This window comes from Callithrix jacchus, chromosome 9 (assembly GCF_049354715.1).
Source record: "Callithrix jacchus isolate 240 chromosome 9, calJac240_pri, whole genome shotgun sequence".
Classification (NCBI taxonomy): Eukaryota; Metazoa; Chordata; class Mammalia; order Primates; family Cebidae; genus Callithrix; species Callithrix jacchus.
The window spans coordinates 117,211,762-117,283,850 of record NC_133510.1 but is presented as its reverse complement, the minus strand read 5'-3'; the positions used below and the strand labels follow the sequence as shown (position 1 = coordinate 117,283,850).

The 72,089-nt window shown below is 43.0% G+C and overlaps 1 long non-coding RNA gene across 1 annotated transcript; it reads right to left on the bottom strand.

The window, feature by feature from the left end:
• Nucleotides 1-39,660: 39,660 nt before the first annotated feature.
• LOC128928618 (uncharacterized) lies at nt 39,661-46,250 on the bottom strand. Its single transcript, XR_008473991.2, has 3 exons — nt 45,961-46,250; nt 44,889-45,187; nt 39,661-44,721 (listed from the first exon to the last, which is right to left on the bottom strand). It is a non-coding gene; the product is annotated as an uncharacterized LOC128928618 (long non-coding RNA).
• Between the last annotated feature and the right edge of the window lie 25,839 nt (nt 46,251-72,089).

The following is a 72,089-nucleotide window of genomic DNA, read 5'->3' as shown; positions in this document are numbered from 1 at the left end:
TTGCTATGCCCAATAAACCTCTTGCACTCCTAACTCAGTCTCACCATCTGCTTCTCAGGGCACCCAAACTAATACACAGAGGCAAAGCCAGAGTTAACGTGCGCACATATTTACCACCCAGATGAAGAAGTAAAAGCTTACCAGCTCCCCAGATGTCCTCCAGGGTCCCCTTTTCCTATCAACACACACTGTCCTATCCAAAGGAAACTAATATCCTAGCTTCTAACACTAGAATTTCATTTGGCCTGGTTTTGTATTTTATATGACTGGAATCATGGAACACATACTATTTCATGTCTGGCCCTTTTTGCTTCATATTAATTGTGTTTGAGATTCATCCATGTTATTGGATGTGAAAGTATTTGTTCATTTCCATAGTTTTGCATTCTGTGAATAGATTATAATTTATACATTATTATTATTATTATTAGAGACAGGGTCTCACTGTTGCCCAGGCTGCAGGGCAGTAGCACAGTCTTGGCTCACTGCAACCTCTGCCTTCCCAGCTCAAGTCATCCTCCAACCTCAGCTTCCTGGGTAGCTAGGACTACAGGTACACACCACCATGCCTGGCTAATTTTTTGTAGAGACAGGGTTTCGTCATGTTGCCCAAGGTGGTCTCCAACTCCTGGCCTCAACTGGTTTGCCAGCCTGAGGCTTCCAAAGTGGTGGGATCACAGGCATAACCACAGCACCCCACCTATTCTATTATTGATAGATATTTACACTTTGTTGATCATGTACCCTATTATAACAAAATCTTTGAGCATGTACCATGTATGTATTTATGCATATATAGTCTATGCACCACTGTAGTAATATATTTTCTACACTGTAAAGCACATACAGAAATACATCGATATCTTAAAAGATGAAGTAATCTAGAAGCTTTCATATTTTATTTCTGTATCCCAGTAGATCATTCCCTGCTGTCCCCCACTTTATTCACTCCTGGCTTGGGAAAAAAGATTCTGATAACATATCTACTTCAATAGAGACCATGTGGCATATTGTGAAGACCATGGGCTTTGAAATAAGACAAACCTGGGTTCACCTCTGTGTACTAGCTGTGTGTCTAAATAAGTAATGCTATATGCAGAGTGCCTAGTTTCTCATTTATAAGCTTTGCATTCATCTGGAAAACATTTAATCAGCACCTGCTATGTGCCAGGCATAGTTCCAGGCACTGGGAAGACAGCAGAGATCCCCCAAATCACATGGTACAGCGCATAGCTGTAGGATTCTAATCCTGGTTGGAAGCGGAAAATTGGACCCAATGATCTATTGTACCATGCGGGCCAAAGGGGCCAAAAGTGTTTTTGATAATTTTGGAAAAGGTCCTGTGTTGAAAGCAGATAACATAGAGCAATCTCTCAGGTTGCTCTTCCCTGACTTTTCCTGCCTTGGCCCCTCTACTCCAGGGCCTTCCCTCCCTCAGCCTCTCCTTCACTGTGTGCTGCTGGTGGGGTATCTCTGATGGCAGTGGGAGGAAGTCAGAAGAGATGGAGGAGGCAGGGATGGAAAGGCAAAGGGCAGAGCAGTAGAGATTTCAGAGACCAAGTGGTTCTATCAGCCACCCCCTCCACATGCCCACCTACTAGTACCCTCCTCTCTCCTTCTCCCCAAGTTATCTGCATGGCGTGTCTAATTGAAATTGAAGACCTGCTTAGCTGTGCGCCTACACAGTCTGATCTCAAATGTGGGCTACCACAAAATATGCGCTGGTGCTTCCAGTTCCCAGGAATCTGACAAAGTGATTGATGCCCAGCAAAGCTATTTCTTCAGAGGTCTGAAGCTGGTCTCTTGTTTAAGCCTTGAAATGGAAGATCTTTCCAACACACCAATCTTGCACTAACAAACCTAAGAAGACTGAAGTGAAATGTGTGCCAGTCAACCCTAAGAAACACCTACAGGCTTGTGTTAAAGCTTGCATGTGTGCTATAAGGCTGCCTTGCAAATAAACCCTGAGATTTTACCAGCCCACAAAAACTGTAAGATAGATGAGGCTTGCTTGCCACCGACAGCATGCAAACAATTCTTCATCCACGTGATCAGGGTAGGTTTAAATCAGGGGAACATTGTCTTGAAAAAGAAGGGATTTTCTTTCCATCACAAATCCCTTGGAAAATCTGGTAAAAGCTGTAAGTCCTTTGATCAGGAAAAAAATGCACATGCACAGATACATAAAATTGCATATAAAATTCTAATAATAACAATGAGTAGAATTTAAAACAGCACAAGTATTCTTTTAAGTTCTGAAGTTCACTAATTTAATCTTTATTAAAATTTCATGATATAAACACCACTATTATCCCTATTCACCCAAGGTTGCTTAGGTACTAAGTGGGGCATCTGGAAGATGAATCCAGAACTTTTAGGCCAGTGTCTGTCTGTCTGTCTTTCCTTTATAAGCCTTGCGTTTATCTAGGAAACATTTGATGGGCACCTATGTGCCAGGCATAGTTTCAGGCACTGGGAAGACAGCAGTGTCTTTGTTTGTTTCTTTCTTTCCTTCTCTCTCTCTCTTTCTTTCTCTCTCTCTCTCTTTCTTCCCTCCCTTCCTTCTTTCCTTGCTTCCTTCCTCTTTCTTTCTCTTTCTTCCCTCCCTCCCTCTCTTCTTTCCTTCCTTCCTTCCTTCCTCTTTCTCTCTCTCTTTCTATTTCTCTCTTCTTCTTTTTTTTTTTGAGACAGAGTCTCACTCCGTCACCCAGACTGGAGTGCAGTGGTGCGATCTCGGCTCATGGCAACCTCTGCCTCCCAGGTTCAAGCAATTCTCCTGCCTCAGCCTCCTGAGTAGCTGGGATTACAGGCCGGTGCCACCACACCTGGATAATTTTTGTATTTTTAATAGAGATGAGGTTTCACCATGTTGGTCAGGCTGGTCTCAAACTCCTGACATTGTGATCCACTCGCCTCGGCCTCTTGAAGTGCTGGGAATCCAGGCGTAAGCCACTGCACCTGACCAGTGTCTATGTTTCTAACCATGATTCCCAAAGGGCCTTGCAGAGAAGGACTCTGAAGGGAGTGATCCAATTATAAGTCATTGTGGAATTAGTGATTCAGGTTTCAAAGTGTCACACTTCTTTTAAAACTTTACATTTTACATACTCAGGTGGATATCGGTTGTTTTTGCCTGTCTGACGTCCTTTCCTCTGTGGCCTTATCCAACCCCCTGCCTTCAGTCTTGGTGTTTCCAATGAACTTGACTCCAATCTCCCTGGGATTGGCAGGTGTGTGTCCCAGACTTGGCTAACGAGACCCAGCATTCCCCTGGCTATGAGGTTGGCTTTGGGGTGACCACATAGTTCAAGCTGGACCAATTCTCACCATAAAGTGTCAGACCAGGGACTTTCGATGGAATTATTGGGAAAGCCTCTTCTCTGCTGAGATTGCTGAAAAAAATAATCAATGTTGACATTTTTGGAGTAATCCAAGCAATAAACACCCTTGAGAATGAAACTAAAACAGAGGCAAATACAGGCTAGAGAAAAAGAGAATTAAGTCAAAATTTTGGCTGGTTTTGATCACCTTAATTCATCAATGCTTGATCTCCTGTTGGATAAGTACATGAGACAATACTTTGGGAGTGGGGGTTCTGTTTTAGGCAGAAAGAATCCTGGTAAATGAGCATTTTTATCATTGCTCTTCTTTTCGTCTCCAAATGCAGTCTCTCTCCCTGACATGGATGGCGACATAAAGCAGCATTGATTGTATTTGAGACCACACAGCTTCACACAGTGCCCACTGGCTACAAAGACCACAGACACCTTTCCCTTTCATTGTTTCAGACCCCTTCAGTACGGTTGTGGGGTCTCCCAGGTCTCTTCTCATGTGCTCAGCATACACAAATTCTTAACGGCCGGTGCTCCATCATTGCTTGTCAGTGTCATGGAATTGTAAATAAGGCTTTTGCTATCCTGGAATTTGAGTCAAACTTCAAAGATGAGGCTAATCATGGCTGTTGAGGGCTCACACATTCTAAAGAAAGGGTCTGGACCCCCTTGTCAGGACGATTCGCAAGAGGGGACCTAAAACTGGTTCTTATTACACAAAATGTCAAATATGAAGGAAAAACTAAATTGTGAGGATTTCCTCAAAGAGAGTTGTCAGAGCATGCGTCTTTCTCTTCATGCTGTTCCCTCTTCCAGGATGACCCTTTCCCCTTCATAAAAGTGGTGAATTTCAGTTATCCTTTAAAACTCAGGTTAAACATTGCTTCCTCTGGGACCTGTCCATGGTTTCTGTAGCTAGACCTGTTGCTTCTGTCTTCTGGCCTTTCTCTCAGGATCCTTAGTATTTATCTAGGTTATAGTACTTGAACATACACACAAATAGTGTAATTGTGTGACATGTGTTGTTTCTCCTGTCAGGCTAACAGAGCCAAGCTGGCATTGACCTGCACTATTCACCTGTATACATGTGCAGCTCTAACAGCCTTCCTGCTAGAAACAAGGTCCTTTACCTTGCTCAGCATCGCCACAGGCTTGCATTAGCAAAAATGGACCTTGAAGCTGGATTTAAGAGCAGAGCTAGAGAATGGCATTGTTCTGTAAAATGGAGTGTGGAGAATTTGGAGTTCTACAAGGTGACCAGTAGAGGTGGACTGGGGTAGAAGGAGTGACACGGTGGGCGAAAGAGAGAGATGAGGAGGTGGGAAAGACCATGAGGCTGTCACATGCTGTGAGGGGCCTATGAATAGATCTGCCTGCTGGGGTGTTCAGGTTTCTGACAACAGAGTTGTCTATTATTCATTTGAAATTTTAATGCATTTCTGCAATAAAACCCCTGTTGATATCCTTTAGTCTTAAGTAAAAATCTTTGACATAACCAGGAATCTTATGAGACCACTTTTGTTTTAGTTTTCCTTTTTTTTTCAATTTGAAATAAGAAGGCCCAATGCATAGATGGGTAGACAGTACGGAAAGCATCTCAGGGATCTGCAAACAGAATGATTTTAACAAACACTGACATTCAAGGTGACAAATGCCAGTCTTGATGTTGCAGACACTTTGGGCAGGGCTTACCAGACAAGGAGGGCCTGGACATGGTGGCTCATGCCTGTAATCCCAGCATTTCTGGGGTTTGGAGTTTGAGACCAGTCTGGCCACCATGGTGAAAACCTGTCTCTACTAAAAACACAAAATTTAGCCAGGATAGTGGCACATCCCTGTAGTCCCATCTATGTGGGGGGCCGACGCAGGAGAACCTCTTGAACCCAGGAGGTGGAGGTTGCCGCAAGCTGACATCACATCATCGCACTTCAGTTTTGGCGACATAGTGAGACTCCATCTCAAAAAAAAAAAAAAAAAAAGAACGTAAAGAATGTATAGGGCAAGGAGGTCCCATGTGATGCTGTTTGCCGTGTTTGGGGCACCAGAATTGGCACAGTGGCTCTCACACCACCAGCAGCAGCAGCAGCATCCTTGGGGCACTTGTCAGAAATGTACATTCTTGGTCCCTACCCCAAACCTACCTTGTCAGATTGCTTGGAGGGCCCGACATTTCACAAGTCCTTCTGGTGATTCTGATGCGTGCTCAAGCTTGAGAAACGCGTTAAATCCTCAGTAGCTTTGTGTTGAACTAATGAGTGAAAAGCTTAGGGAAACATAGCATGCTCACGGCAGTCTCTATTTTTATATCTCTAAGAAATGTTGACTCTGTGCCGAATCATAATTCATCAATAGCCAGGCTTCCAGCCCCAAAGAGCTGTGTCTGAGTGCTTTACTCTCTGACAGCTTAAAACCAGACCACTCAAATCCCAGGATATAGGTTGGTGTGACTGTCTTGGTGTCATCCAATGAAAACGGATATTCTGAGGCCTCCCTGGGCCCACAATTCGATGGCAGATTGCCTGCTGGATCCAAATACTGCGTCTGTTCCTTGATGGATAAGGAAAGGATAGCAGTTGCTTTCCTTAAACATGTCCAGGGACTTTTTAAAAAGTATCCACCCTGGCAGATTCTCCCAGAGAGGTACAGTTCTTTGCCTGTCAAGCCAGGATATTAAATGAAGCAATTTTCATCAGATAACACATCTTCTGGTTCATGTAAACGTCCCACAAATCGCTGAGCTCGTAACTCAGCCTGATTGAAAGTGAGCTGCTAATCCATTTCACTTTGTAGATGGGCCATGGGCTAGCTGGGAGCATGTCCTTGCCTAGGAGCCCCAGGATCGCCATGCTAAGACATCCCCTCTCCTCGCTCCTTCTCTGGTCAGCCTGGAAGTATTATTTAGCATTGAGTATCCCTGGCCTCAGACCAAGTGACTGCAGGGGACCTAATGTCTGGCTTCTTAGAGAGATAGCGCCCACTTCTGAGTGCAGGACACAGCAAGGCAACATTGTGATGTGGATGACATTTGCCATGTGTCCTCCATCTCTCATCTAACCTTCCTCCTAAGCCCAAGTCTGAGAACCTGATCCTTGCTTTTACACCTGCCCTAACAAATCATAGCTCCAGCCCCTAATAGCTATGGGTTTTGGTCTTCTTATCTGTAAAATGGGAAAACTAACACTACTTACTTGCGGTGGTAAGCAATTACATGGAACGACGTCTGTAAAATGCTAATCACAGTGCCTTATACCTCATCCTAATAAATTTAACCATTGTTATTACTATTATTCTTATTTGCTCTATTTGTGCTATATCTTCATCTCTAGGTGTCTGCCTCTTTAAAAAGTTATTACCCAATTTGCTGAGTGGTTACTATATGCTAAGCATTATTTGAGGCTTTCCATATACTATCTCAACTAATCCTCATAACCCAGTGATTCCATTTACATTCCTGTGGTTCAATTCTCTCACCTGCAGAATGGGATTCAATGGCAGGGTTCTTTTGAAGATTTGACATAATTCTATAAGCATCTAGTAGAATGCCTGGCAGAGATGATGCTCAACAAATGGCATATGATATTACTAGTAATATTTAATGTGCTTGGATATATGTGACTTGGGAGTTCAGAGCAATATCACCTCGATGAGCAAGGATTCTCCTAGGTTGAAGAGATGGCAGGACATTCAGGGTGGAAGGCACAGCAAAGGTTTAGGCATAATGGTGGAAATGGAAGCAGGCTGTGTGTGTGTCTGTGTGTGTGTGTGCACCTGCACATGCTTGTGTGGTCAGAAGGGCATTCCCTGGTACTCTCTCTCCTTCTCTCTTTTCTGACTGCATTAGAAGAATAGAGCAGTGGGATCCCCCTGACACAATGTGGCGCCCAAACATGTACTGAAAGGTCGACTAGACTCTGAAGTGGTCGAGGTCACCCAAACACACTGCCTGTCCTATTTGACACATTCATGCTCCCACCTCAGCCCCCATCACTGTGCGCTACTTCCCCAGGTAAAGCTACATATATGACTAAGTAAACCCAGCATATATTCACATTTGTTACATAAAAACCAGGAAGGAATAAAAACCAGTCTTAAGGAGACTCTGAGGGCCCACCTGGGATCCCATTTACCCAGAATGGTTGGCATGTGCCCACACCCTTAGAGTCACCAGGTAACAAGATACAGAATAAACAATCAAATTTAAATTTTTTGTGGTTGTTAATAACAGGGTCTCACTATATTGCCCAGGCTGGCTTTAAACTTTTGGGCTCAAGAGATCCTCCTGCCTCAGTCTCTCAAGCAGCTGGGACTACAGATGTGTGCCACTGCACCTGGACAAACTTGAATTTTAAATAAACCACAAACTTCTTTTTAGTATAAGCATACCCCAACCACTGCCTGAGACATATTTATGCCAAAAACTTATTCAATGTTTAGCATGTTTATGTTAAAAATTTATTCGCTGTTTCTCTGAAATTCAAATTCAAATTGAACTGGAAAATATATGTGTGTGTGTGTATCTATATACACAGAGAGAGAGAGAGAGAGAGAAAAGCAGGGGAGTCTCACTCTATCACCCTGGCTGGAGTGTGGTGGCAAGGTCACAGCTCACTGAAACCTCTACTTCCTGGGCTCAGGTGATCCACTTAAGCTTCCTGAGCAGCTAGGACTACAGGCCCTCACCACCATGCCCAGTTAATTCTTCTGTTTTTTTATAGAGACGGGGTTTCACCATGTTGCCCAGGCTGGTCTCAAACTCCAGGGCTTAAGCAATCTGCCCACCTAGGCCTCTCAAAGTGCAGAGATTACAGGCATGAGCCACCATGCCTGGCCAAAGGTTCTATATTTTTATTTGCTAAATATGTCAGTGCTACCCTCTGTTAATCCAGAAAGACTATGAGCCGAGCTTCAAAGAATCCCTGGCCTGCCTCCTCTTCTTGTGCTAATCACCATTTGATGTTTGGTGCCACAATAATACTATAACGTAATTAATTTTATCTGGCACATAAATAACTAGTCTCCTCTCTGTTAAATAAGAGTGTAACTTATAAATTGCAAAGTTAAAGACTTCCCCCCCAAGTTTATACTCACTGTGAAAATCTAAAAACACAAAGAAAAACAACATATTATAAACGGACTATCTAAAGATAACTTCAATGAATAATATTCAGTATTGCCTTTTTTTTCTACACAGACACTTTTTTCCCACTTAATTCTGTATAATTCTGTACCTTCATTTACTTAGCATTATACCATAGATGTTTTCCATGTCATTAAAAAGTGTCTGACATTGTCTTTTTGAATGAATGCATGGTATTCCATTGCAATGATACATAGAAGGTTTACATTTTCTGATACTATAAATGGCTCGGCAATAAATATTTTTGTGCATAAAATTGTCTTTATACTCCAGATTATTTCCTTAGAATGAGTCCAGAAGTAAATGACTATAAGCATAGCTATTTCTGTCTAACCAAACATTTATCATTCCCCCCATCCCCCAGATTGTAAAAGCAGATCATTTTCTATGGATTAAATTGGTAAATATAAAAAAGTAAAGTTGAAACCAAAATTCCATTAGTAATTCTCCTACCAGTAGACAGTCACTGTGAACGCTTGGCAGTGTTCGCTGCTGCTGTTCTTTCCTATGGAATTCTAAAATGAATGGCTGTGAAACTACTGAACCTCATTGCCAAGCCACTTTCCAGAAAGGTTGTATCATTATAAACTCTGACTAACAGAAGACAAAATTGTGACATAATCTCCACAATGTCGCAATTTCTTTGATACTATCTTTAAAAAGAATTATTGGAAATTGTATAGTTGTTTCAATTTGGGGATTTTTATTTATTTATTTATATTTTTGAGACAGCATCTCTCTCTGTTGCCTAGACTGGAGTGCAGTGGCACAATCTTGGCTCACTGCAGCCTCAACCTCCGTGGGTTCAAGCGATCCTCCCACCTCAGTCTCTCGAGTAGCTGGGACCACAGGCTTGCACCACCATGCCCAGCTAATTTTTGCATTTTTTGTAGAGATGAGGTTTTGCCATGGTGGCCAGGCTGGTCTCTAACTCCTGAGCTCAAGTGATTCAACTGCCTCAGACTCCCAAAGTGCTGGGGTTACAGGCAAGAGCTACCGCGTCCAGCCCGTAGTGTGTATTTCCAAATGAATGATGTATGCTTGCTGCGTGTCTTTTTCTGTCTGTCTGCTTACCCATCATGTCTCATTAATATCCAGCCAACTTATGTCCTCTGGTCAAGTGTGAGCTCCTTGTGGGTTGGGACACATTTGCCACTGCTTACCTTTCTCTTAAAACTCCCTCAGTGCTAGGCACACAGTAGTAATTAGTTACTAGTTGACTCCTTCCAAAGATGTCTCCAGAAAGAGATCTCAATTCGAGGTCATTGCTTCTGAAGGTGCTATCATGATATCAGCCACTGTGACTCACACTCACGGTCCATTTTAAGAGGATCCATTTCTATGGTCTCCTGGAGGTGTACAGTAACATATGAAAGGAGCAATTAAAATGCCTTTAATTGCTAGATTATGGAAATCAAGGGATCTCAGACTTAATGATGCTCTTTTCTGTGCAACAAAAGATACACCTTTCTGTTCATATCATCCATCTTGCTAGCTCATCAGAGGGCATGGGTGAGACAGATGTGGATGGGGATCAGAGAAGCTTTGTGAATGCGAGACCCGAAAATCCTGCTGTTTAACACTCAGAGGGAATAGGGTGCTTGGTACTCAGAGGGTGAGACCAGATACAATTTGTTGGTCCTAGAGCAGAGAAACTCTTTCTTTTTTCCTTTCTTTCTTTCTTTCTTTCTTTTCTTTCTCTTTTTCTTTCTTTCTTTCCTTCTTTCCTTCTTTCAAGACAGGGTCTCACTCTGTCACCCAAGCTGGAGTACAGTGTCAAGATCATGGCTCTGCTCTGTGGTGGCTCACAGAGCACCTCACTGCAGCCTCAGCCTCTCTGGCTCAAGTAATCCTCCTTCCTCAGCCTCATGAATAGCTAGGACAACAGGCACATAGGCCCATACCTGGCTAATTTTAAGATTTTGTGTAGAGATGGGGCCTCCATAGGTTGACCAGCCTGGTTTCAAACTCCTGGGTTCAAGTGATGCTCTTGCCTTGGCCTCCCAAAGTGCTGAGATTACAGGTGTGAGCCACCACAGAGCAGAGGCTATTAATTGTCCTCTGCATTTATCCTGTGGATAGGATTAGAAATAAGCTAAATATCCAATCACAAGAAATATAAAAACAGTTCATGTTCTTCCACAGGCTAGAAGACTTCATCCTGTGTCTTTCCCTCCTACAGAAAAAAAAAAATAGGCTTCTTGAGCTGGCATTGGTGGGAGAATTGACTTCAAATTACTTTTAAGTTAAGTTACTATTTATCTCTGTATTTCATTATATGTGGAACTCAAGAAAGATCAGGTTTTGGGCCGGGCGCGGTGGCTCAAGCCTGTAATCCCAGCACTTCGGGAGGCCGAGGTGGGTGGAACACGAGGTCAAGAGATCGAGACCATCCTGGTCAGCATGGTGAAACCCCGTCTCTACTAAAAATACAAAAAAATAGCTGGGCATGGTGGCGCGTGCCTGTAATCCCAGCTACTCAGGAAGCTGAGGCAGGAGAATTGCCTGAACCCAGGAGGCGGAGGTTGCGGTCAGCCGAGATAGCGCCATTGCACTCCAGCCTGGGTAAAGAGCGAAACTCCGCCACACACACACACACACACACACACACACACACACACACACAAGAAATAAGGAAAGATCAGGTTTTTTCCCCTTAGTTGTTTAAATAATTAATTAGAGGGTTTTTTAAAATTATTATTCAAGTAGTGCATAGTCATTGTAATAATTTGGAAACATCAAGAAAATACGAATTGCCATTAATTAATATTTTGATGTTTCACGTCCCAGATTCTCCCTTCTCCCCTCATATCCCCACCTCCAAGAGTTTTATTTTTTAGTCTATCCTGAGGCCTTCTCCTGGTCACTCAAAAATGTTAGAAGACACGGCTTCAGTGGCTGCAGAGTTAGCCTGTGGATACACTTGAATGATTTTTCCCATTTCTTTCATTGGCTATTCAGTTTATTTCCAATCCTAACCCTTTGGATTGATTTTATCTTCAAATTAGTTTCCTTTATGTGATAGCCAATATTTAAGATGACTCCCCCTCCCCAATAATTCCCACTTCCTGGTCTTCTTGACGTATGCGTCCGATTTAGCTACCTTTTCTAGTGAATGCAAATGGCAGACGTGATACTGCCACGTTTGAGATCAGGTTACACAAAGGCTGCTTTCTGTCTTGTACATTCTTCTTCCCGCACTCCTCCATGTTTACTCTGGGAGAAGCCAGCTGCCATATTGTGGGCTGCTCCATGATAAGGCCCATATAGCAAAAAAGGCATGTCTCTAGCTAACTGCCAGAGAGGACTGACACCCACCAACAGCCATATAAGTGACCTTGGGAGCAGATCCTTCCCTATCTGAGCCTTGAGAAGACCACAGCCCTGGACCCTGAGTCAGAACCAAACTGTACGCAGATTCCTGACCCACAGAAACTGTGACGTAATAGATGTTTGTGTTTTAAATTGTGGAATTATTTGGGGCAATGGATAACTAATACTCTGTAAGCCTTCCTTAACATCAAGATGTCTTTTTTATAATTTGAAAGTTTTAGGCCAAGGGCAACATGGGGTAATAAAAAGTCAAGTTTGGAGTAAAAATAGCTTCAGCTGAATTAAATTTAAAGGATTTCAATTGAACAGTGAACTCTTTGCGAATCGGGCAGCCCTTAGAATCACAGCAGATTCAGAGAGACTCCAGCACAGCCATGTGTTAGAAGAAGATTTATAGACAAAAAAAAAAAAAAAAGGGAAGCAATGTAGAGAAATCAGAAGTGAGGTACAGAAATAACTGGACTGGTTACAGCTCAGCGTTTGCCTTATTTGAACACAGTTTGAACACAGCACTGTACGAGCGCTTGAAGTATGGCTGCCGGGACTGGCCAAGACTCTCTCTTGTCTCAGGTGCAGACTCCTAAGTTAGGTTTTCAATCTGGTCTAGTTAAGTTAGGTTACGGTTTGTCCACAAGGACTCAAATATAGAAGTACAGAGTCCTTCTCAGGCCATATTTAATTTGCTTTAACAGGAGTCAGACAGATGAAAACTTAAATTCTGGCTCTGTGCTTTCTCAGCGGGGTGGCTTGGGCAGGTGAATTTCCCTCAGTGTCAGCTCCTTAACTCTTCCTCTGGCAAAACAACTCCTCATCAGAGTCTCACGGAGAGTTTTGAATGATATGATGTGTGCTAGAGGCAACTTGTCTGATGCATAGAAAGTGCTCAGCCAATGTTACTTCATCTCCCTCAGAGCTGGAAATTCTGAGAAAGTCATTCTTGGCTTAGATGACAAACTTTTCAAAGGCAAACTTTCTAAACTGTGTTGCACATTCCCTGCCTTTGTAAACAGTTGCACTATTCTTGATGTCTCATTGCAAATACCAGGTGTTACTCTGAATTCCATCCTTTGGGGACGTCAGCGGCTGGTAGAGAACAACCTGTGACAATGTTGACTGGCCCCAGACTGTAGTGTATTGAATTTCAGTGCCTTTTCTTAACGTTTGACATCTGTCTTCTCTGCATGACAAAGTCTCTTCTTCCAGGACAGGTACGCTGACACTGGGGAGAACACCTTTTCCTTCAACAAGTATTTGTCCAGTGTATCTTTTGTGACAGGCACCGAAATTCAGCAGTAAGCAATGCAAGAAAAGGTCTCTGAGTTTCCTCTTCCTCTAGATTCTGGGAAGAGATTGCAACATGCTTATCAATATGACTAACTGACTAACTTCTGTGTTTTTGGCTTGGTTCTAGCTACTTGAAGTTGCAGAAAAAAAAAAATCCAAACACCATCCCAGACAAGTGAGGTTTTGGCTCGAACTGAAACTGAAAAAACTCTTTTCTCCCCTGACTCAGTTGGTCTTGACCATGGTGGGCCTCCAGGTTCTTGCCAGGCTTCCCACAAACGTGAGCCCCCAGGAATGGATGGTGCCAGCCAAGGATGGAAATTGGACCCATGAGGTAATTTCTCTCCACCTTTGGGATGAGCAAGTCCATTCTGATGACAGACTTGCTGAAGGCTGATTCTTTTTACAAATCAAAGAGAACATTACTCTACAATGGGATTTCCTAAAGTGTGTTCTGCTGAACTGCTTTTTTTGGGATGTTGATATTTGCCATACATATTCCATGGAAAATGCTGGGTTAAACAAAGAGTAACAGGATCTTTTTCTGCAGGACTTCTCAGAGCCTTTAATATGCTAATACAGTTTGTGAGTTTCCAGGAAAGAAAAAGGTTAGACAATGCAGAATTTCTTCAACTCATCTGACCACGAAACATTCTTTGCATCTTTGTTCTTGCTTCTTTTTTTCTTTTTTGCAAAACATTACATGAGTTTGGGAATATCTTTGGTTCAGACTGTTAACATTCCAATTACCTAATAGATGAATACATCATGCATTCACATAGGTATTTTGATATTAACACATAACAAAATTGAAGATGTTCACCAATATATAAATCTAAGAGACAGAGGAAAAAGTGGAAGTCCTACGTAGATGCTTAGCCCAAAGATTTAAGCCTGACTTGTAAAAGGCCAGGGAATTGAGTAGTTTTAAGACTAAGAGTTAGACCTACTGTTCCCTGACGACTTTCCTTATTTGGACGGGATTTAATTGTGACATCTATACTTTGGAGTCTCTCCCAGTCATCAGTTAGACAAACTGATGAGAGAGAAGCAGTCATCTGATAGTGCCTCTTTTGCTTCCAGGACGGAAACACATGGGTTGTTGCATTTTGGAAAATGTCCTGTAGCTGCCGCTTGACCCCTTCTGGGAACTTGGAAAATCTCAGATCAGCTATGCACAAGAAATCCTCCCCAACATTCTAACCCTGCCTCTTTAGGCAATAAATTAAAAAGGCATGGGGGCTTTCTCCTTCTCCGCTGCAGGGAAGTGCTCAGTGGCTGTCAGTGAGAGCATAAAGGCGCGTGTGTGAGTTGGGGTCACTACACGTTCCGACTAGAAGTAAATGACTCTTTCTGGAAGTTCTCTGCTGGATCCCAAGGGACTGTGCCTCTAACTTTGATCTCTAAGACCAGAGCTTCACAGAAAAGCAAAAGATGTCAACATAGTTGAGTCTGGGGCAAGATCATACTTGGAATTTATTGCTGGAATGGATAATGATGAGACTGAAAATGTAGAAACAGGGCTGACGGCCCCAGCCACCCCTCCCAGAAACACTGCTAAACCACGTGCGAAATCATCCCGGAATGGAGTGTCAAAGGGCTTGCCTGTTGTGGCTGCTGTCCTTATAAACCAAAAATACGAGCAGGTTGTTTGAGGCTGCTGAAGAATTGATGCTTGGATTTCATTTGGAGAAAGGGTTTGAGAGGCAGGGAGCTTAGTAAAAAAGGAAAAGCCAGTGAAAAAGGAAAAGGCAGGAGTTGGGGGTTGGGCACTTGAGTGTGAGCTCTAACCCAACTGTTCATTTGCTTTGCTGTTCTGGAAAATAGGTCGCATCTTCCTTCTCATTTCCATCTGTAAAATGTGAAGAATCCTCATACCTACTACCACTCTAGAATTGCTGTGAGAATAAATAAGATTACCCAAGTGATATGGTTTGGCTGTGTGTTCCCTCCAAATCTCACATTGAAATGTGACCTCCAGTGTTGGAGGTGAACCCAGTGGAAGGTGTTTGGGATCTGATTGTTAAAAAGAGTCTGGGGCCTCTCCTCAGCTCCTGTTGCTCCATCTCTCACATTTTTTGCCTTCTGCCATGATTGGAAGCTTCCTGAGGCCCCCACCAGAAGCAGATGCTTCCTGTACAGTCTGCAGAACTGTGAGCCGAGCAAACGTGTTGTTTTTTGTCAATTACCTAGTCTCAGGTATTGCCATATAGCAGCACGAAATGGACTAACACAACAGGTGACTCCTCTAGAATGTTGCCTGACATCCAGTATACAGAGATTAGCAAACTTGATGGCTCATGGGCCAAATGTGCCTGCCACCTGTTCTTGTAAATAAAGCCTTCCTGGAACACAGGCATACACATTTGTTTATGTTTTTTGTCTGTGGCTGACTTCACACGACCTTGGTAGAGATGAATAGTTGGGACAGAGCCACTATGGCCCAAAAAAGCCAAAAATATCTACCATCTGGTCCTTTACAGAAAGTATTTGTCAGTCCTTAGAGTAGAATAGTAGCGGTTCTTATTCACGACTAACACCAATTCCGTAGAGATAGAAGAATAAAGTGAGGATGAGGATGTCAGTGAACTTTGAAAATGTTTTAAATAAACCCACGCCTGATTAAGAAGATGGTTCATTCAACTGTCTATATAATGGAATTTTACGTGGATTTTTCTAATGATGTGGAAGAAGACTACTTAATTATACAGACACACACATGCCGACACACACGGGGCTCGCTATGTGCTAAGCATTTCCTGGTATGATGCTTGTCCTCAAATACCCTTATGAGGCAGGTACTACTGTTACTTTTATCTTACAGATGAGAAAAATGAATCTCAGACTATTTAAGTATGCCTTCAAATTGACACAGGGAGTAAAAGGCAGATTCAGAACATACCTGTCTGTTGATCGCTTTTTTAAAGAATAAAAGGAAGCAGTTGGTAAAACAGTGCATGAAGCAATATCTAGTTTTTGTAAAAATAAGTATAAATCTTTCTGTGTGTGTGTGTGTGTGTGTGTGTAGACACACATTCAAAGGCTAGAGAGAAGATAACTCTTAAAATGTTAGACGTTTTGGGGTCATAAGATAATATATAATATTTTAAAATTTTCTCCATAGTGAAACATATATTCTCTTGAACATACGTAATAAAGAGGATAAAAAAGAAAAAGACACAGACAAGAAAATGGTTTATGTGCTGCCTAAATGTCAAATAGCATCTGCCAATGCTCACACTTCAGGCTTAATCACCAGCTAAGTTAATAAGGTTCGAAAGCAAATGTTCGCTCCTGTAGAATGTGATTCCAATGGAAAAGTGTGCTGTGCCAGGCGTAAGTGTGTTCTGAGCTTCCCAGCTTTCCTCCATGGCTCATACCTGCTTGCCCTCCCTCATCCCTTCCTTGCTGGAGGTTACAAAGAAGCCATGCTTGCTTCTTTTTCTTGGAGGTCTGTGATTGTCTTCTAACTTTTAAGAGCGCTGCTGCTTTTTATAAATATTTTGGAAGCATCTTGAGCTTTGAAAAAAAAGTCACTTAGAAGAGATGCATCCTGACAAATTGAGGATTCCATGAGATCATCGTCCAGGTTTTTATTGTATTTTCCCCGACTCCAGAAAGTGGGAATACATCCAAACCAGAATGTGCACTGCCCTGTTATATTTCTGGGAGAATAAAAGGAATTTGGCCGTGTCCTGCAAAGCATCCGACATTCACATATTTTTTCTGGCAGAGACGTTTTGCCAAATGTCAATGTTACTTGCAGAATGTGGCTGTTTTTATTTTAATCTGCAAATATTACTCCTGTGAATTATAATCTTTCTCTGGTTTGGGTGTTATGGTGGGAATCAGGGAATCAGTGAAAGTTTATTCAGGCAAAGGAACAACGAACATTTTTGAAAATGCAAACTTAAGAGGGTACCTGTCAAACATTCTTTGTAAAAAATATATTACCTCACTGGTCATTTTTAGAAACTTTTTCTTACAGGCTTGGAGCCACCAAGGGTCTACCCTTGGGGTTTATTTTTTACTAGAATAAGTTCATACAGATGGGACTGAAAATACATGCGACACTTAAGCAACAATTTGTGACAAACACTTTGTCACACGCTGGGATACATAAATGCACAAACAGACAGAGTTCCTGTTGTTATGGAGATTAGAAGTGAATACAGAACGAACAATTTAACGATGTCACGGATACAAAGTGTTTTGGAGGATGTCCTGGGTGTTTTGGGATCACATAATGGTTTCAACCTAATCTGAGGGGTCCTGGGAAACTTCTGAGAAGTGGTGACAATTGAGTTGACATACTTGAAAGCTGAGAGGATGAGAATGGAGTTTGGGATGGGCAGGTGCCTTAGGCACAGTGAACAGCCTACATGAAGGTCCAATGCTGGGAGAGAACATGGCACAAGCAAGAAACTAGTTGCTTGCTCTGGGGTTGATGATGGGTAGCGATGATTAATTATCTTTTAAGAACCGTATGGCACTGAAGTACATGCATGTAGAAAACTGTGTGCACAGCTGTAGATTTCACAGCCCAGGCCATTCTCTGTTTAACATCCAAGAACGGGGGGTCAAACATCTTCTTGAATTTTGATTTATTCATATTTTGGTTTCAAATGCTAATGAAATAATGAGACACTGTAAAACCAAAGCCACAGATTTTTTTTTCTAAGGGGAAATACAAATTCCATATAAGCTCCATGTGTTTCTTCTATTATTTCAAAAGCTGGGGGAATCCCTGTAAATGGGAGAAAAAGACACATGAAGTGGCATTCTTGCTTGGAAAAGAGCATTTTTTTTACCCCCACATGAATCCTAAAAGATCTTACTCACCCACGCTCAAACTCTGGCCTCAAAATATTTAGGATTGAAATCAGAGTATGTAAAAAGAAATATTAATTAAGCACCTACCATGCACAGAAGCTTAATATACACATACCTCTTTAATACTAATGACTGTATTAAGAAGATATTCTGTTATAAAGATATTATTTCCCATACACATGGGAAAACACAGCTCAGGCTATAAAGCCTGTGTGTGTGTGTGTTTTTCTCCCTCAACCATTTGCCTCTCCTTGATTGGATTATCCATGGACCACCCTGAACTCCAGGAAGGTTGATTTTACCTTTATACATTTTTCAGTGACAATCTTTTATCTCCTTGTCACCCCATCTCCTCCTCACAATAGGTTCTTTCTGAAGTCACTGGAGGGAGCAGAAAGTGTTATTCAAGGAATGTTTCAGAACTGACCATGAGAAGAAGCAAGATCAGAGAAGTCTCAGCTTCTTCACTGCCACATATGTAGCAAGGAAGTGGTAAAAAGTTTGCTTCACTTTGAGTGTAACTGGGATATCAAATAAGGTGTGGATCTCCATCGCCATTGGTCACAGAACAATTTTATCTTTGTTTCCCATTACCCCATAAAATGTATTCAGAGTGTGTATGTGTGTGTGGCTCCGTAGGGGAGGAATTCTCCCACTGTCCCTAGGTGAAAGTCCATGCAGTTTCATGCTCTTTCCACCTCTTCCTTAATAATAAAACATCCTCTGGTCACTTTAAGTCACCGGACACCATCTCATTACAGAATGTAGGATGCACAGTCCTATCTAATTATCAAACTTCAAACTGGATTTGTAAAAATTTTAATTAGATTTAAGAGGCACAAGTGCAGTTTTCTTCCATGGACATATTGCATACCGGTGAAGTCTAGGCTTTTAGCAAATGTATCACTTCAATAGTGAACACTGTACCCAATGTGTGATTTTCAGCCCTCATCCTCTTCCCACTATCATATATGTTGGAGTTTTCTTATTACTTTTATAGTACTTTAAGTTCTGGGGTACATATGCAGAATGTGCTGGTTTGTTACATAGGTATACACGTGCCTTGGTGGTTTGCTACATCCATCCCTCCATCATCTACATTATTATCCTCCTCTTTCAAACTGGCTTTAAAATTAAATAATTTTTTCTTTTCCTCCCAGGTAGGACCTGACAATTGGCCTCTCTCATTTTTCTCCACGCTTTGGCCCTAACTAGGTAACTTTGGTTTCTTGGTTTGGGCAGTTGGGGGCCAGGCAAGGAGGAGAAAGGAGAGGAGTATGGAAGTTCTTGCTTGACTGGTACTGTCTTAAGTTGTCTCGAAGCTCTCTGGACTGACTTGTCCTCTCATGGGCACTTATGTAAGTTCTTTGGAGTTGTTTCATCCCTGGGGACCCCTCACTTCCCTCTCTTTTGACTTCTGCTCCAAGAGCACCACTCCAGTTCATTGCTTAAGCCTTCAGGAGCCTCCAGGAATTAAGCAATACATTGGCTGCTCTCTGCTGGGACCTGTGTACCCTTCCACGTGTCCCTGTTGACTACAGGTGACCCACACCAGCCAACAGCTCTCTCTCTCTCTCTTTTCTGACCCTCACATATCCTTGATGAGGTGAGGGGTATTAAGAGTCATCTATTATATTATTAGTTAATTATGTTAGTGATTAGTTAATATTAACCATTAACATTTAATAACTAATAGTTAATTCTTGCACAGCTACTTTGGGATTTTTGTGGCACAACCTATGTGAACACCACCTTGTTACCTGTGATAACACACGCTAACAGCTTCCCCTCCTCACGCCCCCGGGTTTTTGTTCCCTTTGCCAGGTGACTTTGCAGGTGCTCTCACCAACAAGGCAGTCTACTTCCTCAGCCTTGAGGCTGAGCTGGCCATAGGACCTGCTTCAGCCCGCAGTGACAGCACGTCAGTACTGAGCCTCCACATCAAGAGGCCCTGTGTATTTCTTCTCCTTCTCTCCCTCTCTCTCCCTTTCCGCCATCACTGTGAGGACATGCCAGGCTAGCCTGATAGAGGCTGAGAGACAGGTGGAGCAGAACCAGTTGCCCAGCCAACAGCCAGCCACCCCCAGTCATGTGATCAATCCCAGCCGAGATTAACAGTCACCAGGCTGCCCACCCCAGACACATGAGCAATGGCCATTCAATAGGCCTCTAAGGCTTGGTGGTTCTTGGTCACACAGCCTTGTGTCGGCATCAGATAACTGAGAAGGATCTGATATCTATATCTTCATAGATTTATTTTAATACATTTTAATATATCTTCAAGGATGTGTTTTAATCTAATATATTCTTAGGGCTCCATCTGAAATGTCATATAGTCACAAATATTGCTTTATAACTCCACGTTGAATAGGAGTTTATTCATTTCCTCTCTCCGTTCTGATACTTACAATACAAAACCAACTCATGGCACTTTGCTTACTTTAAGCACATATAACGATAATACAGACTCCACAATGCGTGCTCCACATAACCACAGTCTCCTGAAATGTTCCACGATGTGAGATGCCCAAGCTCATGTTTTACAGGGTTAGGACGAGGGTTCAGGGAGGAAGGCACTTGCCCAGGGCACGAAATCTGCAGGGGTACCAAAAATGTCAACAATCAAGGTGACTAATAAGATGACTAATATTTTAATGAGCTCTTTTTTAAAAAGTCAAATCTCATATGAATATCTATAGCAAACAAAATATCAGAATTTTTAATAAAGACAAGATCATTAACAGTGCCATACCAAGCCACACTAGAGCCTGAGGCAGAAAGGGTGACACCTTTTTGAAATACATGTTGTCAGTTTGTCCCCAGGAAATTTCTAGCAGTTGACACTCCCTCCAGTAGTGTATGAGGATGCGAGATCTCCACATTTGTACCATGCTGGCTGTTATCACCACTTTTCCTCTTGGTCAGACTCACTGTTTTAATTTTCAGCCATAAGTTTTGCAGTAGGTTGTGCCATTTAATAGGTGTGCCATTTAACAAGTGGCCACAGGTCACCTTTTCAAGCTGGTAGGTTCCCTAGGCTCAGGTTTGGCAGTGGCTGACCATGGAGCTGAGACCCCAGCTCCTGTGATCACTGCCCATGATGAACCAACCCTGGAGGGCTCAAGCTTCTTTCTCTCCCACAACAGGCTTCATAACAGGTGGAGACCAGAACTGGTTCCTGTGCTCGATTCACTACTAACTTGGTGTGAGACCTTGAGCAAATGCCTTCCCCTCTCTGAGCTTTAATTTTTCCAAGTGCAACATAAAACAGAAGAATAGATCTCTAAGACTTTGCCCGGTCATGAAACCCAGTTTCTGTTTTGTTCCAAAGTGTGTAGTTCCCTGGCAGCAGCATGGGCATCCCGTAGAAATTTACCAGAAATGCACGTTTTCAGTCTCCACCCCAGAGCCTGCGAATCAGGAACTCTGGGCTGGGGTCTATCTGTCTGTGTTTTAAAGAGCCCTTCTGGTGATTCCAATGCATGCTTAAGTGTGAAAATCGCTGTTCTAAGTTGTCCACAGCTCATTTCCAACAGGGTCATTGTCAGTCATCATTAGTTACTGTCAGCATCACTGGGTACTGACCATATGCAAAACACGTGCTGAGGTTTTACATGCATGTCTCGATGAATCACCACAGAACCGATGAAGTGGGTGCTACTATGTTCATCCCCATTTTACAGATAAGGAAACTGATGCACAGATACATTAACTTGTCATGTGCTACTCTGAGAGAACTTAGATCTCTCTATTCTAAAGCATGTTATATACCTAACCCCTCTTAGGGAGATCTAATTGCCAGCCCCATAGCACAAGGGAAGGGGAAATAATTTGATTTAGCAAGATCATGAGACGGGTCTTGGAAACCACTCACCTTGTTTAAGCATCAGAATCCACTGGGGAGCTTTTTAGACTTCCTCATGCCCAGGCATCACCATCTCTGGACAGGGAACCTCAACCCTGCTTCCAATGGGCACCTAAAGTTGAAAGTCACAAATATAAACGGTTTCCTTCTCAGCCAGAGACTGGCTTTTACTTCCTTTCATTTCTGCTCAGTGCTGTACCCACCACTACCTTAGAGGGTATTTCCTTCCATGGGAAGAACTCAGAGAAAAAGCCACACATTCATAAATAGATCCTCTTCAGTTAATAGAACTCTAACCGTAAAGCTCTCCATCATTTTACAAATTGGGAAACAGAGGCTCAGAGGGGATCAGCGGACTTCCCAAGGTTGCACAGGAAGTTCTTGTGGGGGAGGGTCTCTTAATACCCCATCCCAGCAGTTGCATTTTCCTCAAGCTAAGCAGCCCCCAAAACCTTAAACCCTTTCACTTTGAGAGAAGCTCTCAAGTCCTCTTGCGGTTTTGATTCCTCTTTTGCAACAGCACTTTGCATTTTCTTCTAAATTCCTTCCAGCTGTCAGGTAGGAGAGCCCCCTGATAAGGATTTCCCCAGTGTGGGAGAGAAACATTTACCAGAGGTAACTCAACACACCAGGCTCCCTCCCAACAGTTTCCAAGCATATGGAATATATTGTGGTTGGAGGGAAATATATTTTAAGAATTTCTCCTGCATCTTTTCAGATACATTCCACCAAGGAATACTACAGGTGTCATGAAAAGTGGGCTTTTGCTCTTTCCCAGTTAGGAGGGGGCAGACTTTGGCAGCAGAGCCAGCTCCAGGGGTGTAGGAGCCAGAACCAGCCTCAGCCGACTGCTGGAGACAGAGCCCTAGACCTAAACTCTCACGAGTTCCAAGGTTTGGTTGCTTCTCTGTTTTCCCTGGTGAGTGTGTCAGGGTAGAATATTAGTGAGAATGATAAACATTTATGGAGTGCTATAAAATTAGCATCCCCCCCACTCTATCCTCTTACCATATATTGTTTCCTTATAACCTAGTATGCATTCATTTGGAATTTTCTTTCTTTGTGGTCAGCCTTGCCCCATGAGGGCAGCAATTTTCCTTGTGTTGTTCCCCCAGCTTCTAGAATATCTCCTTTCACTTAGTTGGTACTCAATAAATATTTGATGAATGGATGGGCTAGCCTCTTTACATTCCGTCCATCACTTAATGTTCAAGACAATCCCATAGGGTAGGATACGTTCTTAACTTTCATTTTATACATGGGAGGAATGAAACTCAGAGAGGTTAAGTAACTTGACTCAGGTCACATAACCTGTATCTGGCATATCCTAGATGCAAACACAGGTGTAAGTACTTCCATTGGTCATCTTCCTGACAGCCCATGGGAGAGACAACAAAAGCTTCAGGAGGCCAAGTCTTTGGGTAGATAATCTAATGCCCAGTGTATGTCAAAGCCCAGGCTGTGCAATGATGAATAAGACACAGTTGCTGACTACAAAGAATTTACTGTTAATGGAGAGAAATGAGTCAGTAAGTGATGGCAATGCCGTGTGATGTTATGATGGGGGATGCTTAGGGGATCAGAAGAGCACAGAGAACACATCTTTGTCAAAATCAGAGAAGGCTTCCTGTAAGAGGTGGCATGTCACCATCATCCTGTCTGTCTTCATCATCATCATGGTCCTCAAAAATTATAATTTACTGAGGTCTTTCTTTGTTTCACACAGCATGCCAAATTCTACACATTTTAAAAATGCAATTCTCCAAATAACCTATCAAAGATGTTTTATACATTTTATAGATGAATAAACTGAGTCTCAGTGCTTATGTAATTTGCCTAAGTCTCAGAGGAAGAGGCTGGACTGGGATTGGTTCTCAGTTTTTTCTGGTGCTACAGTCACTGCTACCCCATTTCATTTGAGAACTGAAGGATATGTATGTGCATGTGTATGTTGTGGGGAGGTCACCCATACAAAGGGGAGGAAATATGTTCTATACAAAGGGAATGGTAGGAGAAATGTTGAGAAGTAAGAGAAGATCTCTAAGGCAGAGGCGAGAAGAAAGTTTTAGAAACCTTATCCCCAGGCCCAAGCTACAAACTTGGGTGGCCTCACCTGGGACATAACAGGCTCTCAGACATGTGCGTGGGCCTCCACCAGGCCTCATCAACAGAGGTCATGAGGTTTGGTGCCATTCCATGGCACAAAATATGGTTGCTCAGGTAATGGGTGTTATGGGCAAGGCTATTGCTTGTGGCCAGAGTGGGCAGAGGTGGGCAATGATAATGCAACATTTAGTTCAACCAACTTTCCAAGACCCATTCCAAGTTGGACCCAGAGGTTACATCATAACTGCAGTCTTAGATCTCAGACTCCATGAGTCTTCCTGGTCGGAAGCCCTTCCACCAGATAGATCCATCTGATTATTAGAATAATCAAGGGTCCCCAACATTCATATAGGGCTATAGTTTTCTTTTTCTCACTGAACCTTACAGAGCCCAATTTTCTGTTCTGCATCTCTACCTCCAGCACTTGTCACCATCCCTTATTGAAGCAAGATCTTTGCAATGGCTTCATTTTTCATTTTTCTGGGGTGGGGGAAAGACTCCCTGCTGGCTCTGTCCACCCCTTCAGATGTATTCAGATGCTGAACTCATAGCTCCTGGAAGAATCCATATCCACATCTAGGCTAAGTCGTCGGGGAACCATGTGGTATCTCTCTAAAGGAGCAGCTGATTTGATCATGTGATTCCTCAGTCATAGCTGATTGGACCAGCTGATTTGATTATGACACAGCTGGTTGGGCCATGTGATCTGTCAGTCACGCTAATAATTTAAAGGACCAGTCCATTGTTTGACAGGATACCTGTGTGGACAGGCCAACAAGAATAGGTCGATTCTTCTGTTACCACCTTCTTTTGTGTTATATAAATATTTTTAGTGTACCTTTTAATTTCTGTTATTTTATGATATTTTAAAAATGATTTTCTTAGTGATTGTTTTGGGATTATAATATGATCTTAATTAGTTATAATCTACTTTAGATTAATAATAATTCAATTCTGGTAAGATAGTAAAAGCTTGCTCCAATATAGCTCCATTTTGTCCCCCTCCTTTATCCTCAGTTCTCTGAAATCTGCTTGTTCTGCAATGAAAAAAATATATAACACAATCATAAAGTTGTTAAAATATACTGAACATTTATGGATTCAGGCACTATGCTAAGCACTTATGTGCAGTATCATTTAATCTTAAAAACAAACAAAACCAAAATCATAAGATGATGCTATAATTACCTTCATCTTAGGCATAAAAAAGTATAGAAATATTTGAGTAATTTGCTCAAAAATGCACTGCTGGCAAGCGATAGAAATGGAATTCCAAGTCATGGCTTTCAGCAAGCTTGGTAACAAACAAACCTGTTTCAGGCCAGATTAAAAGATGGTGAATGCAGATTCATTTTGTAGGTAAGAGATGAGAAATTCAAGGTTGAGTTATAGAGCCCGAAGCCCAGAGCTATGATGTGCCTAAGACTAGTTGGCTTCTTTCCTTTTGAGCAGCATTCAGTTTAAGAGTTGATCAACACTTAGTGAACATTCATAATGTCACCAGGGAAGGGAGAGTGATGTCACAGATGCAACTGTCAGAAGCTCACTGTACCCTGACCACTTCTCACTTTATATCCTCTATTCTGAACCCCTCCCCCATGCATTCATTTGGAAGACATTGGATTGTCCCAGTAAGGGAGCATTAAAAATGCAGCCAAGTGCAACTTGCATGTTTTCCACCTTCTCAGCCAGCCTGAATTAATAGGTCAGTCCAAAGTGACTCAGAGGAAATCAATACTCTTCCCCTGGTCCCTGAGCTCCACAATGGACCTGACTCAACTCCTTCCTTTTATTTAACCCTTCCCTGTAATGTTGGCAAGAAAACATGTATCATGACTCACAAAAAATTCTTTCTCGTGGGGCAGAAACTCCTCTGTGTTTACTCTCTCCAGAACCCTAACTGAGATCACCTCCCCCTTTTTTATTCCCCTTCTCCGCAGACATATCTGCTTTGAATCATTGCCAATCCAGGGAGCAAGGATTCCCCTTTAACAAAAGGCAGAACTTGACTTGAGAGCTGATTCAAGTCTTGGAGTAATTTCATCCCTCCTTACTCACTTGAATCTAGTGGAAGTCAATAAATAGAATGGTGAGGAAGGTGTTGATGGCTCTGACCACCATCCCAAGGACTCTTCACACACCCCATCATCTCCTCCCGTGAGAGATCTGTGTCACTTAGCCAGCTTTCAGAATTTGAAAGCACTTTCTTCTCTGGCTCTCAAATCATTGTTTCAGTTGCGGTCAAACAGATCCGACTAATCTCTCTGAAAAGCTAGTACGTGACTGAGTCAGGATTCGAACACAAGTTGTCTGACTTCAGCGCTCAAGTTATGTCTTGCTGGTACCTATTATAGCCCATCCTGGGGCTATGATACCTGCCGCTGTGTGATGTTGATGACTATTCTGCCAAGCCTACCCTTACAGCAGGAAGATAACTGCATTTTACAGAGGGACAAAGTGGAGTGTTAGAGGGAGAGGAATCTGAGCCAGAGGATTTTAAGATGGAAGAAACAGACATGGAAATTAACGTTCCTGCTTACCATCCTCACCACTGTCTACACAGAGATGCCGTGAGAACTTTCCTTCCTATTTCCAAGCAAAACAACCGTGACTTAGTTTGACATCTGAATTAATCAGGACACAGTTTCAACTGCTGACACAAAGACCCAGACGGATAGTATCCTAAACAAGATGGTTTGTTTCTCTGTCCTGTATTAGTCCATATCTAAGCCATCCTAGGCTGAAATGGCAGCTCCGTGGTGTCATGCACGCAGTCTTGTTCTATCTTCTTATATCTCATTGGCCTGCACTTAGTCACATGACCCAACCAACTGCAAAGGAGGCTGGGAAACATGTCTTTAGGTAGATGACCACATTCTTAGCTAAAATTTGAGGAATTTCTTTACTAATGGAGAGGAGGAGAATGGATAGGGAGAGACAAATAACAGTTTCTGTCACATTTCAACAAGTAGTCACCCCTTATTCTGCAGTTTTATTTCCCTTGGCCAACTGCAATCTGAGAATATTAAATGAAATATTCAAGAAATAATTAATATGTTTTAAATTGTGCACTGTTCTGAGTAGCATGATCCAATCTCACACCATTGTGCTCCATCCTAGATGTGAATCATCTACTCTGCATTCGCTACCCCTCCCTTAGTCACTTAGCAGCCATCTCGGTTATCAGACCCACTATCATGGCATTGAACTGCTTGTACTGAAAAGTGACCCGTATTTTACTTTATAATGACCCTGAAGCACAAAGATGGTGAGGCTGGCACATTGTTATAATTGTTCTATTTTATTACTAGCTAGTGTTGTTAATATCTTACTGTGCCTAATTTATACATTAAACTTTATTGTAGCTATGTATAAGAAAAAAAGCTATTATATATGTATATGTATGTGTATATATAGATACATATATATATATACACATACCTATATATATAGGGTGTGTGTGTGTATGTATAAATAATTGACTGCTATCCACAGTTTCAGGCATCCAATGAGGGTCTCAGAAATGTATCCCCTGTGGATAAGGGGGGAACTACTATATGAGTATATTCAAGTAATTGTCAGTGCCATATATATCTGTGTGTGTGTGTGTGTGTGTGTGTGCCCTATGTATTTACTTTCACACAAATAATTATAGATGATATATCAGTCTGTGTTCACTCAGGAAAGTAGAAACACTATGAGTATTATAGAATAAAAATTTCATTACAGCAATTAGACTTTACAGCATTGTGGCAGTTTCTGGGGAAAGTAAGGCCTGAAAGGAGAGTGAAAAGAACAGTATCCTGAATGAATGAGTTGAAGCTTGCAGGGAAATCCTAAGCTAGGTCATTCCAATTGCTAGAGTAGAACTGCACAGGAAGGTCACTGCGGAAGGTTGTTGGTTCTTCATGGCTACAATTTCTATGAGTCAACAGCAAAACATTTGACTGTGGGCTTGAGGTGGGTTTTGGTCAGCAGATCCAATGAGAAGGAGAGCTGGACACAGAACAGAAAAGAGGGAGTATAAATTGGAACTCATGGGCACCTCTGTGTCTGTTTCCTCAGCCTCTAACCAACAATGACATCCAAAGGGTAATGGCTGCCACCTTACTTTCATCTCCCATATCTTATCCAAGTTCTAATCTGGAACAATATGGGAATGGAATTCTGGGAAATATAGTTCCTACTACAATCAAGTTGACAAAGAACAACCCAGCACAAATGGGAAGCCATTACCATCCCCGATTCTGAAGCAGTTGACTAGGACCTGGAAAGGTGGGTTATGTGAAGAGCGACATGCCTGCCAGGTGTCACCTGTCAACTATAGGTGGAGAGATCCCACTAACCAATAGCAGCACTACAGCGAGGAAGCTACAAGACTAGGAGAATTAATATCTTGATTTTATTTTCCTCCTGCCCTCTGAACTTCTGCTGTTATTATGCACTGGAAGAACTCAACAGGAAATCAGAGGGCAAGGGAGCATGTTGATGGTGCAGTCCATAGAGTCAGCCCCTGGAACATATGGCAGGATGGAGGCTGTGGAGAGGGGATCTTCAGGGGCAAATGGGAAATGTTCAGTACACGATATACATGTATAGACACTTCTTAAGTATCAGCACACATTTAGCCTCTATGGTAAGGAGGGCATTGCAGCAGTCTATAATGGTATAATAAACTGAAATGGGAAAAATCCCAAAATCACCATGACAATAGAAACTGAGTCTATTGAAACTCTCCCAAATCCCCATCCCTACTGCCTAGCTGCTGTCCACTGCCAATACAAACGTACTGGTGGTTTTGCTGCATAGCTATGATGGTGTTTGTGGGTAGTAACACAGATTTTTGGAGTCAGACACTCATTCATTGATTTATCCAATCAGGAGCCACTTGTTGGAAGAATAGGAGAACAGTATATGCAAAGGTCCTGAGATAAGAAGAAAGCTTAGCGTATTTGGGAAATTGAAGGAAGACAAGAGGTTGAGGTACAAAGGGCATGCGAGGTGCAGTGGGGAGAAGTAGCATTCGGATGTTGGTGTGTAGGCAGAAGCCAAGTAATTCAAGTCCTTGCAGACCAAGCTAAGGAGTTTAGAGTCACTTACATGTCCAAGAATAAAGGAGATTTGAGTAAATTCTTCTGGAATCAAGTGAGTAAATTTGGGGCAGTCATTCAAAATCATGTGATAGAAAAATATTTAATAATATGGGAAAATGTTGACAATATATGAAAAAGTGAAAAGACCAGCTGTAAAACATTATGTGCAATTTGATCTCATTTTTGTAAAAAAAATATTGCTTGTATAACCATAAAAAATATCTTGGAAGGGTATTTTACCATTTCCATTATAGAGTGAAATGATTATGGACCAACCGCATTATTTTCTTTGTACTTTTCTGTGTTTTCCATTTGAAACATATATGTATATACGCACACACATATATATGCATGTATATACATACATTCAGATAGGTAACAAATCTATCTATATTACCTAAGTGTATGTTTCAGATGGAAAACACTGCACTTAAACAAGATGCACACACACATAAGAAAAATGTGTGCATCTTGCTTAAGCGCAGTGATTATTTTTTGTTTCTCTTTGTGCCTAATTTCTTTTAAGAGTGGACATGAGATAGATTGTTTTGAGACGAAAGACAAGTTTCAATCTTTCTACTATCACTCGTTTGCTTTGTGATCTTGGAATAGCCACTTAATCTCTCTAAGGTTATGCTTCTTTGTCAAATGGGGATACTTCCACCTGCCCTTATTTCCTCTGAGAGCTCTGATGGGAAAGGAATGACAAGAAGAGTGGAAATGTTTTCCTGGAGAATAGAACACTCTACAAAGTGGACACATATCGGTGAAACTCGATTAGGAATTGGTAATCCAGCACACCCTTAGCTCTTTCCTCTTCAAAGATAGCAACTTCTGCAAGGTCAGCTTAGCCAGGAACCGATAGTTTATTTGGCCCTACTCCAGGAAGAAAAGTCATAGCAGGCTTCTCACTATGCCCTTCAAGGCTCCATTTGATTTAACCCCTGGCTACCTCTTCAGCTTCATTTCCCTTGCTTCCTATCCTCCAGCCACCATGGGCCCTTTCTGTTCCTTGACCAACCTGTGTTCATTCCCACCTCTGGTCTACTGCACTGGCTTTTTCCTCTGTCTAGAGTTCCCTGTCCCCATACTTCCCATGACTGACTTTTTTATACACTGGAGATCTCTACTTAAATGTCGCTCTCCTCCCCCAGAGAGACCTTTCAGGAACACTCTGTCCAAAATCATCCCATGACTCTCACTACCATATCACTTTGTTATGTTATTTTAGCAGCTCTCATAATTCTTCTTTAAAAAACATATTTATTTGTTTGATTTTTGTTTGTTTGTTTTTGAGAGAGGGTCTCACTCTGTCACTCAGGCTGGAGTGTAGTGGTACAATCTCAGCTCATTGCAGCCTCCACTTCCTGGACTCAAGCAATCCTCCCACCTCAGCCTCTCGAGTAGCTGGAACTAAATGTGTGCTCCACCACACCAGACTAATTTTTGTATATTTTTTGTAGAGACGGGGTTTCACCATGTTGCCCAGGCTGGTATTGAAATCCTGGGCTCAAACGATCCTCCATCTCAACCTCCAAAAGTGTCAAGATCACAGGTGGGAGCCACCACACCCAGCATGTTGTTTATAGTTCACCAGTAGGATGTACATGCAATGGAACAGGGACTTCATTGCAAGAATGGCATCTGGGACCTGTTCGAAACTAAAAAAATATACTAAGTAAAATAATCAGGATGCCTGAGAAGTAGACCCTTCAGATTTAGTTAGATACTTGGATAATTAGAATAAAGATCATATTCTTTAGCCACCTTTGCAGCTAGATGTAACAATGTGATTAGGTTCAAGCAGAAATGATGCCTGCCACTTTAAGATAATGCCCGTGAAATAAAGAAATGTGTCCTCCCCTTCCTACTTTGCTCTTCTCACTAGCTGGAATGCAGTCTTGATGGCTGGAGCCAGGGCAGCCATATTGGGTCACAAGATAGATGCCACATATTAGAGGTGGCAGAGCCACAGTTGGAAGAAAGCCATGGACCATGTAGCCAGATTTCTACTTTCATAAAGAATCAAGTTTTATCATGCTCCAGCCACGTATGAAGGGTCTCTTTGTTAAAATGCCTTAGTCTATATCTTACCTATCTACTTTCCCTATAGTTTCATAGTTGAATCATTGATGCTGCTATAAAATACTTCACAATGCATTTTCCAATCTCTTCTTGATCATAGTCTTAACTGGAAAGGCCTCCACTTTGGAAAAGGTGCTCACAAGACCTGATCATCCTCTCCTCCACTTTTAGCTAAGCTTCTGACACAGAGGAAATTTTTTGAAGTTTGGTTTCTCCTGGGATTGTTGAAACAGAGTCAAGCGAGATCTTCCCTTCCAGTTATCTGGGATCCTCTCTTTGAAGCAAACATGCTGGTTTTTGGTTTGCTACCTTCTCAGTGATAATTTAGTTCCTCTGTTTATGAAGTTCAGGAAATAGATTCTACGGATGTTTCCTAATCCTAATATATACTTGGTGCATATTTTCCCCCAACTTTCAAATTCCCATCAGAAAAGACAGCATCTAAATTTAAACCAGAACTTGAAGTCTCTGCTCCTCTGAAGTGGGAGGCGGGAGGAGTTGCTGACTCCGGGACAGGTTTTGTTGGAACACATTTAGAAGTTTCCTTCAATGAGATTGTTTGCTGTATTAATTTTTTCTTTATAAATAGACACATATATATTTTCCACGGGGATTCCTGGAAGCCAGAGCTGAATTACTTTTTTGCATAACCTTGATTTTATTGCAAAGTGCGGGCTGTGCATATTTAACTTCCTTGGAAAAAAACAGAGCCTGCCATGAAACTGGATGCTATTTCAGGGTGGAGCACAAAGTCTGGGAGTCTAGGACTCCTGTGCCAATGCAGCCGTTCCTCAGTGCACACATATAAGGGGCTCAACATTGTGGAACACAGGTAGATTTATAGGGTTGCACAGACTTCAGAGCTCCTGACACCCGTGTCTCTTTCCTTGCTGGGGAGGGTCCAGCAGTGTGTGCGCATGGCTGTATGTTTCATAAAATTTGCTAAGGGAAGGGTTAAGACCCTTTTCTCTTTCCACACCAACTTCCTCTTCCTCTTCATTATACTTTCCCTCCTGTCAGTTGTGGCCTCAGGCATTTTGGAGTTCCATCTAAAGGGAAGTTGAATTGGTAATATGTTTAGTTTTGGTTTAGTGGTATATTTTTCTGTGGTTTGCAGTTATTCTGTGTATAGTTAAGTTATTGCCAAGCTGTCTTAGTGGCTTCTAGGAATATGCCTAGTGCCCAGGTTGTGGTATGAACATAGTCTGTGTCACCTCACCCCAGAAATATATGGGGAGTGGAGGAAAAAAGCTTGTTAGAGGAAAGATTAAATTCTCTTGCATGGATGATATTACAAAAGTAGTAATTGTTATAGGAAGAGGCAGAGTATGCAGCCCTCCAAAAATGTAGAAAAATATTAAACAGTGTGTCAGGCAGCTCATTAATAAGAACGTTGTGTTATTTTAATGGATTTTTTGCCATTTATGAGATTTGTAAGGTTTCAAACATTTATTGTAATCTCTTTTCTCATGCTAAATAGTTACCTTTATACTTAATTTTGCATCCATAATTTTGTTTTCTTTTCCTTAAATAGCTCTCTGAATAATATAAATTTTACCCCCCACCAACCCAGAATATGAGCTTGGCTATGGGGAGGACACAGTGGCACATGAAGAGAGGACAGTGAGACACATACTCAAGAATTGTATTTACTAGAGTTTCTATTTTACAGTAGAATGGACTGATACTTAAAAAATTATCTATGACAGGAATTGATAAACTACAGTCTGTTGGTCAAATGTGGCCTGCTGCCTATTTTTGTAAATAAAGTTTTATTGAAACATGGCCATGCTCACTTGTTTGCATGTTGTCTATAACTGCTGTCACATTACAATAGCAGAGATGAATAGTTGCAAACAAAACCATCTGGCATGCAAAGCTTAAAATATTTACTATTTGGCCCTTTACAAAGAAAGCTGACCCCTGCTCTATACCATGGACTCCTCCAAGAGGGCTAATGACAGGTCAAGCCCCTAAGAGGTTTGGCTAGTGTCTTGCCCATATAGCTGTCATGAAGAGTCATGAGGCTTTCTCATGGACCACACCAAGCCAGGAAATGTCCCACTAAAACCACTCTTTTCCATTCAACCCTTGTGTTCCTCCTCTCTGCTCAACAACTTTTGATGGCTCCCCAGTGCCCACAGGACTTTAGCCAGGCATTTGCAGTCTTCTCTGATCAGGTGGCATCCCATCTCACCAATATCCTCTCCTTACCCTCCTACATATTCCCTCTCCTGACCCCAGGGGTCACTGTGGATATTCCTGTCTCAATATCCATTGATCATAGGAAGAAAGTTGAGGACTGGAGTCAAACCTTGGATTGCCTGTCTCCAAAATCTACACTTTAAACCACCATATTGGACTGCTGCACTGGCAGAGACTTGGTTATAAAATCTTAACCTAGTTGCATCCTAGTTGCAGGTGGTGACACGACCACCCAGATAAAAACTACATTTCCCATTATCCCTTGCAGGTATCTATGGCCATGTCAATAAATTCTGGCCAACAGGATGTGAGAAGGAATAACAGGTACAACTTTCTGGTTGTATCACCAAAGGCTAACCTCCACTTCCTCTTTCCCCCTCCCCTAAGTGAACAGCAGCCTTCCTAGACCATGGTGGGGGAAGCCATATGTTGAGCTTGGCAGAGAAACTCAAGGCTAAGAGCCTGGATCTTTCACTCTGAGGAGCAACCCCAACACTGAATCACTGTATTCAGACTGTAACCGGGGAGAGAAATAAATTCATATCTTATTTAAGCCCTATTTATTTTACTCTTTGCAATAAGAGCTGAACCTCTATCTTGAACAATTATACCCATGAATTTTGTTTGTTTTGTTTTGTTTTGTTTTTCTGAGGCTGGTTCCAGGAGAGGCTGGTACAATGGTCCCGTGGGCTAGTAAGTCTTCAGATGTTACTTGCAAGGCAAGGACATGAACACCCCAAACTCTCCCAGTGCCATCCACTTTCACCAAGTAACCACAACTGCATTCTCCGATCTCAGATCCAGATCTCAGGGCAGCTGCCGCGGGAACGCACCATTTTGTCCAGTGCTCATTCCCCTGGCCAGGGCTGTATTACAGGCAAAATAAACAGGGTTGACTGTTTCCATCGCAACTTCACGCTTTACAGGAAGGAAGTTGGAACTTGGACAAGAGACAGGTTTTCATCAAGGGGAAGGGAACGGCCCGTTTTTGGACCCTTCTTGGAGTGGATTAGGTTGGCTCCTTCTCAGCTGAGATTAATAAGTGTCATGCTTCCAGACAAATAAGGTTGGGATTTGCCTCATGGACTCTGCTTCTACTTGACTGTTCCAGGGCCCTCCTTCCCCACTGGTATCAGAGAAGTGTGGCAATAAGTAGAGTTGTGTAGGAAGACTGTACTCTAGCACAAACTGTTTTTTCCAACCCAGGGGTTACACTGCCTAACATTCTCCCAGCAAGAAATGAATAACTTTGGCTTAAGTATTACTCTCTTCCTCCCCAGTCTTCATTTATGGGGAAAGAACAGCTGGCCCTATAAAAATAATTGGAGCTACAATTTATGTTGACTGGGTTTCAATTTCCAAATTCTACATGGTGCTTGGTGGAGAAAGCCAAGAACAGGATCACGTCTGTTCCCCAGCAGAGTTTGGGAATGGAAATGCCTTTGAAAGAAGCAGAATGTGGGTAGCTCATTAGCGTCTCAGTGTGAATTGAACTAACAGGCCCAGTTTTCCCAGGTAGGTAAATTTGCTCTTCTTGCTCAAGCCTCAGGGATTTGAAGGCCATCATCCTGTGGCATTTAAAGATTGACTTGATTTAAGCCCATGAAGTTGTTCAGCCTATTGTTTAGCCTGCAACATGGGCCAAGTAAATTTTGTTGAATTAAAAATAATAGTTGTCAGGATTACTCCCCAAAAGAAAAAAAGTGGTGCCACAAGTTGGGAAATTTGAGAAGGATTTAATAGAAGACTATTTATCAAAGTGTGAGTAGGATGCAGAGATGCTCTAAGTGTTAGGGCATGTTTTGTGGATAATAATAGCAAATTTGTTGGGGGAAGGGTGTCCTATGTTTAAAGAGATGAGAGGAAATAGCAGTTATTGGAACTCATGGAAAAATTCATGTGAAGGTGGCTACTTGAGAGGAGCGATGACCCTTGGTTGAGGTCACATTCAGCCCAAGGCAAACTCCCCAAAGTAAATATCCCAATCTAACTCTATTCCTATTTTCCTACTTCCCACTGGAGCTTTCTATTGGCTGAACCCAACCAGAGCTGGTGTACGTGGGAGCCCATTGGTGCTATCTACACAAGTTCACCTCTCAGGCACAGAGCCAGATGGAGAAGGGTAGGGAGGAGACCCAGAGGGCATATGGAAAATATCTGTCCCATGGAGATATGAGCAATGCTCAGATATTATTAGAACTTCTTGAAATGACTACCATTCAGCAGAACCCCTCCTACCATGATGTGTTCAGGGGTAGAAAGCCAATCCAAACAATAATAGGTAACAATTATTGAGTGCTTGCAGCATGTGAAGCACTGTGCTAGACACTTTTCATATATTATCTCAGTTAATATTCACAATAAGCTGATGAGGTAAGCCCTCTTCTCACCCTCGTCTTACAAAAAGGAAACCAGGCTTAGAGAGATTAGGTAAATTGTCCAAAGTCAACACAGTTAGCAAGTTGCTGGTTGGGCTGCTGAAAAGCCAATTCTAAGACAGAGTTTATCATGCAGAAGTTTATAGGAGGGGATGTTCTTAATGTCAGTGGGAGGGAGGAGGCAGAGGATGCAAGGGTAGGTAGAAGTTAAGCTGTGCCTAAGGCTCAAAGCCTGTCTTGACTGAATGAAGCCTCTGGAGTAAAATGGCCCTTTAAAGTTGTCTCAAGTTGGGCCCGCACAGCCAAGACTTTATACCCCTTCTGTCATTATTAGATGCTGGTCACTCTCAGAAGAGTGTGACCATAGGCTCTCTGAAGCTGATGGGATCCCAAAGAGGCTGGCAGCTGAAGGCTCTGTAGCCTTTGCTCCCAGCATCTAATCATCACAGCATCCACCATTGCAAGTGATGGAGTCAGGGTCCCCACTTCACAGGGACAGTGCCAAGCACAGTGAAGCACTTCCTTTAGAAGAAGATGCCACACAGTCACACGAAGTCTCACATGTGTCAGCTGCAGTCAGACTCTGCCTGTTACTTCATGGGGCAACCTCATCTGCAAAATCCATTTCCAACTTGGCAACCATTGACGGTTTCTTCCCATTCCTGGGCTGGTATATGAGACTCTGAGGTGCTGCCGAATGCACTGAGTCATTCTTGGGATTATACCGAATATATTGTCTTGGAGAATCCCAGAACATTTTTCTAAATCCATATCTTGTTATTGACCATCTCTTCCCCTTCGTTTGAACCTGTTTAGTGGTCTCCTCTAAGGCAATGGGCACCTAAAAATCAACATGGCTCATGGAAATTTCTTAGAAAGTGCCAGTTTGGTCACCAACATATATTCTCCCAATCAAACCTAACAGGTTAGTTTTCTTCCCTAAAGTTGGACTAGATTGCTTTGTGTGTGAGCCTCAGTGAAGCAATAGGCTTGACAAACCTTAGGGCATGTTGTATTACAATAAGTATCTTTAAACTCTTGAGTCATACTCAAAGCAAGTGAGGCTCACAGGAGGAGACTCCCATGCAAACAGAAAGCTCATCAGGTCTATTCCTCACTCTTGCCCACTCTGCTCTCAGAAGTTGATCAGTATGGGCTGAGAAAGCTGGACTCCCATGCCCTCTGGCTTCTGATTAAATTTGGCCAAAAGGAGCCACCAGTAGTACACCAGATGCATTAAATAATTTCTATCTTGGAAGGTGAGAGGGAAGAGGAAGAGGGATATTTGTTCCCTCTCTTCCCTGCCTGGTGGGCTGTGGTTTGGCAGTGGCTGCCTTCCAATAGCTACAGCCACAGCTCTGGCTCTCTGGGTCCCGGTCTCACTGTTCCCTTCCTGCCTCTTCAGACTGAGCGTAGTAACTGCTCCCTGCTGCTGATAATCCCAAGGTGCGTTATCTCCCTCTGTTGTTTTCCTTAATCCTGCTCACTTTTCTGCAAGCCCTTCCTCATTTTAATGCCCTTCAAACAACCCCTAGGTTTGTTATTGATTTCCTGCAAGGAACCTAATCAATACATCTCCCTTCTTACCTTCACTCTGGGTGGACACTCAGCAAATAAAGAGATGGGAGGAACCAACTGTACTATTGAATCTGCTTTTCTCTCTTTCTCTAACCACACACAGGTGAATTCTTCTAAATGTAATGCAGATCTGATCTGATTCCACTTAACTCTTTCATTTTCCACCTGCCTGAAAATGACAGTGGCTGCCTGGCTACTCTTCTCTACCCAAGGCAAAGCCATCATGGCCACCTTCACACATATCACAAAGAAATTACCCCAAAATATAATCTTTTTTAAAAAGATATTTTGAGATAGCTGGTCAGAGGGCCTGCAGACAGAAGTAGCCCTGAGAACCTGTCTTCTGGGAGGGGACATTAAACTGGTTTAGAAAATCTGCATTGATGCAGCCTGATCTTATCTGAGGTCTTCCCTTCTCTGAATCTAGGAAAGATGAACTGAGAATCTGTATTAGTCCATTCTTACACTGCTAATAAAGACATATGCAAGTCCAGATAATTTGTAACAGAAGAGGTTTAATGGACTCACACTTCTGCACGACTGGGGAGGCCTCAGGAAACTTACAATCATGGCAGAAGGGGAAGCAAACACATCCTTTTTCACATGGCAGCAGCAAGAAGTGCCAAGAGAAAGGGAAAAAAGCCCCTTATAAAATACCAGATCTCATGAGAACTCACTCAGTATCACAAAAACAGCATGAGGGTAACTGCCCCCATGATTGAATTACCTCCCGCTGGGTCCCTCCCACAACATGTGGGTATTACAAGAACTACAATTCAGGATGAGATTTGGGTGGGGACACAGCCAAACCATATCTGAGTCTGACACTTTTTAAAGGTCTGAAAGGATCATATACCATTTATTCTCTCTGAGGCCTGATATCTGTGAGGTTTTATCTAAATAGCAAGACCACCTATGATAGCCAGGCCGCCCCTTTTTCCCCTCCTATAATTTTTTTTTTGCCATAATTCAAGTCCCCATTCTTTCTGTAACCTTAAGATGGCATATAAGCTTCTCTGTGCTATTGGGGGTTGTCGGTAATTACTCTGCAGTTCTCCCCCATATGCATGCTAATAAATTTGTACCCCTTTCTCTGGTTAATCTTCTTTTTATCAGTTGATTTTTCAGTGAACCTTCAGAGAGCCAAGAGGAAGCTTTCCCTTGGCCCCTACATAAGCAAGAGATCTAGGCAGGCCACATCATTCCTTCCTCAGTGATAGCCAACATGTAATTCTGACATTCACAAATCTCAGTGTTTATCTTGGTCTAAGAGTCAAGTTTCTCCTTCAGGACAGACAAGGTATAATGTGTTTTAGAGTGAAGCTTCTTGAGCCAATTTATTTTGTGGCTCTGGATGAGTTATATAATTTCTCTCTGCCTTGATTTCTTTGTCTGCCACATGGATATTATGGTGGTACCTACCTCATAAGGCTGTCCAAAGGAGCAATAAGATAATGCTTATCAATCTTAGAGCAATTTAAGGGCCAAAAAAGGTGATCAGTACTTCTTATTAATCACTGGTCCCCCCAATGAGACCTCTGTTTATTCCATCCTCCTCCCTCATTAATTAAATTAATATTTGCTCATCTGCTGTGTGCATTGTTCCTGATTGCCTCCAGTGACAGGTACCCAACATTTACGCAGCTTAGGTCAACAATTTTTGTACAGGAAAGTCTACTCCTGCAGCCCCTGGAGAAATATTTTGGGCTCAACACAGCCTTACTACGGACCACATCCTTGGCATGTGTTTTCTCATGAAACTGGTACTGGAAGGATTTGAGGCAGGAGATAATACACCTAATTTATGGATAAAGTACCTCTAGCCCTAACGGCAAGCATTGATGAGACTGAAAGAACAAGGGGCTCAACCAGTGCTGGTGGGTGGTAAATGGATACAATCCACTTGGGGAACAGGATGGCCTCACCTGCTGAGGCTGATGATGCACACACCCTATGAGCCAGCAATCTGAGGCCTAGGCATGTGCCTGAGAGACACTTCTGTGTGTGTGTTCTGGGAGACACACAGGGCAATGCTCATAGTAGCATCGTTTGTAAAGCAGTGACTGGGAATCAATCCAAAGGTCTATCATCAGTCAAATAGACAATGAATGTACGGCATATCCACATACTGGAACACCAATCAACAGTGAAAAATGAATGAATTACAGCTGCATGTTTCAACGGGGGGGGGGGGGGACTCCTGAAGACAAAACGTAGAGACAAAACATAACTCACAGAGGGATGCATAAGCCTGTTTCCATATATGTGAACTGCAGAAAAGCAAAAGAAAGGCACATATTGTTAGGAGACAGAGATGTGTAGTAAAACAAGAAAGAAAAGAGGATGATTGTTACAAAAAAATTCAGGAGAGCGGTTCCTTCTCAATGTGGGTGGGGAGGGAGAAGAATGCAAAGAAGGAGGGGCCCTGAGGGACATTTGAGATACTTCAGATGCTGTTGCATTGGTGTCCATTTTATCGTTGCTCCTTAAAATGCTCGTTTATACTTGCTATACTCTTTAGAATGGATGCTCTATTTCACAATAAGACTCAAACCAAATCCTGAAGCTCAGAGAGGTGAAACTGCTTGCTTTAAGTCACACCACTGCTGTGTGGCCGATCCCTGATTCTGGAGGCTCAAAGCTGAGCCACTCTTCCTTTAGTCTCTTGGGTAGAGTAAATACAGAAGGACACAATAATTGCTCAAGAAAACGGCAGACCCATAAGCAGATGATTTATTTTTCATACAAGAAATATTTATTGAGTAACTACATTGTGTCGGGCACTGTCCAAGGTGCTGGTGATCTAGAGGTGAAGGAAATGAACCGTGAATCTGCCCTCAGGCACTTGGCATTCTATAGTCGATGGAGGCTAAACACATTTCATAAATAAGATAAATAAGCTTTTCTTTTTTTAAAAAAAGATATAACTCACTGTAATATAATATGTTTGCACGACTTTTAAGCACATGGGAATCTGACTTGGGGGTGCGAACATACATAGGTTTCTATTCCTTTCTAAGATCAGTGTTTTGTTTATTAACTTCTTTTGATACAGGTGATAAATCTACCTGTGCTGGCAGGTACCACCTGTATTATTTGTGTGTTTATGAGCCTTCTGGTACTCTTAAAATGTTAAAGTAGAACTCATTTAAAAGCCATTTTAAGCTTGTAAGAAAGAAAATGTTTTAACCCCACAAAATGCATTTCTAAAAATACAGAGTATATGTATTTTTTGTGTTTTCTGAGTTCCTTTCATCTAGTTTCAGGTCTGAGAATGGTGCTTATTTTTTCTTGCATGATGGATCCCTCTCATGCTCATGATGTTTCATTGCTTATGGCTTTATCAGTTTGGGGCAGAAGCAGATGAATTTCAGAGAGGAATACCCCTGGACCTGGACAATGGCCCTCACTTCCACCTGCATCAGGCCACACATGACTTTCCTGGGCAATCCAATGACAGGGCTGCAGGAAAACATCAGTAAGCTGTCAGCCTGGCTTAATTGGGCTCACAGGGCTACTGAAAGGGATTCAGGCCCCAGAGAGCCATTTATCCTAACTTTCCTCCCTAGATGGCAAAAAAAAAAGGATGCAGGATGACAAAGATCCCACCAGACTTGTTGCTAAACACATCTTACTCACATAATCTATGTTCTAAGATGGCCATTACTGGGCCCATTTTACCTACCGAGAAAATCGAGTCTTGAAGAGGTGACTCAACTTGTACAATGTCACATGGAGGCACAATCAGCATCTGAACTCATGGCACTGGCCTGCAGATTCAGAGCTCTTGGATGGGCATTCCCAGTGAAACAGCCAAGATTCCAGGAAAGATCAGGACAGTCTCAGGGGAGAGATGGAAACCATGCCCTCTTCTTCACCCCATCCCCAGCCCTGAACCTGTTCCTGTGGGGCCTGGGAATTAGGTCAGACAAATCAAATATACAAAGTGTAGGCTTTGTTTGACTGTCTTATCTAATGTGCCTTCTGCCCCCATGGACAGCTGCGTCCTATCAGATGGGTGGGAGCTAGGGGGCCAATTAGGGCCTGCCGCACTGTGAGCCTCTGCCCGCTGGCCTTTGAATCTGCAGGAGATCAGGAGAGCTTGGGACATGGGGGACTTAAAGACAAAGGGAAGGGAGAGTGCTGTGTTGGCAGCAGCCTGATTTGGACATCTTTTCCTCCATTAAAGCCAAAAGGATGGATACGAACGTCTTCTAGAAACTGCTAATTTCCTGGAAATTAGAAATGAACATCATGATACACCATGAGCACCATCATGATGTGTTGGCAAGCCACTGCGCCAATTGCATTTTTCAAGTAGTGTCTTTGTAAACATCCAGATACATATACTGTTATTATTACCTTTGACCAGAAGACTGAAGCCAGTTGCCCAAGGCAAGCTACCCAGTTGACTGTAGAGCATGGAATTGAAGTGGACTTTCTAGAAGTCCAGGGTATTAGGCCTCCCTCCCAGCTGTTGGGCTTTCCTTCTAGTCTCACCCAAAGTCCCTTGAAGGACCCTCCCACCCCACTCAATATTTTTAGCCACCTGTGGTATGAGCAAGTGCCCATATGAAGAGAACACATGGGAGTTCAGGCACAAGTTGAGAGCAGAAGGGAGGAAGGAAACAGAAGATAAAAGAGGATGCACTTTATCCATAATGAATTTAGATAATATTAAAAAAGATAATACAGAAGTAGGAAATTTTTTCTACATGTCCTTCTGTTTTCCCAAAGTAACCACCAGTAACAATTTGTTCTTTATCCACCCAGTCCCTTTTCTCTACATCTATATATATAATGAGCAACCCCCCCCAACCAAACTATATATAAATAGTTTGTGGGTATTTGAGCTGTGTCAGATCTTTAATCCAGAAACTATACTAGGAACCTATTCTACAGAAACTCTCACATGTCTGTAAAAGGTACAAGCATATTCATTTTAATGTTCTTTGTTGAAGGAATGAAAAATTAGGACAAAATATATCTTTGTCAATAGAAAACAGCCTGAACCACCCCCAAACTATATATCCCTGGATATATCTATATGGATAGATGGATATATATCCATAGATATGTCCATGGATATGTAGTTTGGATAATTGGTTCAGGCTATTTTCTATTTTCTATAAATATATCTCTATGGATAGATACCCTAGATATATCCATATAGATACATATTCATACAGATATATCTATGGATATATCTATGGGTTTATATTTTGGGGTGTTGGTTTAGGCTATTTTCTATTGACAAATATATTTTTTCCTAATTTTTCATTCTTTCAATAAATAATATTAAAATAAATACACTTGTCCCTTTGCACCATATATCCATGTAGATATACAGTTTAGGGGATTGGTTTTTCTCTTTTTACGTTTTTATGTAAAAGACATATCCCACAAATACGGTTTTATTTTTTTTCTTCATTTAGCTTTGTGTGCTGGATGAATTCTTTCTGCCCATGTATATCCATCTCTACCTTTCTCTACCCTGCTCTGCACCCTGGGGGGACTGCAGCATTACACTCCCTTGCTCTCTAGTTTCTGGCTGGGTTTGGTTAATGAGATACCCCAGCTCCTCTTCCGCCTCAGCCCTACAGTGGTAACAGCTCCCTCATGTTGCTACACTGCCCCTTGTTGGTTTCTTTAAACCTCACTCACACCTTTACAAACAGACCCTTTGTTTAACTCATTTTAAATGACTCAGCTTAAATGTGCCACCAGTTTCCTCCTGAGGCCCTAAAGAAAACACTGTATAATCGGAACATCTTCTCAGATTGGAACATGCAAGATAACCTCATTTCTTTAATGGCTGCCTACTAGTTCAGAGTATGGATGTAGCAGAGTTTATTCAGGCTATTTTCCATTGACGAAAATATGTTTTTTCCTAATTTTTTATTCTTTCAACTGAAACTGTTGAATATGCTTGTACCTTTGCACAGACATGTGAGAGTTCCTGTAGAATAGAGTCCTAGTATAGTTTCCGGGTTAAAGGGCTTACATGGCTCAAATACCCACAAGCAAAACTTCTCTTCAAAAAGAAGGTTCAGGCTTACATTTTTAGGGGGTCACTGGCATTTATCCAGAAACCCCAAGATTTTCAGAGATTGAACAAGAACAGGAGGACTGATCCCAAAGATGGTGGGAAAGAGGGTTCAGGGGATACAGATGCCAGGGAGGTAGCCCCAGCCTGGCTGGCTCTCATCTCTGGGGGCTGCTCCTCCATCCTCAATGTAGACAGCAGTGCTGAGCATGGGGAGAGAGGTTGAAAGGATAGAGATAAATGCTAATCTCTAGTGTAAACAGTTCTCAGGGCTGGACACTCTCTGGACATGCCATAATCCCCCACTGGGAAGGAGATGAGATAGCTCTGGAGGCCAAAGCTGGATTGGGGTAAAGGAAAAGGAGATTGGGAGAGACGGGAAGAAACAGAGGCCAAGGAACCCATCATTTATATGTCTGACAGCCATGGGAGCAGCCCGACTGGAGACAGAGGGAATCCTCGAACAGGACCAGGGATAGAAGAGAAAAGCTGGTCATGGTGAGGCATAAAGGGCAGCAGCGAGCCTCCCCTCATATATCACAAGGAGGCCCAGTCAAGGTACTATTCAAGGGTGATGTGCAACCCATAAACCGATTAGTAATTTGAGCCAATGACCTTGAGTGTGACCTTAGCAAGTTACTTTCCTTCTATGGCCCTTGGTTTTCCCATCAGTCAGATTGGGATTGTACTCCCTGCTTTACCTATGAGAGTAGTGACAATGCTTTTAAATTCCATGCTTCTTGGTGAAATCAGGTGAAAATAAAGAGCTGGCTCTTTCTTGAAACACAGAAGAACTTCTAAAGGACAGGCAAAGAGGGGATAGGGTCGAAGAGGAAAAGGGAAGTTGTAGGCAAAACAGCACATTATTAGGTGTATCTAGGCTCATGCAAGCCTGTGGTTGAATCTCAGCTCCTTCATTTGCTAGCTGGGGGACCTTGGGCAAGTCACTTACCCTCTTCATTTTCTTATTCTTCCTTGTTATAGGAGTATAAAGATGATAGCTACCTCATAGAGTTGTGAGAATGAAATGAGATCATGCATACAAACCGGTGAGCTCTGTGCTTGCTGCTTAGTGAATTCTCAGTAAACATTGGGTATTGTCTCTACCCCAGGTGTGATGGCAGGGCCTGGGTACCATGGTTAATAGCATTTTCCAAAGGTGCCTGCAATAATATTTCTCATTCATCATTCTCTTCCACAACGTTACCTTGTCACTTCCCCACAAAGAGATGGAGTCTAATTCCTTTCCCTTGAATCTGGGCTAGTCTTAGCAACCCAGGCATAACCAATGAAATGCAGTAGAAGTGACGTAGTGTAATTTCTGAGGCTGAGTCAGAAAAGCCTCTGCAGCTTCCTTCCCATTCTCTTGGAATGCATCTTCTCTAGATGTTCCCTCTTGGGATATCCTCTCTTGGAACCCAGCTGCCATGCTGTGAGAAGCCCAAGCTACAAGAGTCCACATGTAAGTTTCAGCTGAGCCTAGCATTTCAGCTATCCCAGCCCAGGCACCAAACACATGGTTACGAGGCAGGTGGATTACCTGAGGTCAGAAGTTTGAAACCAGCCTGACTGACATGGTGAAACTCCATCTCTACTAAAAATACAAAAATTACCTGGGCATGGTGGTGGGCGCCTGCAATCCCAGCTACTTGAGAGGCTGAGGCAGGAGAATCACTTGAACCTGGGAGGTGGAGGCAGACGATGCAGTGAGCCTAGATCATGCCATTGCACTCCAGCCTGGGCGACAGAGCGAGACTTCATCTCAAAGGAAAAAAAAGCCTTCAGATGCTCCGAGCCCCTACTATTCAAGTCACTGCTAGCCATGTGTCTTCCAAGCTGAAGCCCCAGATTCCGCAGACTAGAGACAATTCATTACCCACCATGCCTTGTCTGACTTCCTGACCCGTGGAATCTGTGAGTTTAATAAAATAATTGTTGTTTTACACCATTAATTTTTGGGACCATTTGTTACATGGCAGCAGATAACTAGAAGGTGAGCTGTGAGCTAAGGTTCGGGACCTTTACGGCACAAGCTTGTCTAAGACCACTTATTCCTGTTGTTGCCTTGTTCAGTTGCAGGAACATAAATAGCCCCTATGCCTATCCCAAAGTATTTTGGGGATACCAGGGCTTGCCACCCCACTGATCATATTCTAGGGGTCCTGCCAAGAGGCTGGGCATTTTGGGAATCTGCCTGGCAGGAAAATGTCTCTTTCTCCTCCCTTCTTAGCCATGTTAGACCAGAGTCCTTAGGCATGTTTATGGTGTAGCAACGATACTGAAGACAAGAAATACCACAAATGTTACAAACTAAAAAGCTGGGTGGATAATATAATCTTAGCATAACAGATCCCAAAGGGCACCATCTCAGTAAGAACTTTCACATAATAGGAATAAAATTGGCTACTGTAATTGGCAAGCGATAGCAGTAATAATGGCAATAATAATTGTATTAGTTAGAATGTTCTATCCCAAGTGACAGAAAACCTAAGAGTAGCTGACGCCCTAAATATATTTGACTGGCTAAACACAGTAGATTTAGGAATGGCTTGATCCAGAGATTGGGTCTTTTTTTCACTTTCTTTCAAGACTGGGTGTTATTTTCTTTCTGCCTACATTTACTCGACCTCAGTCCTGCTTTTCCCAAAGTAGTGACTGCTTGAAAATCCAGGCTTACATTCTCACCTCCAATAAGAGAGCATGTTTTTCCATCGAAAAAGCCAGTGAAAGTCTATGACGCATCTGTCCCATTGGTTCCCATGTAGCCACATGACATCTGTGAAGCTCTAAGGTAGGAAGGAGCTGTGAATGGCCATCCTGAGTCACATGCCCATTGTAGCTGGAGGTGAAGTCACAACATCTAAACCACCCTAAGTCAGGAAGGAGGTGTGATTGGCCATCCTCAGTCACATGACCTTTGTAGCTTGGGGTGGAGTCCACAGCACTTAAACCAACCTAAGGTAGGAAGAAGCTATGATTGGCCATCCTGAATCACATGCCCATAGTAGCTGTGGGTGAAGTCACAGCGCCTAAACCACACCCTAAGGCAGAAAGGAGCTGTGATTGGCCACCCTAAGTCACATGCCCATTGTAGCTGGGGGTGGAGTCACAGCACCTAAACCATACCCTAAAACAGGAAGGAGGTGTGATTGGCCATCCCAAATCACATGCCCATTGTATCTGGGCATTGGACTGGAAGTAGAGGGAAGGGCAGTTTCCCAGAGGAAAATCAGAATGGTATCATTAGAAAAAGAGTTCCTGCTGAGAGGCAAGTATTTACACATGCGGACCCCGGCCACTATTTACTGAGGGCTAGACTGTGCCAGGCACTTTATGTGTAATCCTGTCAAATATTATCCCTATCTTGCAGATGAAGAAACTGACACTCAAAGAGTGTCTTGCTTAAGGTTCCACGGTGACAGAACTGAGATCAGAACATGGTCACCTGACTGCAAAATTCATGCCTTTGCCCATCTCTGCCCCAAAGTCCTCCATCTCTTTTTTATACCAGAGAAAAATACACACACAAGAAAAACAAAAACACGTGGGATGAATGACATTCTCACATACAACCTGTCCTATGGGGTTAGACTCAATTCCTCTTGCGAGACCTCTATTCGACCCTTCTTTCTCCCACTCCAGTGAGCATTCTAGAATTCAAGATAATAGAAATGAGGTCATTAGAAGACCAGCCTTAAGATATTTAGTTTTTATTACAAAAAATTCAAACATAAACAAAGTAGACAGAAGAGTATAGTGCATCACTCTCCCTGTATCTTCTGCCAGCTTCAGCAATTACCAGCATCTGTGTTGTCATATCTATTCCTCGACCTACTCCCCACTTCTCACCTGATGATGATGTTGATAATGGTTTTTATAGATTTGTGTGGTTTTAAAATTTTGCTTGAATTTTTTTTTTTGAAGTCCAAGGAGATACCTTTTGTGGGAGAAGTTAAGTTCTAAAATCAGTGAGAAAGGCAAAAACCACACATGCACAAAATACTCCTTTCAGCACCAGCATCCCTTGAGTATAGGAACGGTTTGTTTTTCATTCATTTGAAGGGGCAAGATGAAAAGGCTGCCTGACATTTGGGGACATACTGTACAAAACACTATCATCTTAACCTATAGACTCAATCTCAGCACACAGAGACCAGGGAGAGCCCAGGAGATCCTTTTCCCATCTGGCATCTCATACCCACTTTGGGGTACATGCTCATTAAATGAAATGATGGACAGATCAACACCCCTGCTATTTAAATTCTCTACTTTTCCTAGCTCTGTTCCCTGACAGTACAAATATAAATGGAGGATACCGTTTCACCCTCAAAGTCTTTCAAATTATGGTATGTGTTTGAATTCCCCTCCAATGCCGATAGCTTGTGACATGTGCTGTGTGCTTGGACCAAAGCCACGTTATGCAGCGAGTACCCCATGTGCATTTCAGCCATGACAACCCTGGTGAGAGGCAAGGTCAGCGGGAGCAGGTTGCAGCTACCTGCACCCCAAAGCCCGCAGCATCCAGGGTTCTCCTGCCTTGTGCCCTCTGGCTCGTCCTTTCGTCCTTGCCTTTTGGCTGTGGACCGTGAACCTGGGAGGAAAGCAGTGAGCCCACCTCCCACGGCTCGCCTTCTGGGGTCGGCCGACTTGCTGGGCCATTAACCAGCAAAGCCGCAGCAGCAATAAAATTAATTTCCTTCCTAATATATACAAGAGTTTCTGCAGGAGAATTATGGACCGATTTGATCAAAGTGTGTAAGTGGTGTGCTTATGCTATCAGTTTCAACCCCTTAATGCCCTCCTGTCAAAACAAAATCCTCAAGAAAGGCTTTGAGGGGAATCACATGGGCATAATGGCTTTCCAAAAGAGAGCCCTAAGTACTTGGTAACATATACAGAGCCGACTATTAGATCGGCTGGTGTAATTGTCCTTATATTTTAATGTAAACACGCTTATATTAGCCGGGCACTTCATCCCTCCATAGACACAGAGGTGCAGGATGAGCGGGGGAAGGGAAGATGGCTTTAGTGGGAACACCAGCCAGGGGAGGAGGCTGTCAAGGCGGAGACATAGAGAAGAGGTCAGGGGGCGTGGAGGGGAGGGGGATTCTGAGGAGGGAGGCACAGGCAGATGGAAGAGTCCTATCTGGCTTTTATTAATAACACGAATGCCTGGCTCCTGGGTGGCACTTTGAACTTCTGTTTTCCCCAGAGAGTTTTCCCATTCAGGTTTTGCTTTGCCCTCTAGGCAACCTCTGCATGGTGGACTGGGAAGGAGAAGGACTCATTTCATGGATGGGTAAACTGAGGTTCAGAGAAGGCTGTTATGTCCCAGCAGGAAATAAATGCACACTCAAAATGGGTGAAAGACGGTGGAATGAAGGGGTCATTACCAAGGTGTGAGGCTGGGTTTAGGGAATTGACAGGGATGGTAGAGAACCCTGAGGCCAGCAAGGGGGAAAATTATTACCACTTTGAGACATGAAGGGACAGGGTGAGATAGAGTGTCCAAAACCTAGTGAGGATGAGACCTTAAGAGAGCACTCCCTGGAAGAAGCTGCAGCCTTTCATAGAGAAAAGCAGTCACTGCTAAGCCCACATAGGGAAGTCAGAGAGGGACCCAGGGAATGAATACCCTGATCTCTTTTTCCTCCCACCATGTTCTCCTAGTTTCCCATAAGCAAAACCCAGCAGGAAGATAGAAGACAACAGAACACCTATTTTGGCCCAGCTTCCCAGGACACAGACAGAATGAAGAAATAAAAGGGATAAACAGAATTTCCAGCCCAAGGTTCAAAGGGATGGTTAGGAGGCATCTTTAGGCTTTCTGTACGCAAGCTGTGGTCTTCCATTCTGCAAGCGACAGTTACTCAGTGAAGGAATAAGCTTTCAGTGACATACCACTCAGTGCATTGGACGGCAGGATTTTGAAGCTTTTGTAAGTTCCAAACTTTGGCTTTATTTTATAAATCCACTAGCTCTGTGCACCAAAGTTTCTCTGTGTGGGGAGAACATATTTTTGCAGAGCAAGTATAGATAAGAGGTTGGGTGCCTGAGCCTGGATAATAATAGAATGACAGCTGATGATTCATCAGTGCTCTTCAGAGCCAGCTGATAATACGTTGGCCAGCCTTCCCCCTTTGCTCAAACAGAACAGCCACCCTCACCCACGGGGATTCCTGCCCAGAAGGAATTTCCACAGCTCTGTACCAAGCATGCTTACAGTGGCTCCCATTTACGTGGTGTTTCCATGTGCCAAGGGGCATGCCAGTGGTCCTTTACATCAACTCACTTAATCTTTATATCCTCATGACTGCCCCCGGAGATACATAATAACATCTACATTTTATAGGCAGAGACAGAAGCTTGGCTCAGCAGAATAGAGAGGCAGCATGGAGCAGTGGTTAGGAGCACAGCTAGTAAATCCAGATGGCCTGGGTTCGAATCCCAGCCCTGCCACTTCACAGGGGTGGGTTCGTGCACAAGTCACATGGTGTTTCTGTGTCTCAGCTCCCCAAACCCATCTGTGAACTAAACAACACTGTAAAATAACAGTGTTTACCTCATGAGGACCTTGCAATGATCAAAGAGTTTTGAAGAGTGTCTGACTTATAGTAAGCTCTGTGTGAGTGTTAGCTCAGAGAGAGTTCTCATGTCAAACTAAGTAAGTTGCCCAAAGTCACGGAGACAGAAATGAGCAGCTCTGGTTGTGCAAACTTGCATCCTGAAGCGACGCCTTAAACCAGGGTTGCTGGCCAGTTTGCAAGAGCCAACTGTTAAATTTTCAATATAACAATTTGTTGTACACAGACATTATTAAAAATGAAATTATATTAAGTTTACAGTTAAATAAATTATGTTAAAAACAAAGGAAATAAATAGTCCCAATGTATCACTCCAAACATATCCCTCGTTTTGGTGGTCATTTACCCTTGCTGTATCTCTGTGTTAGAGGTCCTATATAATGAGATGCTATATACTATCTATTGCTATCTGTGTCCCCTGACATCAGCCATGCTGGGAGTATTTACTCCACTGAAATTGGCAAATACTACAAATCAGACCACTTTTCTCCTCCAAGAGAGGTAGTTGTTAAACATTTTACATCATTGCTTAGAACCCGAGCCTCTTTACTTCTCATCTGGGGCTTTTTCTATCACTCTGAAAATGCTTCCTACTTTCCAAACGCTGGGCCACTCTGGTTTGGAGGGTGGGTGGGCATCTTGCCCTGACATCATATCATGGCAGACAGGGACCTGGGAATATTGTAAGGGAAGCTTGCAGTGACCCCTGCCTCGTAAGACATGTGACTGTGAGGGCCAGATTTTAAAATGTTTCTTGAGAGGGCAAGAGTCATGAGTGGGACAAGCAGGTAGCCCATTTCTGGGCATCACCACCATCCTTCACTCAGCAAACTGCCCCCGCTTTGGGCAAATTCCTCGCCTAATGATAAGCATGGCTCCATCTCAGAATTTTCCCATCGTGCTGACAGTTTTAAACCAATGGATTTATGAACTTTAAAGTAATAGAAATATTTAAGGCAGACCTATTTGCCTTATCTGCAAAGACAGGAACACTCCTCTTCAAAGCGGGGCGGGGGAAGTAAACTCATAAAACGGATCGATGTTGTTGAACTCTGCCTGGAGGGATGAAAGGGAGGGGCCCTCTTGTTGCCTGATGCTCTCATGCCTGCTGTCCCCTGGGCCTACTTCACCAGCTTTCCTGCCAATCCAGAGTGCTGCCAGAAATTCTCCCAGTAATTCTGTTTTTTGGTCAAGTTAGTTAGATTCAGTTTCTCTTCTTTGCTTTCCATTATCCTGATGAATACGAAGATGTTGATAGAGATGATAGCTATAATGATGGCCAACATTTGTTAAGTATCTACTAAATGCCAAGCACTGTGTGCTCAGGACTTTATACACATGATTCTGTTTAATTCCCTGGAAGAGGGCTGAAGGTGAGGATGGGAGGTGAAGAACCATGTTTTGTGGGACTTGAAGTTTATTCAATTGGAATAAGAAAAAAACATGAAATTAACATTAAAAAAACATGAAATACCTACATTAATTTTTATTTTAAGTTCCAGGGTACATGTGCAGGATGTGCAGTTTTGTTATATGGGTAATTGTGTGCCATGGTGGTTTGCTGCACCCATCAACCCATCACCTAAGTATGAAGCCCAGCATGCATTAGCTATTTTTCCCAATGCTCTCCCTCCCCAACCCTACCCCCACGACAGACCCCAGTGTTATTCCCCTCCCTGTGTCAATGCGTTCTCATTGTTCAGCTCCCACTTTTAAGTGAGAACATGTGGTGTTTGGTTTTCTCTTCCTATGTTAGTTTGCTGAGGATAATGACTTCCAGCTCCATCTGTGTCCCTGCAAAGAACACAATCTCTTCCTTTTTATGGCTACATAGTATTCCACAATATCCCCTGACTGGGTCCCCCTGCTGCCGGTGACACAGACGCTTGCTTGCAGTTCTCTGGTCCTGAATGTCTGAGGCCTCAGCCTCCCCAGGACAGCCCTACCAGATACTCAGGACTGCCTTGCCCCCCTTGCCCTCTCTCCTTGGTGACTCTGAAACAGATGAGAGTGCACATTCCTCCTGCCTGAATATGTACCACATTTCCTTTATCCAGTCTATCACTGATGGGCAAAATCACCATTTTTTTCCAAAACCATGTGACCCTGTGGAAGCATCTCTAGAGCCCCTTCTGGAGTCTTCAAGGAACCTGTGAGGGTAAAGGGCCCTGAAGCTGAATTTTCAATGATCTTTATTTTACAGAGGTGGAAACTGGGACCCAAAAAGGGAATGTGACTTGTTCAGGTCAAATAATTTCCAGTGGTGGAGGCAAGATTTGAACCCAGGTCTGACTCCAGAAGCCCTGCTCTTACCCATGATTTCTTAGAAACTGCATCATCTTGCCCTTTGCTACCCAGCTGGCATTTCCCCCTGGTTCTTCAACAGCTACCATTTGGATGGGAACTCAGCTTAGCCTCACCCCTGTCTTTGATGGTACTGTTTCCCTAGTGGTCCTCCTCTGCACCTATGCAGATCCTATTTTTTCTTGGAGGTGCCACTTAAATTCCTCTCCCTCTTCCTCATCCTATCTGCTCCTATTTCTCTTCCTAGAAATAAACCCCCAATATTCCATCCCTCCCAAAGCTTCCCTTGTCCTGAACATCTCTTGACCCCTACAGCTTAGCTTTAAGCATCCTGTGGTTTTACGTATGTGTGAATCTTATCCCCCACCCCCCCACCCCCGCCAAGGTATGTTTTAGATTGTCCAGGCAAAGGAAGAGCCTTATATCTTTTCTGCATCCCTGAGAGTCCATTGCTCTATCTTCCTTACCCCTTTATTTTATCAGTATTTTCTGGGCATCTCCTAGGTGTCAAGCACTGGGGATTCAGACATAATTGGCACAGTCACTGTGCTCAAAGACATGACACATTGCATACAGCTAAAGTGAGCTCTGATGGCTCACTACTAGGGGCAGTGGAAACTCAGAGGGGGACCTCTGACCCAGAGGGCTTCCTGGAGGAGGTGACATCAAAGTTGATGTCTGGATGAAGCATAGGGTAGCCAGTGGAATACTAATAGAGGAAACAACACAAAGCCCCACAGGTAAGCGAGAGATGCTCCTGGCAGCTGGGGAGAAGTGGTAGGTGGGGAGCGTCAAGGGGTGACTGAGCCCAGGAGAATCAACACGGGGCTGGATCAAGGTGGCCTTCGTATGTTTCTCTGCAGACTGTGGACTTGATTCGGAGGGCTCTGGACATTTCAAAGGTGGGCAGCGTTGTGATTGAACCAGTCACTGGTTGCAGAGGATGGATTGAAGCAGTGGAGAAAGAGGACAATTAGGCGATTGCTGCAGAAATCCAGGAAAGAGACACAAGGGCTTGAGCTCAGGAGCTTCAGCGAGGAGAAGAAGGGTGGCTGGGCTCTCTGAGCCCTCTCTTACTTCCCTCCACCACATGCACCTTCTCACGCAGCCTCCAGCACACAAACCTCGCTCCTGCCTCAGGGCCTTCACATCTTCTGTTCCCACCACCCAGAACTGATCTTCTCCTACATGTAACCATGGCTTTCTCCATCCCTTACCTCCTTCAGGACTCTGGTCAAATGTCAACTCCTCAGAGAGGTTTCCTAGGCCACCCTTCCTTCCTAAAGTAGCCCCGCCATACCTCTCACCTTTCTAAACCCTGGCTTTCTTTTACTCACTTATTTATAGCCCTTGTCACTACCTGACATGTTTATTTATGTCCTATTTTCCTGACCTGAAAGTCTGGGGTTTTGGTTGTGTTGTTCAGCGCAGATGCCCAGCACAGGAATGGGCTGCACACACAGTCGACATTCAGGAAATATGTACCTGATGAACAGTTATATTCACTATATGGCAGGCAGGGCTCACGGATGGAGTGGTGGTTCATTGGATGAGGTGTAAGGGACTGGTAGAGGGGATGTCTTGCTGTGCCCAAGGAGGAGAATGACAGGCTCCATTTGGGATGTTTCGAAGTTTTAGATATTGGTGGAATGTTCAAGTGAAAATATCGTATTCGTCAGGGTGCCCACTCAAGCTAACAAATAAAATTAACCATTATGGCTCTCAACCAGGTTCCAGGCTAAAGTTGCAAGATCTGAGCTGGAGGTACAGACGTGGGCCTTGTCTACAAGGTGATGGAGTCTCACCCAGGGCATAGGAAGGAGGCAGATGTTTATTCAAACTGGGTAACTGAGAAGAGTTTAGTGAAGAGCTGGCTTACAAAAATATGAGCAGAGGAAGGAAACCCGCAAAGGAGCGAAGAAGAGCCTTGGGGCTAGCAACAGTGGAGTGCCTATGCCTCCTGTATCAGTCAGAGTTCTCCAGAGATACAGAATCAGTGTAGACTATCCACCTATCTATCCGTCTTTCTATTCATCCATCTGTCCAACCATTCTGTCTATCACCTATCCACCCATCTACCCATCTATCTTTCTGTCTTCCTATTCATCCATATATCCTTCTATGTATCCATCCATTCATCCAGCCAGCCAGCCAGCCATCTATCCCTCTGTCCACCCATCCTATTCATTCATCCATTCATTTATCTGTCCTATCTACTCATCATCTATCTATCCTCTACCTATTTGTTCATCTATCCTTCTATTTGTCTATCAATTCATCTTCCATTCTGTCCATTTATGCTTCTATCATCTATCCATCCATTTACCCATTTATCCTTCTACCTATCCATCTATCTATCCATCCATCAATCTATTCATCTATTTATCTACCAATCTTACCTACCTACGATTTATCTTATCCTCTACCTATCTGCCTTTTTATCCATTCATCTATCCCCCTATCTATCCTTCTATCCATTCATCTACTTTTTTCCATTTATCTTTCTATCACTCCATCTATCCTTTATATATCAATTTATCCATCTATCTATCCATCTACCAAGAGAGCTATTTCAAGAAACTGTTTTATGCAATTGTGGGGGCTGGCCAGCCTGAAATCTATAGGGCAGGTGGGCAGGCTAGAAACTTGTGTGCAGGAGCTGATGCTGCAATCTTGAGACAGAATTCTTTCTTTCACAGGGAAATCTCAGTTTTTGCTCTTAAGGCCTTTGAACTGATTAGATGAAGCCCACACAAACGATCAAAGAAAATCTCCTTTACTTCAAGTCAGCTGATTGTAGATGTTAACCATATGTACAAGATACCCTCACAGTAACACAGAGCTTAGTGTGTGATTAAATAACAGGAACTATAGGCTGGCCAAGTTGACATAAGAAAATGACCATCACGCCATCCTGAGTTCTGAAGGGGGACGAGGAAGGGGTGGTTACCAGGGTCTGGAAAGGGCCGTAGCTGCTCTCAGGAAGAGGAGCTGCCTAGAGAAGCCTTTGGATGAGGGGCCTAGCAGGGAGGGAGCAGGAAACAAATACTCAGACCTTCCTATCCTCTCATCCTCCAGTCTCTCGCTGGTGTCTCCCAATCTGAAACCAGAGGGCAAGAGGGTCTGTTGATGTGTCTATGCAGCTCAACTTTTCGGGCACAGAGCAGGGGAAGCAGGATAGGGAGTGGATCTGGAGGAGCAAATGAAAACTCTCCAGCACAATGGTAAGAAGAATGATGAGAATCACTCAGGCTCAATATGCACAATGAGGAGAGAGGGACCAAGGAAGGAGCCTGAGAAACTTCTATGGCCAGTGAGTGAAACAACCCATAGAAGCTGGAGAAGGAATGGCCAGAGGTTTGCAGAAAAATCTAGAAAAATTCAGAAGAGGGTGAGGGAATTGGGGGGCTCAGCAAACAAACAAACAAAGAACCTGGAATGAAAGCGTGGGTCCAGGAGACTGGGACTGTGCAGTGATTAAGAGTGTTCAGATTAAGAACAGCCAGAGCAGTTATAGCTATATCCTGAAGGGCCATGGGAACCTAGATCAGAAACATCCTCTAGCTCATAGGGTAATCTTGGAGTCCCAAATAGGAAATTAAGATCAGGGCCATAGACACAGGAACAGAGGATAGGAGAAGAGAAAAGAGTGGATTGGGGATGGGTGTGTGGATGGATGGATGGATGGATGGATGGATGGATGGATGGATGAATGGACAGATGGATGGACAGATGGATGGATGGATGAACAGACAGACAATGAATGCATGGATAGTTGGACGGATGAGTAGATGGTTGCATGGATGGATGCAAGAGGTTAGATGGAAGGAAGGAAAAAAGGAAGAAAAAAGAAAAAAGGAAGAAAAGGAAAAGAAAGAAAAAGAGAAGGAAGGAAGAAAAGAAGAAAGAAGAGGCTTCATATTGCCATGTTCCAGGCCTACTCCTCATACCTTTAAGTGCTCTGCTATCTGATTCTTATAAAAATCCTGTGTGGTTGAATTTATTTATTCCCATTTTACAGCTTGAACCTGGGAGGTGGAGGTTGCAATGGGCCTAGGTGGCACTACTGCACTCCAGCCTGGGCAACAGAGCGGGACTCTGTTTCAAAAAAAAATAAAATAAATTGAATTAATCTATTAGACCTATGTGGATCAGCAGGCTTGAATACACAGGCTTCACTTTGGGCCAACATTCCATCCTCCCCACCCCCACCAAAAATACATTAAAAAATCTTTTAGCTTCTCATTGAAGGAACTGACAACCACACAACAGCTTAAGATGGTTTTCAGAAAGCCAGGAAGGACATAACTTACAGTTCCTAGGAGACATGGCTTTGGGTCGGTAATCAATACCTACTGTGTGAGTTTAAGAAAATAGCTACTAGCAGACACCCTGATGCTGCATGTATTTAATAAAAATGTGTTCCCCATTACTACGATTCTCCAAACATAAAAACTCTGTCGGCACTTCAACAGGGCTTCCAACACTGAGGCTGCTGCATGATGTACGGGCTTCCTGCCTCTTTGTGGCTTCTTTGTTCGGGGTTCTTTGTTTCCTGCCTGCAGGTACCTAGAGGCTTAGGCCTGAGGCCCTAGACATTAGATCACAGGACCAGGAATCTCAAAGCCAGAAGGCGCCTTCAGGGATGGGGATACTGCTGTTTGTAGAGAAAGAACACAGTATTTACAGCTAGATGATCATCTAGTTCATATTTGTGTCTTTAGCATTAAGTCATTTATATATTAATGCATTCTTATAATGCAGGGGTGTCCAGTCTTTTGGGTTCCCTGGGCCACACTGGAAGGAGAAAATTGTCCTGGGCTACATATTAAAGACACTAACACTAACAATAGCTAGTAAGCTAAAAAAACAAAACAATCTCATAATGTTTTAAGAAAGTTTATAAATTTGTGTTGGGCCACAGTCAAAGCCACCCTGGGCCACATGTGGCCTGTGGGTTGGACAAGCTTGACATAGGTGATCATTCATCCATTCAGTTATTTATTGAAATGTATGTTGGTACTGCGGCAGTAGACCTGAGTAGCCCCCATGACCAAGCCCTGGCATTCATGCCATGCATAATTCCCTCCTCCGAGTATAGGCATAATCTATGACTTCCTTCTAACCAATAGAATATGGCAAAAATGAAGGGATTTTGCAGATTAAGTTGCTAAATTAAGTTGATTTTTGTGTTACAAAAAAAAGGGGGGGCGGAGATTATCCTGGGTGCTTTTGACTTAACCAGGCAAAAGCTTTAAAAACATGGGCCTTCCCTGAGGTCAGAGGCTCTCTCTCTTATTGACCCCAAAAAAATGAGCTGCTATGAGTTACAGTCAGCACAAGGAAATGAATTTTCAACCACCTAAATGAGCTTGGAAGCAGATTCCTTCCCAGTCAAGTCTTCAGATGAGAGCACAGCCCAGCTGCCACCTTGACTGCAGTCTTGTGAGACCCGAAGTAGGAGACCCAGCTAAGCTGTGTTCAGACTTCTGAGCCAAGGAAACCATGCAATAACAAATTTGTGCAGTTTTAAGATTCTAAGTTCGTGGAAATTTGTTAAACTGCAATAGAAATCTAAAACTGGTACCAACTATGTGTCCTGATTTTCAAATATACTGCAGATAAAACAATACACAAGGTAGTCTCTATCTTATGTTCTGAAAAGGCTTGCAGTCTGGTGCCATACCAGGCACATAGTAAATTGAAGCCACTGAAGGTTGTGTTGATAAGGGACCTGGATTTTCTTTCTATGTGACTTTGAGCAAGTCAGGTGACTTCGAGCCTCAGTTTTCTCAGATGAAAAATCAGGTCAACAAAATCTGCCTATGTGGTCATGGTGAGTGAACTTTGAAAATCTGTATCACTGAGTAGAGGTGCGTTATAATATTCTAATGGAATTGATTCTTTTTCTCTGACATTGCATACTATACTGTAGCACATTAGTATTATCACCCCTGGTTTACAAATAGAACATAGGAGAGATTGTATATTTCCTTCTCCCAATGTCTGTTTTCTTCTTCTTCCTTTGTAATAAAGACCCTAATTTTTAGCAAGGCATAGGGCTATTGAGTAAATACAGTGTTTTTCACCCTCACGTGCAGAGAGGTTGGTCCTATGACTGGGTTTTGGGCAATAAATATAAGTAGAAATGTTGTGAGATACTTAGAGAAATATCCTTAAGGGATAGGTTGGCAGATAAAATACAGGACACCAAGTTATATATGAATTTCAAATTAAAAATCAGACTTTAAAAATATGTATGTCCTAAATGTCTATGCTAGAGTTAGTTGTTATTTATCAAAAATTTAAATGCAATTGGGTAATCTGTAATTGTATGTGCTAAATCTGGCCACCCTATTAAGAGAGAAAGTAGCTCCTTCTGTCCTCCTTCTCTATCCAGTATTTGAAGTGTGATAGCTGGAGCTTCAGCAGTCATCTTGGGCCATGAGGATCAGTGCACACTCTAGGGATAGTGGAACACTGAGCTGAGAAAATTCTAGGTTATTTAGAATGTCAGGAGTAGAGCATTCAGGGCAGCTCTGTGCTGATCATCTCTGGGCTTATTTACAAGAACAAGAAATACACATGTATTTTGTTTAAGTCACTTATTTGGGGATTTCTATTTGGAATAGCAGAACCTATTCCAAATTTTTACATGGATCCTCCAACAGTGAACACAGACAAAATTAGGCATTGCTTCCACTTACTGAGTAATAATAATTGCTTCCATGTACTGTTTGCATGTACCAGGTACTATACTAGACCATTTACAAATACTATCTCTAAACATTACAATAATTCCAGGAAAAAGTTATTTTAATCCTTGTTCTGTAGATGAGTAAACTGAGGCACACAGAGGTTAAGTAACTTGCCAAATGTCACACAGCCAGAAAAGTAGCAAAGATCAGTTTTGCACCCCAAGTCTTGAAAAGTCCTTTATCCCCCATCTTAAAAAACTAGATTTTTTTTTCCAAACTGTTTTCTGCAACCCTTTTCAAATCCATATTTTCTATAAGCCAGGATCCAATGGAGACAGGAGTATTTCCTCAGCCCAAGTCCCATCATCACTGAGTTTAGCTACAATTGCTTTGGAAGTCAAAAACAATTCTCTAACATGACATCATCATGCCCATACCTGGAAAAGGCTGTAATCATCAGTGAGCTTTGTTGTCAGAAAGGGCAAGAGTCATTCACCAGCATATGTCCTTGTTTTAGAGATGGGGACCCTAAAGTGGAAAAAGAGCCAGGAATCTGCCTAAAATAAGAAGGTAAGAAGGTGACAGACAGGGACACAAAACCAGTGCCCTGATCTGACCCCTTCCCTACTCAGGGCCTCCTTAACCACACAGAGCTGCCTCTGTAGGAACAAATGAAGAGAGAACAAGCGACACCTATAACTGGGGAAGGGACTAGGACACAATGGGAAACTAAGAGGACAAGAGACACCCATAACTGGGGAAGGGACTAGGAGAGGACAAGAGACAGCTATAACTGGGGAAGGGACTAGGACAAAATGGGAAACAGAGAACAAGAGACAGCTATAACTGGGGAAGGGACTGGGACACAATGGGAAACTAAGAGGACAAGAGACAGCTATAACTGGGGAAGGGACTGGGACACAATGGGAAACTAAGAGGACAAGGGACAGCTATAACTGGGGAAGGGACTAGGAGAGGGCAAGAGACACCTATAACTGGGGAAGGGACTGGGACCACAATGGGAAGAGGGTGATGTTACGCCCACTGACTCATTAACCCTGACATCAGACCCTTCACCTCAGCAGAACAAAGCAGATGTGCCATCCCAAGCAGGATAGAGACCCCCACAGGAGCGTACCCCAGACACTGCATCTGCAGATGCTGGGTGGTTTTATCTGGTTTGAAAATGAGACATGTGTCCCGGGATCAGAGTCCTTGAAGAGAAAAGAGCTTGTCTTGTTTTCGGCTGTATGGTGAGCACAGAGTCCCGGTACAGAGTAGGTGCTTGAAAAATAATTTGTCAAGATGACTAAATTAATCAAATATCCAAAAAATTTCTGCTTAACTGATAAAATTACAGTAGAGAGTGCAAGCTACCAAAAGCATTAATTCAAATGCCAATACTAATAAAAGTAGTAATAGCAACTATGTATTTTGCTCGTACTGTGTGGTAGGCACTGCGTTCAGCACCTTACACACGTCTCATTTAAACTCACAACATACCCGTGAAGTAGCTTCTATATAGGACTCATTTTATAGAAGGGGAGGCTTGGAGAGGTGCAGTCACTTGTGCAAAGTCTCACAGGGAGGAGGTACCAGGATTCGAGCTCAACTTGACTCTCACACCCTGCATTAAGCTTGTGTGTTCAACGTCTCCCATGCCTAATTTGTGATGATGCTCTTTTTGGTAACTTAAGGTCTGTGATTCTGCTTTGGAGACCTTTCTGAATACCAGGATTCTGCTAAGTACTGAGAACACCTTATGCCCCCAAAGAGCCAAAGATAATGAAAACAGTGGTCTGAGAACCTGAATCACAGGATACCCAGGGTGCTGGAAGTTCTGATTGCCTGGTACCCAGAATCTGTCCTCTTCCTTCCTTCGTCTTCTATCCCCATCAATGCTCACCACCTGTCCCACGCTAACTTGTATAAGGCAGTGTTGTGGGCAGACGGACTCTTGGCATCCCTAACATGAGGTCAAGGGTCACGCCTCATGCCCTCGTACCCCCCACATCGCTGGCTTCACACAGTAGGTTCAAGGTACACATTTGTTGACGGACCACTGATTGATCTGATTCTGTAAAGTGCTTCACTTGGCCACATGAGCCCAGAGAGGCTTAATAAAGGCTTTTTGAAGATGATAAGAAACAGAGCTGCCTTGTTAAGATTCCGGGGGCCTCGGATTCTTCTTTAGTGGCAATATCTTTCCGTTTTTTTTCTTTTCTTTTTTAAGTGCTGGCAGATAAAGCCTGCCAACTGTCCAGTGGGTGACACTGGAGAAAGAGCTTTGGGGCCTTTTGATTTTTAGAGGACTACTTCAAAAGCAGCTCAGGATATTAAAATCTTCTGGGTTCTAGCTGGGCTCATTAGCATAACAGCAGGGTTGCCTCCATTCCTGGTTAACAGAACCGTGGCTGGGAGGAGACTGAGAGACTGGCTGAAGAAGGGTGGAAAGGGCTCTGGGCAAGCCCTTAGGAGGTGTGGGTCTGGTCCAGCTTTGCCACCACTGACTGGAGGCATTGAATATGCCCCTCTGCAGCCCCAGCCCTCAGTTTCCCCAACTACAAAGCCCAAAAGTGAAAAAACAGCTAGCTCCAAAGCCTTTTGCATCCCTGACTCTCTATGTTTGGGGTTCACTTAGACTGGGATTAGGCTTCTCCTTGCCCAAGCACAGGATGGGAGGAGAGGGAGCAGGGGAGGATGTTCTTCTCACAGCATTTATGTTGCCATCTGCGTGTCCAGGCAGACTGCAGGCCAAGACAGCATCTAAAAGACACCTCCTCCCCATCCTTCACCCTCACCCCAACAGCTGCAGTTCCCATCTGAGGGCACTCTCCAAGGAGAGGGCACTCCTCCCCAAGGCCCATTTCCCAGCATCTTCATGTCATGTCTGGGTGAAGGCAGCCTTCTTTCAGTAGTGTGTGTGTGTGTGTGTGTGTGTGTGTGTGTGTGTGTGTGTGAGAGAGAGAGAGAGAGAGAGAGAGAGAGAGAGAGAGAGAGAGAGAGAGGAAGGTATAAAGAAGAGGTTTTCAATTTTTTTTGATTTGAATTTCTTTGAGAATCTGAAAAAAGTCATGGCCTGGCTCCTTGGGAAAAATAGTCATATTTATAAAATTTTGCATCTAAATTAAGGGTGTTTGAGGGTGCCACTAAAATATAGGATGTATCTATACCCTCCTTATAGAAAGAGGAGGAGGAGGAGGAGGAGGAACAGAATTAGGAGCAAGGGGAAAAAAGAAGAGGCAGGACCAGGTGCAGTGGCTAATGCCTGTAATCCCAGTATTTTGGGAGGCTGAGGCAGGCAGATCACAAGGTCAAATGATCGAGACCATCCTGGCCAACATGGTGAAACCCCATCTCTACTAAAAATATAAAAATTAGCTGGGCATAGTGGCATGTGCCTGTAGTTCCAGCTACTTGGGAGGCTGAGGCAGGAGAATTCCTTGAGCCCAAAAGGCAGGGGTTGCAGTGAGCCAAGATTGTGCCACTGCACTCCAACCTAGGCAACAGAGCAAGATTCTGTCTCCAAAAAAAAAAAAAAAAGAAAGAAAGAAAAAGAAAAAGAGGCGTTGGAGGAGCATAAGGAAAAACTGTTTAATACAAGTAGAAACAAGCAGCCCTCTGGTTAGAACATGGGTTCCATAATCTTAAAGACAGGATTTCTGTTTTTCTGTTGTTGGTTTGGGGTTTTTGGTTTTTTTGAGACAGAGTCTCGCTCTGTCGCCCAGGCTGGAGTGCAATGGCATGATCTCAGCTCACTGCAACCTCTGCCCCCTGGGTTCAAGTGAGTCTCCTGCCTCAGCCTTCTAAGTAGCTGGGACTACAGGTGTGCACCACCATGCCCAGCTAATTTTTATATTTTTAGTAGAGACAGGGTTTCAACATGTTGGCCAGGCTGGTCTTGAACTCCTGAGCTCAAGTGATCCATCCACCTCAGCCTCCCAAAGTGCGGGATTCGAGGAATGAGCCACTATGCCCAGCCTTAAAGACAGGATTTAAATCTCAGCTTCACTCCTTTCTAGTTGTGTGACCTTAGACAAGTGATTTGAACTTTCTCAGCTTGTTCATTTTATTTTTTATTTTTTGATTGCATTTTAGGTTTTGGGGTACATGTGAAGAACATGCAAGATTGTTACATAGGTACACACATGGCAGTGTGATTTGCTGCCTTCCTCCCCATCACCTATATCTGGCATTTCTCCCCATGCTATCTCTCCCCAACTCTCCACCCCGCACTGTCCCTCCTCTATTTCCCCCAAACACCCCAGTGTGTGTTGCTCCCCTCCCTGTGTCCATGTGTTCTCATTGTTCAACACCTGCCCATGAGTGAGAACATGCGGTGTTTGATTTTCTGCTCTTGTGTCAGTTTGCTAAGAACGATGGTTTCCGGGTTCATCCATGTCCCTACAAAGGACACGAACTCATCGTTTTTGATGGCTGCATAATATTCCATGGTGTATATGTGTCACATTTTCCCTGTCCAGTCTATCATCGATGGGCATTTGGGTTGGTTCCAGGTCTTTGCTATTGTAAACTGTGCTGCAATGAACATTCGTGTGCATGTTTCCTTATAGTAGAATGATTTATAATCCTTTGGATATATACCCAGTAATGGGATTGCTGGGTCAAATGAAATTTCTATTTCTAGGTCCTTGAGGAATCACCACACTGTCTTCCACAATGGTTGAACTAATTTACACTCCCACTAACAGTACAAAAGTGTTCCTATTTCTCCACATCCTCTCCAGCATCTGTTGTCTCCAGATTTTTTAATGATCGCCATTCTAACTGGCGTGAGATGGTATCTCAATGTAGTTTTGATTTGCATTTCTCTAATAACCAGTGATGATGAACATTTTTTCATATGTTTTTTGACCTCATGTATGTCTTCTTCTGTAAAGTGTCTGTTCATATCCTTTGCCCACTTTTGAATGGGCTTGTTTTTTCTTGTAAATCTGTTTTAGCTCTTTGTAAATTCTAGATATCAGCCCTTTGTCAGATGGGTAAACTGCAAAAATTTTTTCCTGTTCTGTTGGTTGCCAATTCACTCTAACGACTGTTTCTTTTGCCATGCAGAAGCTGTGGAGTTTGATTAGGTCCCATTTGTCTATTTTGGCTTTTGTTGCCAATGCATTTGGTGTCTTGGTCATGAAGTCCTTGTCTATGCCTATGTCCTGAATGGTTTTGCCTAGGTTTTCTTCTAGGGTTTTTATGGTGTTAGGTCTCATGTTTAAGTCTTTATCCATCTGGAGTTCATTTTAGTGTAAGGTAAAATTACACTAAAGGGGTCCAGTTTCTGCTTTCTGCACACTGCTAGCCAGTTTTCCCAACAACATTTATTAAACAGGGAATCCTTTCCCCATAGCTTGTTTTAGTCAGGTTTGTCAAAGATCAGATGGTTGTAGGTGTGTGGTGTTGCCTCCAGGGCCTCTGTTGTGTTCCAATGGTCTATATCTCTGTTTCGGTACCAGTACCATGTTGTTTTGATTACTGTAGCCTTGTAGTATAGTTTGAAATCAGGTAGCATGATGCCTCTGGCTTTGTTCTTTTTGCTTAGTATTTTCTTGGCTATGTGGGCTCTCTTTTGGTTCCATATGAAGTTTAAGGTGTTTTTTTTTTTTCCAGTTCTGTGAAGAAGGTCATTGGTAGCTTGATGGGGATAGCATTGAATCTATACATTACTTTGAGCAGTATGGCCATTTTCACGATACTGATTCTTCCTAACCATGAGCGTGGAATGTTTCTCCATCTGTTTGTGTCCTCTCTTATTTCCTTGAGCAGTGGTTTGTTCTCCTTGAAGAGGTCCTTTACATCCTTTGTTAGTTGTATTCCTAGGTGTTTTATTCTCTTTGTAGCAATTGTGAATGGGAGTTTGCTCATGATTTGGCTCTCTGTTAGTCTGTTATTGGTGTATAGAAATGCTTGTGATTTCTGCACATTGATTTTGTATCCTGAGACTTGCTGAAGTTGCTTATCAGTTTAAGGAGATTTTGGGCTGAGATGATAGGGTCTTCTAAATATACAATCATGTCTGGAAGAAATAGATAAATTCCTGGATACTTGCACCCTCCCAAGCCTAAACCAGAAGAAGTTGAAACCTTGAGTAGACCAATAATAAGGGCTGAAGTTGAGGCAGCAATTAATAGCCTACAAACCAAAAAAAGTCCAGGCCCAGGTGGGTTCACAGATGAATTCTACCAGATGTATAAAGAGGAGCTGGTACCATTCCTTCTGAAACTATTCCAAACAATCCAAAAAGAGGGAATCCTTCCCAAATAATTTTATGAGACCAACATCATCCTGATACCAAAACCAGGCAGAGACTCGACAAAAAAAAAATAAAACTTTAGGCCAACGTCCATGATGAACATAGATGTAAAAATCTTCAATAAAATACTGGCAAACAGTTTGAAACAGCACATCAAAAAGCTTATCCATCACAATCAAGTAGGCTTCATCCCGGGGATGCAAGGCTGGTTCAACATACGCAAGTCTCTAAACGTAATTCACCATATAAACAGAACCAAAGACAAAAACCACGTGATTATCTCAATAGATGCAGAGAAGGCCTTCAAAAAAATTCCACAGCTCTTTATGCTAACAACTCTCAATAAACTAGGTATCAAAGGAACATATCTCAAAACAATAAAAGCTATTTACAACAAACCTATAGCCAATATCATACTCAATGGGCAAAAACTGGAAGCATTCCCTTTGAAATCCAGCACTAGACAAGGATACACTCTCTCACCACTCCTATTCAATATAGTATTGTAAGTTCTAGCCAGAGCAATTAGGCAAGAAAAAAAAAAAAAAGGGTATTCAAATAGGAAAAGAGGAAGTCAAATTGTCTCTATTAGCATCTACATTTTAACACAGTCCCCAGGTGGCTTCTAACACATTCAAATTTGAGTTCCTTGAGAGCCAGAAAAATATGTGACATTATTTTCCAATCCCACAGATTGTGTTAATAAGCAAAACTGTGTGAGTGCAGAGGCCTGACTGCAACTGAGCCTGTTTCCACCTTCTTGGGACTAAGGTTTCAGCACTTGGCTTTTTCCAAACAGCCTCCTTCAAGCTGACCCTGTCTCCTCTCCCTAAATCCCGGCAGCCAGGTTAAAGTTGTCACCAGGTACATATGCAGCTACGAATCACTCAGCATGCCTGTAGTAAGAATAGGCTGCCAGCCAAGATACCAGGGCAACACACTGGGAAGAGACCAGACCTCACCATGGGGTGCAGGTGAAGCATTTGTCATAAAATCCCTCTGCCCGGAACATAAAACATGACTCGAACATAGGAACAATCATCAGCAGCAATAATGATCACCTGCTAAGTCTTACCATGCACAGGATATCACTCAGGAGCTTGGCTGCATTATCTAATTTATTCCACACAACAACCCCATGGAACAAGTGTTAGCCGGCTAAGGAAATTGAGACACAGAGAGGTTAAGTAACTTGTTCAAGGTCACACAGCCTTTAGGTAGAAGAGTCAGGATGGAAATTCAAGCCCATATTCTTAAGCGTAGACTGGACAGAACTTAGCTCAGGGATCAGCAATGAGGCAGAGGTGGCCTTCATTGTGTTTTATTTGACCTGCCTAATGTTAGCATGTTCTTTGAACCAATATCTTAAAAGTTCACCTACAAGATGAATTTCTAGCTTCTTTTAGAAAACCAGAATGCTTTTGGCATTGCAAGAGTGCTAGTGGGAATGAGCAGGAGTGTGCATGCTTTGCTTGGGTTAAAAAAAATCCCCACCACTCACTGTTTATGATATCTGCTGGCCCCACTGGGCATTTTGGGTTGGACACTTTAATATAAATGATAATAATAATAGCTCACATTTTATGAGGGCTAGCTATGTACCAAGCACAATGCTACCAGAGGAAAAGAATGGGGAGAGTATGTGCTCAGGTCCTATCTGATACAGGAATCTACTTCACAGCATCACTTGCTCAGTCTTCATCCATTGTTAGCTTAAATTTCTCTAGGCATAAGCCACTCATTACCTATGGAAGAAGTCTTTGTCATGGTGCAACGAAGAGTCTACAAATTTCTTTTTTTAGAACCCAGTCATGCCCCTTTCATGTCCAGCCCGGGAACGGGCCACCCAGAGTCTGTCCACAGCATCTCCCATGTCAGCCCTTCTGAAGATTTGAGGCAACTGACCTTCTTGAGCTTTTCATGCTGACACAGAGAGGCAGATGGAGAAAGTTCTTTCTGGGACCCGTGCTGGGTTCTGAAGAGGGGCAAGAATGAAGGGACTCCTTGTCAGCCTGTGGTTGCTGCTTACCCAGCTCTCTTAGCAGGTTCAGGGACCCCTGTGCCCCAATCAGTGCTAGGCTAACTGCGTGCCCACTCCCCACCCTCTCTAGCAAGAGAGGCTCATAGAAGGGAGCTCTCCAAGTCCTGGGTCTTCACTTTCTCTCTGACTCTCCCCTTTCCCTTTCTTTGTCTTGTCCCTTTATTCATAAAACCCCTATTTCCCCCCTCTCTTCTCTCACCTCTCTGGGTCTCCCTTTCTGCCACAATGCTCTGTACTGCACCTTCTTTCCTCCATGGACACTGCCCATCCATGCCCACATATTCCCTTTAAATCACATCTTACCCTAAATCCTTCCCTTTGTCATCTTTGCTTTTCTATTCTCCCCATGGCATGGTCTGCCTGTATTTCCCTGAACATATCTATCTAGCTAGCAGACTAGCAGCAATTTCTCCTTGAAAAGCAACCTTCCCATTGTAAATGCATTTGAAGACAGCCATCTGCCAGCTAGGCATCTCCATCTTGGCCCACTTTCCCCCAAATTGGACTCACTGTCTCTCTCCCAATCCTGGTCTCATCCTTTTACTTCTAGCTCAGTAAATAACAGCAGCATCTACCCAGCTGTTTGAACCACACACCTGGGGTCATCCATTGCTCATTGTCTCCTCCACGCTCCCCAATATCCAATTAATCAACAGGTTCTTTCCCAGCTCCTTCTAGACATGCCTCATGCAAACCTCACCTCCATTGATAACACAATGAATACTTGCTGAATTAATACATTTGGACCTGAACAATCAAGGCTTCCAGCATCTCATCTGGGTGCCACTTAAATAGGTTTCCGTGAAGAAGAAGAAGGTTCTTAGCTGCCTTTCTTGCTTTTCAATCTATCCTCCATGTCATGGACATAGTCATCTTGTGAAATTGAAAATGTGAGCGCTTCTTCCATAACACCTTTCATGGCTCCTCATTGCCTCCAGGCTAAAGCCCAGGCCATTGCAGATCTCACCCTCTGCTCTCTGCTCCAATCTCAGTGCTTCCTCCTCCCTGCCTGGAACTCTGAGCTCTAGCAGCACCGAATGCATAGCAGTTTTCTACTCACCTCTCTGCTTTTGCTCACATTGTCTCACCTGGCTGAAATGCCTTTCCCTCTTCCCTTGATCTGGTTAATTATGTCCAGAATATATAAAGAACTTAAGCGACTCAACAACAACAAAAACCCAATTTAAAAATGCACAAAGAACTTAATAGACATTTCTCAGAAGAAGACATACAAATGGCTAACAAGTATACGAAAAAAATACTCTATATTACTGATCGCCAGAAAAATTCTAACACCTTAAGAATTTCCTGAAGCATCTTTTCCTGGGATGCATGCGTAATCCATTTTCTTTCACATTACAAAACACATCATTCTCTTCCCCTTTCCTACGTTAAGCAGCATAGTACCCACCAGTGTTAACGATGGCACTGAAAGCGATACCATTATTTAATGCACCATTTTGTTATTGTTATTCTCGGTTGTTTCCAGGTTTTCTCTATTATAAATGGTGTTGAATATATCAGTGTGAAGAGCTGCATTACACCACACTTGGAATTATTTCCTTGGGTTAGATTATCAGAAGTAGAACCATTGTGGATGAGCACGTCTTGGATGAGGTATTGTGCCAAATCACTTCTCCGAACAGGCAGGCCCCCCTTTGCTGCAAGAATATATAGGGTCAATTCTAGAATTTAGACTCCCACCTGGGACTCCCTGGGGTACAGAAAGAAGAGTAAAATGTGGTGTTGGCAAGAGAGCCAAGTTGCTATTTAGAAATAACAAACCTATTGGAAGAAGGAATTGGATCTCCACTTAGAGTGAGTCAAAATGGTTTAAATATGAAACCTGAGGAACATTGAAAAGCAAAATGAGAAGGGAGATGTCTAAAGACTCAACTGAGTGACTGCTTGAATCCATAATCATTGGGAAAATAAGATCGATTTTATGGCTTGAAATGGATGCATCTCAAGGGATGCTGTAGGTGAGAGCCGAAGAACTGATTTGGGGAGTGTAGAATTTCCTTCAGATTCATGGCTTGGGTTTTCCGGCACAACGCCCCCGCCCCCAGCTTCACCGTGTTTGAATTCACTTACCCAGAGCAAAATCCAAGAGAAAGTAAAAAGAGACTTTAAAACACTTATTTTTAAGATCCTCATAAGGTGTTTTGAACATCAAATAGCTCTTGAAAACCACGGCAGTACTTTCATGATTTAAGTGTAAATGATTCTGAAACATATGGATTACATTTTGCTCGAATTCCTCCTGGGTTTAAAAGTGAAGGGAAAAGAAGGAAGAGAATTTGTAGATTGCCTGGACTATTTAGAGATTCAACTCGTAGGCAAACCTCGTGAACTCTGAGGCTGGGAAGCAAATTTGCTGGATTTCTGGAGAGGGCAATGTTAGGAGGGCTACTTAAGGGAGGATAGTTCTGTTTAAATCCTGAAATAATCTTTGATTTGGGGTTCCCGTCTGGGTGTAACAAGGACCAAAAGCAACAGTTTCCAAGTTCTGATTAGTAAATCAAAGTCTCCTAAATGGCTAGTTGAAAATACAGATTCCAAGGCTAAATTTCAGCCCTTCAGAACAAAAACCTCTGCATTGGAATGCCAAGAATCTGTACTTTTTAACAGTTCCTTAGCCACCAGATTGGGTTACACTGGTCAAGGTCAGAGTTTGTAAACCTCGGCTCTACTGACATTGGGGCCGGATAGTTTTTTGTTGTGGGGGGCTGCCCTGCATATTGTAGCCCACTTAAGGTCATCCCTAACCTCTACCCACTAGATACCAATAGCATGCCACCACCTCCAAGTTGCGACAACAGAGAACGTCCCCACACACTGTCAAATATCCCCTAGGGGGCAAAAGAGTGTTGGCTGGGAACCACTGAGGTCAATGACTTTTAAGTGACGAACCATTCAGAGGAAGGGCAATTATTGGCTGGCTCGCGCGCGCGCGCGCGCGTGTGTGTGTGTGTGTGTGTGTGTGTGTGTGTGTGAGTTGTGGAGAAGATTTCTGCATAAATACAGAGACTGGGAAGTTAGGCAGGCAGAGATAATACCATGCGTTCTGGAGGTATTTTTATACCTCCATCTCAAATAATATTCACACCTTTGTCTACTTCATGGGCATGTGGGTTGGTTATTGTTCCCCGTTCTTCGCTTCTTGGATGTTATAGAATTATACCTTCCTATCCTTCCCCTGGCTTCATGGCTATTGGGTGAATGTCCCCATCTTGACTTTGACCATGTGACTGGCTTTGACCAATGGGATGCTAGAGGCTGTGAGCAGAGCAAAGGTTTCTGATGAGCTTACTTGGTTGGGCTTGTTTTCTTTGGCTTCACTGTGAGAAGGCATGTACACCTCAAGTCGCTGCTGCTCCTGAAGCTTGCACCCCTAGAATGAACTTGTATAGAACAGGAAGACCTGAACCCAACAGGAAGCCTAGAGCCCAGCCCAGCCTACATCAGCCAAACCCCAGCCAAACCACAGACCCCGGGGCATGAAAATAAATGTTTATTGTATGCCTCTGGGATTTTGAGGCTGTCTGTTACATAAAGAAAAACATTTTAAAAAACCATTTAAAAATATGAGTAGGTACCTCAGTGTTTACATCAGAAGACAGTTTGGCACAGCAGCTAAGAACTCAAGATCAGAAGCCAAAAAGATAAAGTCTTCCTCCAACTTCCAGCCCTGCCACTTCCTAGTGAGTAACTTAATTTCTCTGAGCTCTATTTCCTCATCCATTAAAAGGGCATACAAAATAATACATGAGTCCCAGTTTCCTGATATGTTGAATAGGTTTGTATGATACTATGTACCTCATAGATTTGAAGGTTAAATGAGAAGATGCATGTAAATTGTTTAGTGTCAGTGCCTGACACGTGGTAAGTACATGATATTTGCTGGCTAATTTTAGTATGATGTAGGTTCAAAGGACACAAAATATGTTATCTCTTTCTCCCTTCCCTCTCCTCCTCACTCCCTTCCTTCCATCTTTTCTGTTCTCCTTTTCCCTTTTCCTTCTTCCCCTCTTAACTATAACAAACATCTATTGAATGCCCACCATACACCCTTAAACTTTGTGTTTGGATGAACAGAATCCAAAACCCACCATGCATGAAAACTGGGCACCTCAGGGCCAGTAGCTCAAGAGTGCACAAAGAGTTAATCCCTAGTAAACCAGGAGCTAAATAAATTCTGCCCCGCCAAACACACCCCAATCATCATTAGTCACGGCTTATTGGATGGGAGGCTCCTCCCTGGCGCTTATCTCCCTGGCTTCTGTCCTCGACCAGGTGGCCATATTTCACCTTCTGAAAACAGATGACCCCAAGGTCAGTGAAATGAAAGCCCCATTCAACAGGTCTGCCAGGGAGTTAGCCAGGAATTAGGGCGAGGGTCAGTCTGGCAGCTCTGTCCCTGCCAGGGCAGCCCCAGGGCACATGTGCCAGCCGCCCTTCCTCTCCATCAACCAGATCAGGGCTGAGGGACAGGATCAAGGTAACAATTACTCCTGAGCTTTGTCATCCATAAAGCATCAGGTGGGGGCGTGGCCTTGAGGCATATTTGCATAGTGCTCCTACCATGAAGCTTTGCAGCAGTCCTGTCCAGCTGGGATCCCAAGATGGGATTCCAAGGAAAGAGAGTAGGCAGATGGGATTCCTGCCCTCATGAGGCTTATATTCTATGGAGGGTGGGGCCAATTTACCTACTACTTTTAGGGGCTCACCACAGTCTTTTAAATTTTTTACAATCAGAAAGAAAAAAAATTTTAGGGTTATTGGAATGTTTCATTTTTTCTTATATCAGAAAAAAGAAACTTCAGAAACCATTTTTATTTTATTTTTTTACTTTATTTCGAGACGGAGTCACACTCTGACTCCACGCTGGAGTGCAATGGCGCAATCTCGGCAAACTG